Source organism: Mirounga angustirostris, unplaced genomic scaffold (assembly GCF_029215605.1).
Source record: "Mirounga angustirostris isolate CCGP_5_RB_7025 unplaced genomic scaffold, mMirAng1.0.hap1 SCAF_3, whole genome shotgun sequence".
NCBI classification, from domain to species: Eukaryota; Metazoa; Chordata; class Mammalia; order Carnivora; family Phocidae; genus Mirounga; species Mirounga angustirostris.
In genome coordinates this window covers 56,544,400-56,616,488 of record NW_026991711.1, presented here as the reverse complement: position 1 = coordinate 56,616,488, position 72,089 = coordinate 56,544,400, and positions in this window count along the sequence as shown.

Genomic DNA, 72,089 nt, shown 5'->3' with positions numbered 1-72,089 from the left:
AATCCCTTCCTGTACCAGGGTAGCTCTACCATTACCTATTGAGTATTTGCATAATAATGCAGCTAATTGTGTTGTTAATTTAGATATACAGTTTAGAAATCCTTTATTCCTCCTTTCTTTGAACTGTATTTAAATGGATCCAAATACAAACCAGAAAAATACATTCAGAAGACTGGTTACTCAATTTATTCCAAGTAAGCATCAAAATATGCCTTGTTTTACTACTTGATTTAGTTCCACACAAAAATTCTTTTATCATTTTAAATATTTTCTCTCTTCCATTATAAATCAAGTTCTATTGGAAGGTTCCAATAAAGGAAGACAATCATTGGGAAAGGTTTTGAGTATGGTGCAATTTTTTTTTTTTTTTTTAAGATTTACTTATTTATTTGAGAAAGAGAGCAGGAGCAGGAGGGGCAGAGAGAGAAGGAGAGAGAACCTCCAGCAGATTCCGCACTGAGCGCGCAACAGAACACAGGGCTCAACAAGGGGCTGGACCCCAGGACCCAGAGATCATGATTCGAGCTGAAAACAACAGTCAGATGCCCAACTGATTGCATCACCCAGGTGTCCCTCATATGGTGCTATCTTGAGAGGAGAACTCCAAGCTACCACAATTAGTCCAAGGATATTTTCCATATTAAAAACAAACAAAAAACCTACCCTCATTTCAGAGAACCCATAGGATAGCTTTGATTTATGACTTTACCTACCTTCCAGAAAATTGGTGTCATACTTCACATACACATACATTCACATTTAATATGACTATGCAGTGTGTTTTTATTTTCAATATATATGTGATCAGTTTTCCTTCTCTAAATAGCAGTGCCAGGAACATATTTGAAGTTCTGTAATTGTTTGCTCCTTACTTGTTTGGTGTACAATTATCACAAGTCCTGAAATTTTAAAATGCGTTGTCTTTATTAATATTTAACATTTTTAACAATGACACAGATTCTCTTCTGTAAAATACAATTTTAAAAAGCTGTCTTGTTGGATGCCTGAGACCCAGAGTAGGTAAATTTTTAAGATCTGTTTTGGCCTTCTGCCTCTCTAATCCTATGTCTCTTACTACTCTTTTAGAGTTCTAAGGTCCAAATGTTGAAACGAAAGTTAGGTTAATGATGGGAAGGCTTATAATCACACTTATAATAAAGAGAATGAAGATTAATTACACTGAAAGACAAAAGACTTTAATATCTGTCCAGCATCTTCATCTCAAGGACAACCAAGGATCTCCCACTTTTCCCTAACTGCTTCTGGGCTTAAGGCTAAGAAAAAAAGCAAACACACAAAAAAATCCAGTCCACACCTAGTACCATCTACTAAAAATAATACCAATTGGATTATAGACCAAAATTCTGAAATTCTAAAAGTTTTAGAAGAAGCATAGGAGAAAAAAATTTTAATTTGGCTTAGACAATGATTTCTTAGATACAACACCAAAAGCACAATCTGTAAGTGAAAAAAATGGTAAATTAGACCATCAAAATTAGGAACTTCTCTTTTTAAGACTCAAGGAATAAAAAGATAAGCTACATAGTGAGAGAAAATATTTGCAAATTACATATCTGTAAGAGGACTTGCATCCAGAAAATAAGATCACTTTCAAAACTCAATAACAAGCAACCTAAATACAAAACAGATGAATGATTTACATAGACACTGCACCCAAGGAAACACAGCAATGACAAAAAAGCACACGTTCTATTATCATCAGCCATTAGGGAAATTCAAGTGAAAACCACCATAAGATAACAATGTATGTTCTTTATTTTCCTGATCCATTTTTAAGCTAACTGCAGACTTCCCCTCTTGACTACTAAATACTTGAGCATCATCTCCTAAGATTAAAACGAACGTCATTTTCCTACACAACCACAATATAACTCTCATACCTATTGAAATTGACGCCAACAGTAATAATAAACAAACTGAGGGTTGCTGGAGTGGTGGGGGTAGGAGGGTTGGGGTGGCTGGGTGATGGACATTGGGGAGGGTATGTGCTATGGTGAGCGTTGTGAATTGTGTAAGACTGTTGAATCACAGACCTGTACCTCTGAAACACATAATATATGTTAAAAAAAAAAAAAAAAAAGAAGAAGATAGTAGGAAGGGAAAAATGAAGGGGCAGAAATCGGAGGGGGAGACGAACCATGAGAGACTATGGACTCTGAAAAACAAACTGAGGGTTCTAGAGGGGCGTGGGGGGTGGGTTAGCCTGGTGACGGGTATTAAAGAGGGCACGTATTGAATGGAGCACTGGGTGTTATACGCAAACAATGAATCATGGAACACTACATCAAAAACTAATGATATAATATATGGTGATTAACATAATAATAAAATATATGTGTGTATATATATGTACACACACACACACACACAAAGAAAGGTAAAAGTCTTAAATTAAGAAATCAGTAGTTGAGGGCGCCTGGGTGGCTCAGTTGGTTAAGTGACTGCCTTCGGCTCAGGTCATGATCCTGGAGTCCCGGGATCGAGTCCTGCATTGGGCTCCCTGCTCGGCAGGGAGTCTGCTTCTCCATCTGACCCTCCTCTCTCTCATGCTCTCTGTCTCTCATTCTCTCTGTCTCAAATAAATAAATAAATAAAATCTTTAAAAAAAAAAAAAAAAAGAAAAAAAAAAGAAATCAGTAGTTGAACAATTCAAACCCAGATATTAAAGCGTTATTTGCACTTGACCCAAAAAAAGGGCAAAATACAAAAAAAAAAAAAAAATAAGGTGGTATTTTTCCACTGTCTTCTAGAACACATATAAACTGGGATTCTTGGTAATTGGAACAAGAGGAGGGGAAGACAAATGGACTTAAAGATGTATTAGCAGACACCTGAAAGTCTGGGAATAGTTGGCAATGTCTGGAATGTCACACCTCAGTTATCCATCCGACAGATCGTGAAATGCTATAATAAGGACTTCTGAAGAGACAAGCTTCCTTGATCTTTACTCCTCAGTCCCTTGTAGAATGCACTGTGTTTTAACTATGGAAGCTAGGTAAAGTGGGAAGAAGGTTCAAGACAATATTGTGTTATAGCTAAGGGCGTGTGTGTGTGTGTGTGTGTGTGTGTGTGTGAATTTCCTTCTCTGTGTCCCATTCCTGTATGAAGTAAGGCAGAATCTCTGCCCAATGTGATGGCAAGAGAATGAGGAAATCACTCATATGTGCTTTGGGTCTTCAGGCCTGACCTCTATACATTAGCTGGACTTAAAGGTGCCACAGCTCTAAAAGGCCAAGCCCCTTTGATAGGTACAGCCACAATCTGATAGTCCCTCCAACTACAGAGAGCCTGGGAGACTGGCCAGAGTCTTACTACTGTCCTTTATGGACCAGGTGGAATGGAGTAAGACTTTTATCCACAACTGGGATTCTGTTTTCCCTTTGGTTAAAATGGTGCTATTATTCCTCCCATTGCCTTCAAAATTATGTTTGATATTGTTATGAGAATAGAAAGAAAATCCCTGAATCTCTCAAGATGAATAAGGTTTTCATGATCAGAATGCCTTGGGTTCTCAAATGACAGATACCACTAAAAGTTCTCTTACATAGCGCTGGCTATGGTTGATGGTATACTTTTATGCTCATTTAAATTATTTCTATATCCTTGTGAGCATGTTACTGAGATTGCAGCTCCACTGAAACTTCTAGGGAAATAAAACAATTCTATTTGCATAGATTGCTCACTCACCCTAATTTGTAGCAGCTCTCTTTCTTGCTGCCCTTCTTCAAATCCCTCCACCCAGATGCACCTTAGAATTCTGAGTTTTGCTTTTATACATCTAAATCTTCTGATAACTTTACTCAAGAGGGATTTGGAGATGAAGTTTAAACGAAAGCATTACTGGAGTGCCAACATTCACTCATGTTCTGAAAGTCAAATGTGAAATGTGGCCTATGAAACCCCACATGTGTTATCAAAAGACCTCTTTTGTCAGTCCTGAAGCCAGGAACCAAGAGCCGACTAAACACATTGTAAGTGCCGCTTACTTACTCCAAGGAGTTGTAAGTAACAGTGACAGTAAGGCTGTTACTTACTCCAAGAAAGTTGACAGTGTTGTTTGCAAGGCATTCCTTTATTAGCCCCAGATTCCTCTTTAGCGAAACTCAGGTTGCTCCTTCACGGTAGCCTTGTGACAACTAAAAGCAAAAGGAGCATTAACCGGCCATGAGGACAGCACAGAGTGTGCGTCACTGTGCGTGAGTGCTGCTCTAGCTGCTGGCGCCTGGTATGCATAACTCTTGGCGCTCAAGAGCTATCACCTACCTAGTAGGGAGGCAAGAAAAAGCAAAATAAATGCACGGAGGAACAAAACTGGGTTATATGTGGTGTCACTGAAGCCAAGGTACCGGTTCTGAGACCAACTTCACCGAGTTCATATTAAAAATCCACCATTTACAGGCTGAGTGAACTTAAGTCATGTAATTTCTATGCCTCAGTTTGCCCATATGTAAAGTAAAATTAGAGTATCATCTAACTGATAGGATTTTTTAAGTCTCAAGTAAATGAATGCATAGGAATGCTTAGAACAATGCCTGGCAAGTAGCACTCAGTAAGTGTAAGCTGTTACCACATTTACTAAGGCAAAACAACCAATGTAATCTTCAGTAAGATCGGACTCATTTTTATTTTTGGTTCTAAAATGTTTTTAGGGCGCCTGGGTGGCTCAGTCGTTAAGCGTCTGCCTTCAGCTCAGGTCATGATCCCCGGGTCCTGGGATCGAGTCCCACATCGGGCTCCCTGATAGGCAGGAAGCCTGCTTCTCCCTCTCCCACTCCACCTGCTTGTGTTCCTGCTCTCGCTGTCTCTCTCTCTGTCAAATAAATAAAATCTTTAAAAAAATAAAAAAATAATAAAATGTTTTTAATCTAAGGTCCCCTGCCTTCCATGAGCAGGCACTCAGCTACGTCTTTAGCTTGTCCTGGACCACTTCTTATTATCTCCTGTTTCTATTCAATCACTTGCTATACTCTAACCTGCCCTTTGTTCTGCAAGGAGGGTGTTTCCTATAGGAAATTTGGTGACACACAGTGAAGCAGAGAGGTATGTGAGCTCAAGAGGGAGAAAGGTCACCAGGCTATCAACCACACAACCCTGAAGGATGGGGTCTTCAGTCCTTAGGGGATCTGCCACGGGTTTCTCCAACTCAGAGGTCTATTTCATCAGCCCAATGCAAATGGATACCACTCTGAGAATGAGATTCACAAACATACTATAGTGTGCTAAAGAGTAGCCCCAAAGTTATCAGGTCCTAAGCCCTGGAACCATGCCTAGCACCCAATAGGTGCCAAAACAATGTTTGCCACATTCATCTTGGTTGTGAAATGAGCTTCCTCGTATAATTTTCAGGCCAATGAGCCAAATTAAATCTCAACCATATCAAAGTGTATGGCCACCAACTACGCAAATGCTGTCCCTAAGCCTTTGTTTCCCACTTCCTTGCTTGCTTCTTTTGCCTTCCAGAACATTTTCTACCATCTCCACTTGTTCTTCACACCTCCTTCCCCCTTGCAGCTTTCTCACACACCCACACCCTGCATCCTCCACCCCAGCTGGCTGCCTGCCACTTCAGAGGCTCCTTTGGAATCACCAGCTCTCCATCCACCTCCCAAGTGCTGCCTTCTGCACCATTACCCAAGGAAACAGCTCTCAAAATACCCAATAAAAGTGCAGCTGACACTTGGAGTTTGTCCTCCATGTATAGTTCCAAAAAAATCAAAACAAACAATTTTTTAAAAGCCCCTTATTCTTAAAATATGGGGCCTGGAATTACTCCTTTTCATTTGCATGATAATGGACTTTAAAATGTCTCAAGAAAATAACTTCAAGAGTAATGGTCACGGATATTGGTTTTTCAGAAGAAAGTGACCATTATATGAAAATATTCAACATAACTAACTGTAGCCTAACAGAGATGTAAGCCAGTCTACAATACTAAATATATAGAAAGCTAAAAAGGTACAATACTAAGAAAAGTTATTTATCACAGTAAAGAAAAGAAAAAAGCATTGTAGTCATAGTTCTTGTAACTAACTCACTAGATTCCTTCAACCCATTTCAATATACATTCAGCATAAATAATGTATGTTAAGTAGCAGATAGGTCTTGGAACTGCAAATGTTTTTGTAAAATTTCTAATTAAAACCTATCTTGCAGGGTTGCACCATCTTTACATGCATCTAATTTCTTATTGTCATGGTATCCTTCTAACCCACTGAACAGCTGTTGTTAAATTAGTTGGCATTAGGTTTCCATGTTCAGCTTGCCTACATTTTAATGCATTTTATCTCAACTATCTTTTAGGAGCATTAAAGGGATATGAACATACTTTGTGCTACTCCTTGCTAATACTTCCCCTTGGTTGTTTATTAGAAATTGGATACTTCACGTGTGTAGAATTGAAATCCCGACTTTCTCCCACCAAAAGAAAACAAAAACTAACTCCCAACTATAGGCATCCTCAAATCAGTTAACTCAAATTTCCAGTATTTCAAGTCCAAAACCTCACAGTCATCCTTGACTCTTTTCTCTCATACACCATGCATCCAATCTATTAGCTCTAATATAAATATATATCCAGAATCCAACCACTTCTCACCTAGTCACTGCCCCCACCCTGGTCTGAGCCACCGGCCACTGTGGCCTACATATAGGATATGAATATCACACTTTTGCTCTTTGACGGTCTCTTTCCCACATGGCATTCAGAAGTAACCTTTAAAAATAGGTCAGGGGACTTCTGGTGAAGATGCCATAGGAGGAGGATCCTAGGCTCACCTCTTCCCACAGTTACACTGAGTTAACACCCACGGAAGAGTAAATAAACCAGAAAATGACCCTGAAGATTGGCAAAGCAGACTGTCCACGGCTAAATGTAGAGAAGAGGCTACATCAAAGAGGATAAGAAGGGTGGAGATGTGATTGGGAGGCAAACTGACCCCAGGACCGTACATGGTTGAGGAGGACATCTCAGGTGAGGAGACAGGGGAGGAGCAGACCCCACACCAGGCACCCCAGGTTTGGGGGCCCAGCACTAGGAAGATAGATCCCTGTAACATCTGGCTTTGAAAACCAAAGGGGCCTAACTTTGCAGGTTCTCACAATCAGTGGGGCTTAATACCTGGAACTTTCAAAAATCGTTGGCTCTGCTCTGGGCGAGCCCAGAGGGCAACAGAAAATTGAGGCCCCACCTGAAAAGAGCCAGCACAACTAAGCCCAACAGAGAGGTACAGCATAGAAGCAGCAGTTTGAAAAATGCCTGGGGTACACAGGGAGCAACTTTATTTACTCATCTCAGAGGGTGTGCTGGAGGGGCGGGGATCTTTAGGAGACTTCTCCAAGAACAAAAGAGCTGACAGGCACCAATGACACCTGCGGGAACTAGCAAAGGGCAAACACTCTCCATCTAGCTTGCTAACAGCACACCCTGCTCCTGCAGCCTTCTGGCCTGGGCAGGAGGTTTCCCGGGCAAGCTGCAGGTCCCCTTCTACAGTGGACCGGCCCACAACTTGCTAGCACCCCACACCTCCCCCCGCCCTCTCCTGTAGACACTCCCTTCAACATGCCCTTGGCAGGAGACCATCCAAAGGGGTGCCAAAACCTGGCAGGGTACAAAGCAACCCTGAAAGGGTCAGCACTACTAAAAAGTCACTCATGCCCTGAGGGAAAGGTAACCACACATGCCAGACTGCGGCCCCAGCAGTGGGCTGGGGGCAGATACCTGGTCTGATTGTAGGCTCTGCCAACCAGCAAAAGCTTCTCAGGGGACAACACAGGGAGAGTGCCCTGCAATCTGCTGTTACCACAGCTCTGGCAAACACTTTGACCCAATTCAAGTCCAAGGCAGCCCTAAACTGACCCACTAACAACTCCCTGCCCACAACAGGCAAAGAGAGCCATTGCAGATTAATGGACTGAAGGCAGATGTGGCTCAGCCACAACAGTACAATGCAGGAGCACACATAGGGACAGTTCTGAAGCACTAGTTTCTGGTGAACATGGGCTATTGCACTGCAGGGCACTACAGGACATTTTCTACATAAGGCCAGTACTTTCAAGATCAGGAGACATAGCAGAATTTCCTAACACATAAAAACAGGCACAGAGAGAAAGACAAAATAAGGAGACAGAGGAAAATGTCCCAAATGAAAGAATAGGACAAAATCACAGCAACAGAGCTAAAAGAAATACAGATAATAAACACACTTGATAGAGAATTTAAAGTAATGATCATAAAGATACTCACTGGACTTCAGGAAAGAGCTGAGTGAGACCCTTAAAGAGATGGAAAACAAAGAACCAATTGGAGGTAAAGAACTCAATAAATAAAATTAAAAATACACAATGGTAGAGTCTAGAGAAAACAGAAGTACAGACCAGTGACCTGGCGACCAGAGTAATGGAAATCGGTCAAGCGGAACAGAAAAGAGAAAAAATAATAATAAATGAAAAAAAGACTTAGGAACTCAGCAACATCATCAAGCAAAGTAACATCTGCAATATAGGGATCCATGAGGAGAACAGAGAGAAGAGGGGGCAGAAAATTTGAAGAAATAGCTGAAAACTTCCCTAATCTGTTGAAGGAAACAGCTATCCAGATGTAGGAGTCACAGAGTGCCCCCAACAAAATCAACCCGAGGAGGTCCATACCAAGACACACAATAACTGAAATGACAGAAAGTAATGATGGAGAATTTTAGAAGCAGTAAGAGAAAACAGTTACATACAAGGGAAACCCCATAAGACTCTCAGCTGAATTTTCATGACATATTCAAAGTGCTGAAACAAACTAACTACAGCCAAGACACTCTATCCCACAAGATTGTCATTCAGAACAGAAGGAGAGAGAAAGAGGTTCCCAGACAAACAAAAGTTAAAGGAATTCAAGATGACAAAACCAGCCCTGCAAGAAACATTAAAGGGGACTCTGAGTGGAAAGGAAAGACCATTAGTAAGAGTAAGAAAATAAGCAGCCCAAAAGCAGCAAAAATTAATCTGTAAAAATCAGTCAAGGGCCTCACAACATGACAGGATGTGAAGTATGACACCATATACCTATAACGTTGATGGGAAAGGAGAGAAGTATAGAATGGGTTTAAACATAAGTGACTATCAACTTCATATAGACTGCTATATGCAGAAGATGTTATATACAAAGCTAACGGTAACCACAAATAAAAACATTAATAGATATGCAAAGAATAAAGAAAAAGGAATCCAAGTATATCACTAAAGAAAGTCAACCAACCAGGAGAGGACAGCAAGGGGCAGAGAACTACAAGAACAACCATAAGTAAAAAAAAAAAAAAAAAAGAAAGAAAGAAAGAAAGAAAGAAAGAAAGAAAGAAAGAAAAGGCACTAAGTACATACCTATCAATAATTACTTTGGATGTAAATATAACAAATATTCCAATCAAAAGACATAATGTGACAGGATGGAGAGAAAAATAAGACCCATGTATATGCTGCCAACAAGAGACTCATTCCAGACCTAAAGACACAAGCAGTTAGAAAGTGAAGGGATGGAAAAGTATTTAACGTGCAAATGAAAGTGAAAAGAAAGCTGGGGTAGCAATACTTCTATCGGACAAAATAGACTTTAAGACAAAGACTATAACAAGAAACAAAGGAGGACACTATAATATAATCATAAAGGAAACAATCCAACAAGAAGATATAATAATTATAAATATTTATGCACCCAACATGGGAGCATCCAAATACACAAAGCAGCTAATAACATAAAGGAAGTAATCAATAGTAATATCAATAATAGTAGGGGACTTTAACACCCCACTTACATCAACGGACAGATTTTCTAACAGAAAATCAATAAGGAAACAATGGCTTTGAATGACATTGAATCTCAATGTGTCATTCAAATGGATTTTCATCCATCAAATGGATGGAAATCATCCATTCATCATTGGATCAGATCAGTCTGACAGATATATTCGGAACATTCCATCTTAAAACAGCAGAAAACACATTCTTATCAAGTGAACATGGGACCAATCTCCAGAACAGATCATATATTAGGCCACAAAACAAGTCTCAACAAATTCAAAAATCATACCATGCCTCTCTTCTGAACACAATATCATAAAACTAGAAGTTAACCACAAGAAAAATATCTGGAAAGAGCACAAATACATGGAAATTAAATAACATGCTGTTAGACAATAAAGGATCAACCAAGAAATCAAAAAGGAAATCAAAAAAAGTACATGGAGACAGGTGAAAATTAAAATATAACAGGCCCACATCTTTGGAATGCAGCAAAAGCAGTCCTAGGAGGGAAGTTTCTAGCAATACAGGCCTAACTCAAGATGCAAAGAAAATCTCAAGTAAACAACTTAACCTCATACATAAAGGAGCTATAAAAAGAACAAACAAAACCCCAAACCAAAAGAAAGGGAATAAAGATTAGAACAGAAATAGGAAAAAGAAAAAAGAAAAAAAAAGAGAATAATCAACTAGGAGCTGGTTCTTTGAAAAGGTTAACAAAATTGATAAACCTTAAACCAGACTCACCAAAGGGAAGTGGGGGGGCGAGGGGATCTCAAGCAAAATCAGAAATAGGAGAACACTGCCACCACAGAAATACAAAGAATTATAAAAGATTTTGAAAATTATATGCCAAAAAATTGGACAAATTAGAATAAATAGGTAAATTCCTAGAAACATATAATCTCCTAAAACTGAATCAGGAAGAAATAGAACATTTGAACAGACTGATTACCAGCAATGAAATCGAATCAGGACTCAAACTCCCAACAAACCAAAGTCCAGGACTAGACATCTTCACAGGTAAATTCTACCAAATATTTAAAGAACAGTTAATCTATTCTCAAACTATTTCAAGAAATAGAAGAGGAAGGAAAACTTGCCAATTCTTTTTTGAGGCCAGCATTACCCTGATACCAAAACTGAATAAAGACACTACAACAAAAGAGAACTACAGGCCAATATCTCTGATGAATATAAATGCAAAAATCCTCAGCAAAATACTACCACACTGAATCCAACAATACATTTAAAAAAATCATTCACCACAATTAAGTGGGATTTATTCCTGGGATGCAAGTGTGGTTCAGTACTTGCAAATCAATGTGATACATCACATCATCAAGAAAAAGGACAAAAATAGTATGATCATTTCAACAGGTGCAGAAAAAGCATTTGACAAAGTACAACATCTATTTACGATAAAAAAAAATTCCTCAACAAAGTGTGTTTAGAGAGAAGATACCTCAATATAATAAAGGCTGTATATGAAAACCTGACAGCTAACATACTCAATGGAGAAAGACTGAGAGCTTTTTCCCTAAGATCAGGAAGAAGACAATGATGTTCATTCTCACCAATTTTATTCAACATAGTACTGGAAGTCCTAGCCCCAGCAATCAAACAACAAGAAATAAAAGGCATCCAAATTGGTAAGGAAGAAGTAAAACTTTCATTGCTTGCAGAAGACATGATAATATATATAGGACACCCTAAAGACTCCGCCAAAAAAAGAAAGAAAAAAAAAAAGCTACTAGAACTGATAAGTGAATTCAGTAAGGTTGCAGGATACAAAAATCAATATACAGAAGCACCTTGCATTTCTATAATAATAATAAAGTAGCAGAGAAATTAATACAACAGTTCCATTTACCCTTACACCAAAAATAATAAAATGTCTAGAAATAGACTTAACCAAGGAGGTGAAAGACCTGTACTTTGAAAACTAGAAAACACTGATGAAAAAAAATTGAAGATGACACCAACAAATGGAAAGATATTCTATGCTCACGGTTTGAGAAGACAACTATTGTTAAAATGTCTGTAAAACCCAAAACAATCTACAAAATTAAAGTACCAGTGGTGTTTTTCACAGAACTAGAACAAATAATCCTAAAATTTGTATGGAACCACAAAAGACCCCCAATACCGAAATAATCTTGAAGAAGAAAAACAAAACTGAAGTTATCACAATGCCAGTTTCAAGATGTACTACAAGCTGTAGTTATCAAAACAGTACAGTCCTGGGCGCCTGGGTGGCTCAGTTGGTTAAGCGACTACCTTCGGCTCAGGTCATGATCCTGGAGTCCCAGGATCGAGTCCCGCATCGGGCTCCCTGCTCAGCGGGGAGCCTGCTTCTCCCTCTGACCCTCCCCCCTCTCATGCTCGCTCTGTCTCATTCTTTCTAAGTAAATAAAATCTTAAAAAAAAAAAACAACAGTATGGTACTGGCACAAAAACAGACACATAGGTCAATGGTACAGAATAGTGAGCCCAGAAGTAAACCCATGATTATGTGGTCAATTAATCTTTGACAAAGGAGGCACAAATATGCAATGGGATATACAGTCTCTTCAACATATGGTGTTGGGAAAATCAGACAGCAACCTGCAAAAGAACGAAACCAGACCACCTTCTTACACCATACACAAAAATAAACTCAAAATGTATTCAAGATCTAAATGTGAGACGGGAAACCATACAAATCCTAGAAGATTTCAAGCAGTAATCTGTTTGAGAATGGCCATAGCAACATTTTTCTAGAGAGGTCTCCTGAGGCAAAGGAAAAATAAAAGTAAAAAACTATCGGGACTATATCAAAATTAAAAGCTTCTGGGCATTGGGATCAGATCTGCAGCTGCTAAATCCTGCTGCAGGGATTGCACCTGGTGCCCAGACCCTCCCACTGATGCTGGGGTGTTGAATGCACAACAGCAGCTGCAACCCCAAACGTTGCCAGTTATTTTAGCACACCTTGGAGCCCAGGGTGTGGTCCTAAGCTAGGAGGAATTGCCAGTGGCCCCACAAATCAGAGGTCTCATTTCCCAGTCCTTATTCCCAATAACTCGTCTGTCTACCAGTCAAGCTAATCCCTATGCCCAGAATGGAATCCTTCCTGCAGGCATCCAAAGAGGCATGCACGCTCCCCAGGAAACTACCACAGAGGTGCCAAATGGAACTCAGTAAGCTGTCTCAAATTTTTTCAACTAAGCAGCCTCAAATGTGGTGGTACATGGGAATCTTTTTTCACTGGGCATATCATGGAATAGATTGAAACACACTAAAGAGTAAGCTCTGAAGAGAAGAAGCTCTTAGTTTACTTAACTTTCTTGAAATTTCAGAAAACATTTTTCCTAGAGAATAATGATTTCTTAAAAAAAAAATAAATGGATAAATTTGTCTTTGAAATGTAATATTATGCCACCTTGGACCTGGAAGATCTACGTATTAAACATATTTTGAAACTGAAAAAAAAAAATTAAAAGCTTCTGTATAGCAAAGGAAACAACAAAACTAAAAGACAACCTACTGAATGGGAGAAGATATTTGCAAATGACATATCTGATAAAGGGTTAGTATTCAAAATATACAAGGAACTTAACACACGTCAACACCAAACTCACAAATAATCTAGTCAAAACTAGGTAGAAGACATGAACAGACATTTCTCCAAAGATGACATGCAAATGGCTGACAGACACATGAAAAGGTGTTCAGCATCACTCATCATCAAGGAAATGCAAATCAACACCACAATGAGATATTACCTCATACCTGTTAGAATGGCTAAAATCAGTAACACAAGAAACAACAAGTGTTGGTGATGGTGTGGAGAAAAAAGAATGCCTGTGCACTTTTGGTGGGAATGCAGACTGATGCTCCCACTGTTGAACCTATGGAGGTTCCTCAAAATACTAAAAACAATTACCATATGAGCCAGTAATCACTCTACTGGGGATTTACCCAAAGAATATGAACACAGTAATCCAAAAATGTATATGTACCTCTATGTTTATTGCAGCATTATTTACAATAACCAAATTATGGAAGCAACCCAGTGTTCACGGACAGATGAATGGATAAAGAAGAAGAACTGGTACATACATATATACAATGGAATATTACTCAGCCTTAAAGAAGAATGGGATCTCGCCATTTGCAACAACATGATGGACCTAGAGAGTATAATGCTAAGTGAAATAAATGAGTGAAAGACAAATACCATATAATTTCACTTACGTGGAATTTAAAAAACAAAACACATGAACAAAGAAGAAAGGAGACAAAGCAAAAAAAAAAAAAAAAAAAAAAACAGACCCTTACCTATAGAGAACAAACTGGTAGTTACCAGAGGGGAGATGAGTGGGGTATGGATGAAATAAGTAAAGAGGATTAAGAGTACACTTACTGTGAGGAGCACTGAATAATGTATATAATTGCTGAATCACTACTCTGTACACCGGAAACTAATGCAACACTGTATGTTAATAACACCATAATTAAAATTTTAAAATAAATTCTTTAAATGGTAAAAAAAAATAAAAAATAAAATATAAGTCCTATCATGCCCTACCTTTGCTCAAAACTCTTTAATTCCTCTCCTGTCCCTCAGAGTAAAAGCCAAAGTCCTTTCAATGCCCTATGTATTAGTTTGTTAGTGCAGTAGTAACAAAGTACCACATAAACACAGAAATATGTGGTCTCACCGTTCTGGAGTTTTGACATCCAGGTTCAAGGTTTTGGCAGAGTTAGTTCCTTCTGAAGGCTGTGGGGAGAATCTGTTCTGTCTCTCCCCTGGGTTCTGGTGGTTTTCTGGCAGTCTTTGGTGTTTCTTGGCTTATAAAAGCATCACCCCAGTCTGTGCCTTTATTTTCACGTGGCCTGATCCTATGTAGGTCTGTCTCCAAGTTTCCCCTCTTTTTAAGGTCACCTATCATATTAGAATAGCCCTTCTCCCCAAGCCCAGGATGAGGTCATCTTAACTTATTACACTTACAATGACACTCGACTCCAGTAAGGGTCACATTCAGAAGTACTCATGGATGGGACTTCAACAATTGAATTGGGGAAGGCAGGGAATACAGTTCGACTCAAGACACTACACGGTCCACAGGCTGTGATCTCAGACCCCTTCCTATCTTGGACTCACACACTGCCTCTCCCACTGACTCACTCCATTCCAACCACACTGGACTACTTACTGCTCATGCACACGCCAGGATATTCTCCACCCAGCACTTTTGCATTCACTGTCATCTGTGCCTGGGAATGCTCTTCCCTCAAGATGGCGAATTTTGTCAACTTCAAGTCTTTGGCTCCAAAACTCATTTGATCAATGAGCTCTCCACAAACCACTCTATTCTGAATTCAAACCTAAATTCCACTCGCCCACAACTCAACATACTCCAATCCTCTTTACCTCACTGTTTTTCTTTCCATGGCACTTACCATCACCTTCCAACACGTAACTCACTCTTTCTTGTGTTTGTCTTCCCACACTGAAATGTAAGCTCCTTGAGGAGAGGCATTTCTGTTTCATTCACTGATGTATTCCAAGAACCCAGACCTGTACCTAGAGTATAGTAAGCTATCAAAAACTTTGTTAAATGGACAAAGGAGTATAAATACACAAATTCTTCTGATTCATAAGTCAAGTCATGAATTGGTCAGAGCTCTTTAAAAAATCTTAAACAAGTAGTTTTAACAATGGAGAACTCTGAGGAGAAGTCCCTAGGGAGGCATGCAATTTTCAATTGAAATATATGAACCTGGTGGGACCATGGAAGCAGCCCTATCAGCAAACAGCAGAGATTGTATCTGCCAGAAACAAACCCGATCAATAAAGACAAGGTAAAGCAATCAAACAATGTAGCCTGAAAAGTCACTTTATCATTTCTGTTTAGCATTTCGAATTAAACATTTTGCCTCTATAGTCAGAAGTTCTCACTTCACTATAATTCCTCACTTCATTTTGGGCCATGTAGATAAGAAAAATCCTGAGGGTGAGGTATTTTCATTAAAATGTGTGAAGAGACTCCTACTACAATAGGCCATAATGCTAAATATATATATATATATATATATATATATATTTATATATATTATATCCATATATATATATATTATTATTTTCATGATTTGACAGTTTTTGCTCTGGGAAGCCATGTGCAGATAATGAAATTTTATTTTAAGCAAAACGTTCTTCAGAAGGAAAAAAATCCAGGAAAATGGAAAAGTAAATGGCTTGGTTTTTTTGTTTTGTTTTGTTTTTTTTAATGTTCTTGATGAAGGAAGACTCAGAACTGACTCAAACCCAGGAGTCTTGTTGCACTTGCAGTTTGTGTCCCTCAGAGTTAATGTTTTCCTAGTAACTTTGGAGACTCCCCATTGAGTCACCCATACTCTCACCTGCTTTCTTGTGATGAGCAGCATCCTTTTCTGCGATGATTGAGCAGATTTCAGAGGCAGACTCTCCTGAAATCTGGCTGTTTTTATGTCCCTGAGTTCCAGGAGCTACCTCAGGATCATTATAATGAATCTGCTCTTCTGCTTAAGCTAACTGCTATTTCCAACCAAATGTATGTGCCCGACATCTGTTTTCCACAACCTAGACTGTATGGACAGTTTTTCCTTGGTGTAATTTTCCAGTATGATATACACTCTCTCTTCCATAGTAACACTAAGTCCTTTTAAAACTATTCTTATTAACAGTGGATATTTACAAGGCACCCAGTAGTGAGGCCTCTACTGTGGAAGAGCCTTAGGCTAGGAAATAGGCAAAAAGATTCATGGTGTATATGCACAGTTCCTTCAATCAAAATTCTCACATATAATATAGGTCTTTAAAAATTTAAAGGAGTACTCTATCACTAGAATAAATAAATGCTTGGTCACACTCTCTCAATACAGACATTTATATTATACTCAGGTTTTCAAATATAAGTATATGCAATATACTCAGGTCACTGAATTTTTGTGCTCCACTGATTTTTTGCTTCATTCACATGACATCTGTGAAAATTACTACAATCATTCTCTCAGTGCATAGCTTCAACCCGCTAATTTTCAAACACATTACTCAAACCCTAGCTTTGATGGTCACTTGAAAAAAAGCCATTTCTTTCTTTCTGAAGTCAATCAATCAGCCTCCTACTCCACCCTCTCTCTTATGGACTAGGAACACTCACATGGTTTTACAAAACAAAGGAAGATGAAAAAGGTAAATATTTACATTGATACCCTCATCTCTGCAAAACACTGTCACCCAACAGTTTTCAGAGTCTCTAAAAAATCTGTGATTTTACAATTAAGAATTCCTCATATCAGTGAGATCATATGATACATGTCTTTCTCTGTTTGACTTATTTCACTCAGATCTGTACCTCTGAAACAAATAATGCAATATATGTTAAGAAAAAAAAAAAGAAGAAGAAGAAGGTAGCAGGAGGGGAAGAATGAAGCAGGGGAAATCGGAGGGGTAGACGAACCATGAGAGACGATGGACTCTGAAAAACAAACAGGGTTCTGGAGGGGAGGGGGGTGGGAGGATGGGTTAGCCTGGTGGTGGGTATTGAGGAGGGCACATTTTGCATGGAGCACTGGGTGTTATGCACAAACAATGAACATGGAACACTTCATCTAAAACTAATGATGTAATGTATGGGGATTAACATAAGAATAAAAAAAATTTAAAAAAAAGAAAAAAAAATCTGTGATTTTAGTATATTTCATCCTCAGAAGTAGTAGCCCAGGTAGTATAAATATATACCACGAAAAGGCTCTCATGCCCTGTCCCCACTCCTACCCACAGACCCACAGTTAGTTGCACCACCCAATTCCCCCAAAGAGCCTTCCACCTGCCTCCCTCTGGAGTGGATGTGGTGAACTCGGGAAGTAATTTTAATGAGTAGGGAGTGCTGCAGAAAGATGGTAGAGAAGGATGGGGGTTCCATGACAGACGTGACTAGAGTGATACTGCACACTAAGGCCACTTTTCTATTCCAAGGCCTCTTGCCCCTAACCCACTTGTTCATTCAACACAGAGTTACTGATCAGAGTATGTCAGGTTCTGACTATAGCTACAGAGAAGAGTAAAACAGTGGCAACCAGGGTATCATACACCAGTCTTAAGCATGATGAGTGTTACAGAAAAAAGTGTGAGTGTGCCACACGCAGCAGGAGAACCACATCCAGGGTCCTCTGCACTCACAGGGCACATACCTGCTTTTTCAGTAGCACCTCTGTCCACAGAGCCCCATTAGTGCTGGGATGACTCACATCATGGATAAGGAGAGTAGCATTAGAAAGGCTTAAGGATTTGCCTGAAGTTGTAAGGTTTCTGATTCATGGAACTGGATCTAGCTATGACCAACCATCCTGGTTTACTTGGAACTGAATAAGTTTTCCATGACATGGGACATCCAGTTGGGACAAAACAGAACAGCTGCTTACTTTATCAGAGCCCAGGGTTCCTAAATCCATTTCATGTTCTCTTCCCCCATCCACCAGTACATATACAATTTTTTAGTAAGTTTGTTTTTTTAGATTATGGGGTTTTCTAAGCATTTCCAATACACTCGATGTGTGCTGGGGTCCATTTGTAATAGAAGAAATAAAATCCTCCAGTAACTAATGAAAGAAAAAAAAATCAGTGTACCCCACATCTGTGTACTATTCTAGCAGATCTTATTACCTAATAATTTTATTATCAATGCCTTCTAGTTTTATATACATATATATACACACACACATATATGTATACATATACATACATATATATACATATATACATATACATATATATATATCTTATGCATTCTATTATAAATAGAATTAGCAGTCTCCTGAGAAGGCAACACATTGATGGCAGTGATTCAACTGAAACACAAATTTCTACGTTAAAATCTTTCATGTTGACCATAGCATTGAGATTATGTACTTTGTATTGGATCTTCCTCCTATTTTCAGTCATTGTCTGGTTTCAGAGTTTTCTTCTATCTTCAAAGAGAATCATTTTATCTAATCGTCTCTTTTATCCATTTCCTAATGTCTTCTACTGTTTCATTAACAATTTCCTACAGTTTCCCAGGGTCTGTCTTGGGAGGAAGTATAAGAGAATCAAGAACTTGAACCCTGACATCAGGGCATGGACTTAAGTCCTACATCACTTTCTTCCTGTGTGACTTGGAAAAAAAAATGCTGCTCTATACTTTAGATTCCTCATCTGTAAAATGCAAATAATCATAGTACTACTTTATAGAGTGGTTCTAAGGATTCAATGATTATGCATTTGTAAGACTTAAAACAGTTCCCAGCACATAGTATATGCCTGTTAAGTGTCAGCTAGTATTTTCATACAAGTTTCAATAATTTTTGTATTCTAAGATTCTAGGTTATAACTCTAAGATTTTTAACAATCAGAAATAAACATGCCCTAGGAATATAGACATGGATTATTTTAAATAGATGATACCAACTTAATCTTAAATTTTTTAAAGAAAATAGGATTCCCTTCACAATATGTGATCTGACATTAGGGTGGGGATGCTTACTAGTATGTACAAAGATATTTAGGTCTAGAACTCAAGAGAGATTTGTGCAATAGTTGACAGTGGTCTTGGAAATAGAAGAAAATGGTCTTCTAGCTCTAGTTTGTAGATCTAGAAGGGAAGAGATCCCGTAAAGGATCTCAGGAGCAAGTGAAGGAAATGGATTCTAAGAAAAGGAAGGAAGAGTCATCAGAAAGACAGAAGGAAAAGCAGGAGAATAAATGCATTTATTCAGAAGGGAATGTTTAATTCAATAAGTCAAATAAGTTAAGGATTCAGGCTTTCCCTTTGAAGATCCCAACAATGTTACGGCTCTCTCATCATCTTAAAAGAAAAGTAAGGTGTAGTGATGAAGGCCACAGTGAAGCTACAGTAGGTGTGGGAGGTGAATTCCAGGGAAGGAAGTGAAAATCCCAACAGCCGCAACTCTGTCCAAAACTAGAAAGGAAGACAATGTAATAGTTAAATGAGAACGGGTGTTGAACAAATATGACCCAACTCCCCTCCTCAAAATAGGTGGAAGGAAGCTAAGATAGGCTTTTCCACATCTTTGGGACACCCCTGAATGAGGGAAAGCCCAAAGCTGAGACTCAGAAGTGGAGCCAGAACAACAGGAGAATACAAAGGGATAGCTGTCACCACACAGTATGAAAACAATGATTGCAACGTGGGGTACAGCACTAGGGATCTAAGATCAAAACAGTTGAAAGCAAAGAGCAATGAAGGAAAAGCGTAAGAGAGTTCAGAAATAGCCTAGAGCAGGCTTTATTTTTCTGAAGCTGGCTTCTTGAGACAGCTGCCATGTATGTGGTGGACCTGGAAGAATGCAGATAAGGGCTTCCAAATTTTAGATTTATAGGTTAGAGTTGAAAATGTTACGGAAACCAGAGTCACTCATTTTTTATCAGTTCACTAATTTATCTGGTCGTACAATGATTACTATCCTGTGGCATGTGTAATCCTGCATGCTGGACAGTGAGTCAGGACAGCTTTATAGTAATTTTATCTATAGAGTCTTCAGGATAGACTCTACTTTCCCTAGTTTTTAATAATCCTGAAATTTCTTTTTTTTTCCCCATAAATGTATCCAGCTTTGGGTTTTAATTCAATATTTTCTTTTTCTCTTCTCAACAAATCACTCTGCTTTTTATACCATCCACCTTTGACATACTTCTTGCCTTTTCATTCTTTTTCTAGCCTTCTAAGTATTGCAAAATCACTAATGAGATCAACAACCAAGAATCATCCCCCAGCCGCCCTTTATTTACTCAGAGTGAATTATATTTTCTCTCTAAAATCGTGATGTCTTAGCACCTGTCCCATCTGTCCCTTAGCTCCTGCCAGCTTCCTCATTTCCAACCAAGTGATAAACCCTTATATGGAGTGGACTCTTCAGAGCTATTTATTATGAGTGAATTAGGGTTCCAGAAATGAATAAAGATGTAAATACTATGAGTCAAAGTAATACAGGAAAAAAAGATTACAAAATGATATATCCATTTGTACATTTATACCTCCCTTTGCTTCTCTTAAGAATATTGTTCTTCACATCAGCAAATATACATTTGGCCCCCAAAATTATGATTTAATAGGAATAAAGGAATAATAAGCACACAAGACTCCCCCACTCCAATAAGCAGTCATCAGAAGAACACTTTCTCCAGTACACATCCATATCGGGCAAGTGGAATTAGTCAAGTGTAATTAATTTAACCACATAGGCATTCCTTTTTAAAGATTTGATTTATTTGAGAGGGAGAGAGTTCACAGGCCAGGGGGAGGGGCAGAGAGAGAGGGAGAAGCAGATTCCCTGCCAAACAGGGAGCTGGATGAAGGGCTCAGTCCCAGGACCCTGGGATCATGACCTGAGCCAAAGGAAGACACATAACTGACTGAGACACCCAGGTGCCCAAGCATTTTTTGAAAAATATTTGAGAGAGAGGGAGAATGAGCAGTGGGGAGGGGTAGAGAGAGAAGCAGACTCCCTGCTGAGCAGGAAGCCCAATGAGGGGTTTGATCCCAGGACCCAGAGATCATGACCTGAGTCAAAGGCAGACCAATGAGCCACCAGATGCCCCTCAAGCATTTTTTTAAAGAGGGAGAGGTAGGGGAGGGGCAGAAGGAGAAGAACAAAGAGAATCTCAAGCAGGCTCCATGTCCAGCATGGAGCCCAACTTGGGGCTTGATCTCATGACCCTGAGATCATGACCTGAGCCAAAATCAAGAGTTGGACACTTAAACAACTGAATCACCCAGGTGCCCCAGGCATAGGCATTTTTTAAATTAATTTTAAAATTTAAAATTTTATAGTCCAAAAAAACTCCCAAGAAAACTCTGAATCTAAGAAACAGGTTGACCTGTCCTCTTCAATTTAGTCCTGTATAACAGAATATTCTGTTCAGTCCTGAGAGCCAAAGATTAAACCAAACAAAAACTTGTCTAAAGGAGAACAGAATAAAGTTCTCGAATATGACAAAGAGTTTAAAGAAGCATATGACAAAGAGTTGCAAACAGGGAGACGATTTTGCTTAAAGAAAAGAGAATTTCAGGAAAAGAAATGGTTGAGGTAAAAGGGGCAGCCCAGTAGCCTTCTTCAAATAATCCAAAGACTATCATGAGAAGAGGTTTCAAATTGTGACATGAAATACTAATTCTGGCATGTTTTTTGGCTTTTTGTTATTTATAATACCCTACTGCCTGCTAAGAAGGGTGGATGCGGGTACCTTGTGGGTCCTTTGTTTGCCAAACACCAGGAGGTTGTGGGAAAGAGAGAAAAAGGGCTAAACTCACTAGGAAGATGAGAGAGATACAGAGAGATTCTGACAGGACTGTGCTTGGAGGAGAACAGAATCCAGAGAGATTTGGAGACTGGTCTGAGATCCAAAAAAAAAGACCCAGTATATGCCTGCCAAAGAGAAACTTAAAAGAATACATAATTGTTATGGTTAAAAAATAATGCAAAAATACGGGGCACCTGGGTGGCTCAGTCGTTAAGCATCTGCCTTTGGCTCAGGTCATGATCCCGGGGTCCTGGGATTGAGCCCCGCATCAGGCTCCCTGCTACGCAGGAAGCCTGCTTCTCCCTTTCCCACTCCCCCTGCTTGTGTTCCCTCTCTTGCTGTGTCTCTCTTTGTCAAATAAATAAAAAATCTTAAAAAAAAAAAAAAATAGTGCAAGAACACCTGTGATGACATACAGTCTCCTACCACATTACTCTTTATCTTCTGAAACCATTTCAGAGCCAATAACTTTTAAATATGTCTGGTTTTAGTTATCTTTGTTTTCAAATACCATGATGCTTATATTTTAACTACCACACATATATTATCTGTTGATTTATTAACTTTAAAAATTATTCTTGTAACTGTATTTAATATGCTTAAAATTCTTCATCCTTTCCCCTTCCGCCAGCATAGCCCAATAACATTTGATCACTTTTAGTTTGTAATAAAATATTTAAGCCATTTTATGAGCTATATTCACACACTTACCCTCATCCTTTCCTGCCTCTCTTCTTTCCTTTTCCTACCTCCACATTTGACATTATCAAGGATGAAAACATTTATATTTTATTCTGTAATCATAATTAAGTAATCCTTAGTCTACAGAGGAATACGAAATTGAAAAGCAGTAGTAAATAGCATTTACAAACTGTGGCTTCCGAAGTAAACAACATTCCTTCATGGTTTCAAAGGTCACAGTTTCAGTGCCACCCTAAGATGCTACACAAAGGAGTCTCATTCTTACACTCCCCAAGAGCCCAATCATGCTGCATTTTAATTTCCAAGATAGAGTAGTTGTTTGCAAGGTTTATGTGACAGGTGTTTCACCTGGAATTTTGGATTGCTGTGTGTCTACGTGTGTGGTGTTAAAGAAAAACTGCACTGTCTGGTAAGTGCTGTGAATTGTGCAAGACTGTTGAATCTCAGATCTGTACCTCTGAAACAAATAATGCAATATATGTTAAGAAAAAAAAAAAAAAGAAGGTAGCAGGAGGGGAAGAATGAAGGGGGGGAAATCGGAGGGGTAGACGAACCATGAGAGATGATGGACTCTGAAAAACAAACTGAGGGTTCGAGAGGGGAGGGGGGTGGGAGGATGGGTTTGCCTGGTGATGGGTATTGAGGAGGGCACGTTCTGCATGGAGCACTGGGTGTTATGCACAAACAATGAATCATGGAACACTACATCTAAACTAATGATGTAATGTATGGGGATTAACATAACAATAAAAAATTTAAAAAAAAAAGAAAAACTGCACTGAATAGAGATAGGCAAGGAAGATTTTACTCAAGACTGTTACAATGGAGATTGAACTCAAGTCCACAGAAACAAAAGATGGGATGATTTTTAAGAGATGGGGTGAGCTATGGGGCGCCTGGGTGGCTCAGTCATTAAGCGTCTACCTTCAGCTTAGGTCATGGTCCTGGGGTCCTGGGATCAAGCCCCACATCGGGCTCCCTGCTCTACAGGGAGCCTGCTTCTCCCTCTCTGCCCCTCCCCCTGCTTGTATTCCCTCTCTCACTCACTCTCTCTGTCAAATAAATAAATAAATTCTTTTAAAAAAAAAGAGAGATGGGGTGAGCTAGTGCAAAGGTATTAGAAGACATTATGGGAGATTTGGTCTATGTGATTAGACCATTTGTGTTTGTTAATTGTTACTTATCAAAGTTAGGTTCCCACTCTCCCACAGAAACTGGAAGACAGGAATGCTGTCAAGGCAAGGGGGCCCTGGCAATAAACATCTATAACAGGATCGGAAAACCAGCACTTGGTAATCCACCATGCTCATAAACTCCTTGCATTTTATTCATTCTCCATTGACGCTCCGTAAAGTTTTGCAAGTTCCAGCTTGTTTCCCTGAGCTAAAAGGAGCCAAGTCAATGGTCCATGGCTACTCTCTGGCCATAGTGGTACTGATGAGAAGAAAAAACTCTAGTAACAGTAAACATTAAAGGCAATTGAGTCAGGGTTAGTTGATTGGTACACCTCTCTCCATGTGATGAGTCTCTGCTTAACTTGACATTTCTGAGCATTGTTTCTAAGGAAGGAGGCAATCCACTATCTCATAATGTGTAACCTTTCCCCTATCTCAGCCATATCTTTCAAACTTCTCCTAATTCTAGGTTAATGTCAAATGCTGCTTCCTCCACATAAAGATTTCCAGTCCCCAGGCAGAACAAGTCACTCGTTTCTCTGCTCTGCCATTAAGATATGCTGTTTTACTCAAAACCTCTGCACAGATGTTTCCTAATCCATAAAGGTGGAGATGTTAAAACCTCCCTCCAGGGACACTGTGAGAATTAAGGTAACATACTAGAAGGCTTCCGGCATGGTCCCTGGCATTTTCCTTCTTCTTTCTATCAGTCTGGGACTCCAACTGCAATGCTATTTCTTCTCACATGTGGCTCTGACATGCCTAGATTGTGACCTTCTTGAGGGGAGGACTATATTTTGTTAATGGTTAAATCCCCAGCCCCTCGCACAACTCCAAGGACAAAGGACAATAAATGTTGGTTGAGCTGAGTAGAGGTTTAGTGTAATCCATTTGCTTTTCTATTAAAATCCACCTGAAATAAGACTAAATTGAAGGGGGGAGGAAGGCACAGGAGGAAAAACAGTTCTTTCTGAAGCATTTGAAGTTATTTTGCAGCAGTGGAGTAACCTTAAGGGAATAACAACAATAACAAAAAAAAATAGCACAAGTTGTTTTGGAACGGGCATCAGGAAAAAAGAGCAGGATGGTGCCAAATACAAATATCATCCATTCCTGCAAATTCCCTTGAGTTCTCGTTAAGGCATAGCATTTTTTGGACAGAAATAATGGAATATCCATCTCCAGGAGACAGGACTGTGAAGAATACACCTGCATTTATGAGCCTCTAGATCTCCTGCTACAGGTCCTGGCGTCACCTAACACCTAGCTGCAACTTCGAATGTATAATGGAGGAAGAAGTTGGGAGAGGGAGGGAGAGCTCAGACCCAGATACTAGAGTCCACTCTCCTGCAACATAAAGACAACTCTAGGATCCCTAAGTGAAGGGACTAAACCCCAGCTACCTCAAATACCCTCATTCCTCTTTCTCCAGTGACCTGTTAGAAGAGAAAGGAAGCCATATGCATTGATCGCCAATTTGGCGTCACACATGGTTCTCGGCACTTTACCTGTATTCACTTATTTTTGTCTCATGAAAGTATCAGGTTTCCATTTTATAGAGCAAATTGAGGCCCAGTGGAATTATATCACTTGTAGTAAACAACCAAGGATTCAAACCCAGATCTTGCTGCTCCCAAAGCCTTGCCTCTTTTGCTATCCCTCACCGATGTCCCCATATTGGCATGCTAATAATGGAATCCAACTTTCCTAGTGGAATCCCAGGACAGTAACAAAAGTGGCTTTTGGCTCTCATTTCTTGGCCCCAGTGACAGTTTCCTAAGGCATACAAGCTTATTTGGATGTATACCCTGCACATTTGTTGAGATCTGTACTCTCTGATGGAGCACATTCATTTAGTCAGTCTGATCATGAGCTCTTTGTCAAAATTTCAGCTTTTAGTGGAATTAGAGACATGACAGTGTTCCTCCCCTGTATTAATCTGTGTTCACTAACTTATTTATGTGCCACTCCAGGAAATGCCAGTATTAATATTTTGACCTGGCAAAAGGCAAAAATGATTAACTCAGTAATGTGAAACCAATGATGCAAAATTTCAACTATAATTAGAACAGAGACTGAGATCAAAAGTCAGTCTCCCTTTTGCTCTTTCTAGTATTATTTTACAAGGTAAGTTAAGAATGAAAGTCAGTCAGATCAAGAGTGGTTCCCTCCTGCGAATCCTCAAAGACTTAATGGGCTGTTAGTCCAGTGCCTTAAAGAGCATTAAGTGCTGTGTGCCCAGCAACGTGGTTCCAATGTCTAGATTATACTTAAGCTGGGTTTGTTTATATATATAAAGTCAAATGGAGAACTGTTGTAATTTTCAGTATAATTCAGGCCGAATGTTTCCTACATGCATACTTAATTAGTCATCACTAAGTGGAGAGTCTTGTTTGAACCATATTGCTAATGGTCTCAACTCTCCATTTTAGACTTCCCAGATAGAGATTTAAAAGGTCATGGCCTTGCTAATCAGTGCAATAAATCAATATGCCCTTTAGCTTCTTAAAGCTTCCCTCTTGCCCCCCACAAGATGGAAGTGGACTAACGTGCCTTGTAGAATGGTCTTGCTTTTTGGTCCATACACTGGATCCATACATTTCTGGGTAAGAGATGGGTTTATAAAGAATTGCAGCAATCTGTGAACCTCTTAATCTCCCTACTTCTCACCACCCCTCCTAATACTCGAATTCTAACAAAATGAGTGATTTTAATACAGCCAGCATAAGATTAAATTCCACCCCCAAAATAGTCCCATTTTACATTTAGATCTCCTCCATAGGCTATCTGAATTGTGTACACAATGAATATTCTTGAAAATTTGATGAAATGTATTTGTGACATGGCCTATATTGGCTGTTTAGAAGACAAAAGGCATAGTTTTTTTCTTTCAGGTTATTGGAGAGCTAAAACAGTCAGTAAATTGCAATGATCTTCCAAAAACCTTAGACAAATTGTAGGAAAAAAAGATACACCGCTATAAGAATATCCCTTAATCCCTTTAGCAACTGAGAAGATCTTGTTCAAGGGTAGGTCTTCAAAAAGATTATATCAAAATCCTTGACTATCCCCATCCTGTTTCTCCAGGGATGCCATTCTTCGTGTGCCTCATTAGAACACAACTCAAGATTTATAACATACTTGTATGGCACTCTTCAGTTTATAGAGGACTTTAACACATATTATCTCATTTTACCTTCTGAATAACCCCTTGATATGGATAATAATGTCCACCTTTTTATAAAAGAGGAGAAAAGGAGACTCAGAAAGGATAAGTGATTTGTCCAAAATCACAAGATTAGTTAAGGGCAGACTGGGACCAAGCACCTACTTCCTAATTCCACATTCTGTGCTGCCTCTATTCTGCCCTGCTAGCTCCCTCCTCATGAAATGTTGGCAAAGATGGGACTAACAGAGTTGATCCTTTCACATTGGTCTTTCCCACTCCGAGTCCTTCAAAGTTGGGTATTTCAAGATTCTGAGACCTAGTACAGGACCTAAGAAATTAACAAGATTATGTTTCATTACTGGAAATCAATTTCTTTTCTCATTCCCTCTGCAGTCCATAAGGTATAAGTAACCTGAAGATGCTTCCTGCAATAAGCAACCTGAAAGACAGATGAGTGATGACTAGGACCCCGGACAGCAACCGATGCCGCTTCCATTCTATGTACCTTGTTTTTTTTTTTTTTTTTTTAATAAATGCAACAGAAGTTTGCTTTTGCCTTATTTGTCTATTTCGTTATGTAACTGACCTTAAGCGACTGAATAACAGTCAAGACTGTGATTCAGTGCACTGTTATTTCCTACTTAGTATTATCAGAAGCTATTGGAGAAAACACTCTCAGTGCTGTCTAAAAAAGAATCTTTTAATATTCTATTCAAAGATATGTTTTCCTGTGAAAAGGAATAAAAGATAAAATTGTCACACATAAGATTATAAAATTATAATTATTGTTTTTTATGAAAAACGTTCATCCCAATTTTTTTTTTTTCCTGTAGCGGAAAGCTAAGGAAAAAAAGGATATAATGAAACACATGATATATGCACAACAAGTGTGTCACAGGTAACATTACCTAAGACATCAGCATAGACTCTTAGAGTTACTTCCTTAAAATTCTTACCCAAAGTGGTATGAAAAGAGAATATTAAGTTGTATTCATAAATGCCACTATGGTGTACATGTGAAATAATCTTGTAGATTTTCTCCCTAAAAATTCTGTAGCAGTACATGTGAAAATATGTTGATAACTAAAGGAAAAATATTTCCTCAGTGACCAGAGAGAACCATTAAAAGTTGTTGGTATGCTTCACAAGAAAGACCTAGCAAGCATCCAAAAGGAACCGTTAATAAAACCAACCAAACAACAACAGGACTAAAAAGCACTAAACAAAGCAAGTTCGGCAATGCTCTTTTGTTTTGTTTTGATCCTTTGATGGTTACATGATTGTGCCTTTAGGCAAAGTTACAGTCACAATGACTTTCTTCTTTCCCTAAAATTTGTCTGTTTACCTAAGGCAAGCAACTGTTCAATTGTCCCTACTCCAGACTTGTATCCTGAACTTGTAACCACTTGCCAAGACATTCCTTTTTCACCTTTCAGTCTTCCTCGGTTCTTTCCTCTTATTTAGCAAGTCTAATCTGTGATAAATTTATTTTACATGGATTTATTTTGCTATCATCATTGATGCAATCAACAACATCATCCTTAAAAGAAAATTTCTTCCTTTTTGTATCACCATCTCCTGCTCCACCCTATCCACAGAAAGTCCCCTGATCCATGACAGGGCTATAGGATAGCAGCATTTGAATCACAAGTTTGATATACTCTACGAATGTTAAGAATTAGCAGCTAAACTATGATAGTCAAGCCATTGTCTGCCAGAAAAATGCTCTGAAGTTGAAAGGAAGCCCTACTTTGTACTTGTGAGAGACTAACTTGAAGTGTTCTACCAAATCAGAAGCTCTGCAAGCATCTACTTCCTTTTTCAACATACAGATATAGGTCTCCATAGAGTATGCAACCAGCTCTGTTTTGAAGTCTGAGCCCTACTTTCATCTTTGGGCAACTCATTTCTAAACCTGTAGATATACTGGAAGAAGGCTCGGACGAGAACAGGAAGAATGATTCATAGCTTGGATGAAATCATTAGTTAAGGGAGGTTACATAAATTTTCAGATGCACAAGTTGTTTTAGCAAGTCTAAGGCAATTTCATGGCCACTTATGAGTGAAAATGTGAGACAGGCATAAGAACATCTTTGCTGGGTTAAAAGGAAATGAACAAAAGATAGGACTTTTCTTTATCAAAAACAAAAATTCAAGCTTTCTTGGTGCCCAAATTTGATCATATTGGGCATTCCATCTTCATAAGTCAAAATAAAGAGAAGACTGTTAAAGAATAAAAGCAAAACAAAAATTCAGTAGAGTATACATAGATGTCAAGCCCCTTAACAAGATTCAAGTATAGAACTTATATAGGTTTCCAAATAGGCACAGACACTAGAATAAACTTCTAAGAACGTAGTGGGCAAAAAAGGGGGAACAGCAAAAAGATCGTAAGATATAAATAACCCAAATAAAATGACATGATGTCTGAAATTTAAAATATCCAAGAGAAGTGAGGGAGAGGGAGGTAAAACAAAATTGGCCATGAGTTGACAACTGATTAAACTGGGTGATGTATATACCTATGTTTCATTATACAGTACTCCTTTCCCTACTTTCGTGTATACTGGAAAATATCAAATAAGTAAAAATATATATACTATTTTGATAATTTTTTTTAAAGATTTTATTTATTTATTTGACAGAGAGAGACACAGCGAGAGAGGGAACACAAGCAGGGGGAGTGGGGGAGGGAGAAGCAGGCTTCCCGCCGAGCAGGGAGCCTGATGCGGGGCTCAATCCCAGGACCCTGATGCGGGGCTCAATCCCAGGACCCTGGGACCATGACCTGAGCCGAAGGCAGACGCTTAACGACTGAGCCACCCAGGTGCCCCTAATTTGATAAATTTCTAAGACAGCAAGACTGAGATCTGCATTCAATAGGAAGACTGGTCAAAAAGAATAATCAAAATGATTACAATGGCCTTTAATACTTAAAAGGTACCTGAACCCAATCCAGATACAGTAGCTATGTGCCAACTGAAAACTAGATTAATTTTGATCACTTCACCTTAAATTAGTTGTTTAAGATTGGTTCCTAGTTCGTCTCCCCCTCCAAGTCCCCCACTTCATTTTTCCCTATTTTTTTTAACATATAATGTATTATTTGTTTCAGAGGGAGACTATGGACTCTGAGAAACAAACTGAGGGTTTTAGAAGGAAGGGGGTGCGGGGAGGGGTTAGCCCCATGATGGGTATTAAGTAGGGCACGTATTGAATGGAGCACTGGGTGTTATACACAAACAAGTAATCATGAAAACTAATGATGTAAAGTATGGTGACTAACATAACATAGTAAAAAAAAAAAAAAAAAAGATTGGTTCCTAGTTGTATAGTGAATGACTTGATAGTTTTGTCTATCAAAGTATAATTTCAGTTATATTCCTGTTTTCTGGAGAAGATGCGTGATATAAAATTGCCTTAAGTGGATTAAGTCCTGAGTTCAACCTTCACACTTTTAGAGACCAAATATTCTATTTGTTTGTTGGGAGACCATCTTCCACAAGTCTTCTATGTTTCTAGGTCTTGCAAGCCAGACTTATATCCTGAACTTCTAACCATTTCCAAGACATGTCTTTCTCACCTTTCAGGCTTCCTCAGTTCTTTCTTCTTCTTTTTTTTTTTCAAGATTTTATTTATTTATTTATTTGAGAGAGAGAGAGAGAGAGAGAGAGAGAGAAACAGCATGAGAGGGGATAGGGTCAGAGGGAGAAGCAGGCTCCCCGCCGAGCCGGGAGCCCGATGCGGGACTCGATCCCAGGACTCCGGGATCATGACCTGAGCCGAAGGCAGCGCTTAACCAACTGAGCCACCCGGGAGCCCCCTCAGTTCTTTCTTCTTATTTAGCGAGTCCAATCTGTGAGAAATCTATTTTACATGGTTTTATTTTGCACAGACTACCCTCTGTGTTTGTTTTGTTTCATTTTGATCATTTAAGACTTGTTCAAGGATTTTTGTGCAGGAATGGCCTTGAAAGATAGAAGTAATTTCTCCCTCTGGAGCAAAGGGAGAACAGGCTTACTTCCCATTACTAAAGTTTGGGGTTCCTTAGGCCAAGGGTTCTAACCCAACTTGGGAGGACTGGGTCTCAGCAAATCATCATGCATGAGCTCAATGCTCTTGCTGCTTACTGTGCCATGAATAATACAATTCTTTGTTTCTGACCCAGGAGTCTCATGTCTTTTGCTGGCACCAACAAAACAGTAATAAAATAATCTAGTAGCTGGCTGGTAGAATAAAATCTCAGACCCTTCACAAATCTTGACCCTCCTAAATTGAAATGGTAAATATACTGTGCCTGGCATGAAAGTGACCTATACTGAGATTGACTGCAAAAAAAGGCTTCAACTGAATTCATTTTGAAGGACTCTTGTTAAAAAATTAGCAATGCCTGCCAAGCAAGCCAGCAGGTAGGCTGCAGTATGCACACTATTAATGCTGACCTTGTGAAGTTACTTGCATCAGTGCCAGCTACATAGAAAGTGCTCAGTAAATGATTACTAACTGAAATGCTTAAGGTTCTAGAATCTAATACTAGATTTTAATGTACTAATTCCTGAAGAGTCACATATAACTTTTGGCACAAAGTTTGTTTTTTTTTTAAATAAGGATTTCTTCAAAAATTAAGTAGAAAAACAAGGAAAGCATTTTACACTCTGTATGCAAAATATAAGTACCGGAATTCTTAAAAAATTTTTCAATAGAAAACAGAAATTTTCACAAATTTTCATTATTACTCAAAGAGAATTAGGAAAAAAACAAATTATCATAATATTAAGTTCTAAACTAAAAACCTGGCAAAACTGAAATCTTATGTATTACATCAAAATGTTTGCAAAGTTCTCATGCATCTAAAATGCCTCAATTCTCTTGGTTTAAGTAGGCAAGGCTTTCAAAATATTTCAGATAACATATTTAAGGTCAAACCAGGATAGGTGTTCCAACAACACTGATAAATGAGATGATTTTTATTATCCACAATGAATAATGTAATTCTTCTCAATTGGTTAATCAATAGATTTTATGGGGGAAAAAATGGCTGGACTTTGATTTTTCTGTCATTGCACTTATTTGGCACAAGTTCATTTACGAGCATACCATAAAGATGTCACTGGAAAATGGAAGAAAAGGGGAAATCTTACTACACTCAATCTTGTACGAGAGTACAACACCTTTAATTAGTGATTTTCTTTTCTTTTTTTTTTTTTTAGGGAAGCATTTAGGTGGGTAAGCCCACAAATAGGCTTGTGAACCTGCTGCTTCTACCAAAGGGGTATGTAAATATGAGATATTAATTTACTTTGGTGCATGCAGTCAGAACATCCCCCCACCACTCAAAAAAAAAAAAAAAAAAGAGAGAGAGAGAAGGCGTTAGTGGCAATGGCCATTAAAAAGTATGATGTCAATTTATTTTGTATTTAATATGCAGTTGTGATTCACTGCTTATGAATTGTTCTAAACATTTTTGCTTGATGGTATTTTATTTCAAGCATATACAATAAATCCTCAGCAGAAACTCAGATTACATAGTCATGGTTTGAGGTATTCCCAGGATTCCAGCTTCAAGTAGGTCAATTTTTTACTAAACTGAGCAAGATTATAGAAGTAATAGAAGGGAAGATATTTATGAAATATTTAAGATAAAATGTGAAATTGAAGTAAATATAAAATATATATGTGAAGACGCCCAGCATCAAGAAGATGCCTTCAGGGAAGATAATTTGAGATCTGTCAAAACACAGATGGAATCTAAAGCCCTGGTAACGAAATTATCTGGAGAATCAGAGAAAGAAGGATTTTTGTACTGAGCCAATATTGCAGTCTGGTAAGAGGAGCTAAGAAAACAGAAAAGGAATGTCCAATAAACAAGTGGAAAAAAGAAGAAAAAAAAAGAATATCAAAAAAAAGGGCGCCTGGGTGGCTCAGTTGGTTAAGCGACTGCCTTTGGCTCAGGTCATGATCCTGGAGTCCCGGGATCGAGTCCCACATCGGGCTCCCTGCTCGGCAGGGAGTCTGCTTCTCCCTCTGATCCTCCCCACTCTCATGCTCTATCTCATTCTCTCTCAAATAAATGAATAAAATCTTTAAAAAAAAAAAAAGTGGAAATTAAGGAAATTGTCCCAAAGATGGAGTAACCAATTTCAAAGTGAGTTACTGATGGATTATGCACAATAAAAACTTAAAGGATATGCAAAGACAGACATATCTAGTAACCTTGGGGAAAAAATTTCCTCTATATGGAAGAACAAAATGCGTTCAAGAGTGGGGGGGGGGAGATGTGGACAAGGAGAGAAAATATACAGACAGCATTTTTGAGAATTTAAACAACAGAGAGTAATGAGATAATAATTGAAAGGGTATAGAGGTATAGAGTGTCAATGCAGGGGTTTGTGTGATTGAAATAGAAGAGAAATTGAATATACAAAAAAGACAGGATATTCTAAGGAATAATTCTTATTCTTAGAATAAGAAAGTCCTTAAGATGATGAAAGTGGAAGGAATCCAGAGCACATATGATGAGGTTGCACATGCAGGAGCAAAGGAGAGGTGGGTAAAGGTGCTTTCACATCTATAGATTTAAGTTTAAAGATGGCAAGATGTGGACATATCTTAGTAAAAGTGATTTCTTCAGTGACATATAAGACAAGGTATCAGATAAAATGATGATTGGGGCTAAATGGAAATTTTGAGAAGAGAGTTGAAGTATGAAATTGTCATTGCGGAGGGTGGAAGAGCTACCTTCTTAGAGAAACATTTGTAATAATAGGATTGTTCAGCATCTGCAGCTAACATGGCTTTATAATATTTATCTTCACATGCATAGTATCTCTTCTTAATGAAACAAAGGATTCATTTAGATATGTTGGTTATACTTTATTGCAATGATAAGTTATAGTGTTATTCATAATTTTGGCAGCTCTCAACCATTTCATTTTGCCTTTATGAATATCAAGGATTCATTGACTAGTTCTAGGTCACTTCGAACTTGTAGGCCCGGAGAGATTTAAGAGTAGTAATCAAGTTAGGGTCAAGATTCCCTGAAAGTCTGGTGCCAAAGAGATAGCTTCATTAAATCATGTAAGTTTAGTCTCACCATCCACAGAACTAGGTAAATCATCACTCTGAGCCATGGTAGTGCTATTGAGGTATTTTTAAGGAAGCTGGAAAAGTAATAATTTGGTGGTCACAGAGATTAGCTTTTTTGTACAACTCAAAGGGGACTAGCCATGTTACTAGAGGACATGCATGGAACAAAGCAATATTAAGGCAAAAAAGAGACTGGCCAAGACTTCATATCTGCTACAGCTCTCCTTAAGGGCTTCATAGCTAGAGCCCCCTTCTCTTTTTGCAAAAGTTAACATGTTCTCACCATGTGACCCTGTTTGATGTTGTTGGCAACATCAAACCCTGTCCTCTGGTGATAGCCAACTGAACCACTGTAGCATTATGACCTAGTGGCCTACAGTGGGACTGGGCATTAAGCTCAGAGTAAAAATGATATAAGATGGCAACCTGTTGTAACAATCATGTACTTTTTTTGAGGTTTTTAAAATTCACAACAGAAAGAATGACTCTGATATCAGCTGCAGCAACATTGTTCTAGATATGTCTTCTGAGGCAAAGTAAACAAAAGCAAAAATAAACTATTGAAGCTACATCAAAATAAAAAGCTTCTGCACAGAAAAGGAAGCAATCAACAAAACAAGATACAACCTTCTGAATGAGAGAAGATATTTCCATATGACATATCCAATAAAGGGTTAGTATCCAAAATATATAAGGACCTTCTATAACTCAAAACCAAAAAAAAAGGAGAAAAAAGAAAATCCAATTAAAAAATGGGCAGAAGGAATGAACAGACATTTCTTGGAAGACGACCTACAGATGGCCAACAAACACATGAAAAGATGCTCAACATCACTCATCATCAGGGAGATGCATAGCAAAGCCATAGTGAGATATCACATCACACCTGTTAGAATGGCTAAAATAAAAAACACAAAAACCAAATGTTGGCAAGGACACGGAGAAAAAGGAAACTCGGTGCATTGTTGGTGGGAATGCAAACTGGTATAGCCGTTGTGGAAAACAGCATGAAGATTCCTCAAAAAATTGAGAATAGAATTACCAGATGATCCGGGAATTGCACAACTGGGTATTTATCCAGGGACTATGAAAACACTAATTCAAAAAGATATATGCACTCCTCCTATGTTTATTGCAGCATTATTTACAATAGCCAAATTATGGAAGCAACCCAAGTGTCCATCAATAGATGCACGGATAAAGAAAATGTGGTATACATATACAATGGAGTATTAGCCATAAAAAATGAAAATTTGCCATTTGCAACAATACGGATGAATCCAGACTGTGTAATGCTAAGTAAAATAAGTCAGTCAGAGAAGGACAGATACCATATGCTTTCACTCTTACATGGAATTTAAGAAGCAAAACTAATGAATAAATTAAAAAGACAAATAAAAAAAAAACAGATTTTTAAATATAGAGAATAAATTGATGGTTACCAGAGGGGACATGCATGAGGGGATAGGCGAAATAGATAAAGGGGATTAAGAGTATACTTACCATGGTGAGCATGGAGTAAAATATAGAATTGACTTGCACTCCTTAAACTAATGTAACACTATGTTAATTACACTGGAATTAATTTTTTTTTTTTTTTAAGAGCAAGCTGAGCTATTTATTAGTGGAGGGGACAGAAGCCAAATGATGCACAAATGTTTGGAGGGGGAATACTAATAGAACCCAGAGATCTACGATTTCCTGGTATATGTGTAGATTTCTTGTCAGCATCCTGGGAATTCTGGGAGTCTTTTTCATTGATAGTACAAACATCTAATTAAGGGCTACCTTCAACAATCTTGAGATACTGTTACAAAGGGACCCCTAATGATTTCCACCTTCCTATCTGCATGCATTTGTGTCATCTCCTCCTTCTTTGACTCAGTTTACCCATGTGGGCCATGGAACATTAGAAAGCATGATGCAGTCTGAGGCTTGATACGTATTTGTACACTGAGGCTTGTCCTTTTGGAATACTTTCCCTTGAAAGCCAGGCACCACAATATAAAGGAGCTAAAATTAGACTACTGAATGGTGAGAGACCATGTGGAGAAAAGCCCCAAAGGATGAGAGGCCATCTTGGATGTTCCAACACCAGTAAGTTCCCAGCTGAACTGACCCATGAGTGACCTCACCTATACCAATATGTGGCTGAAGAAATACCTAGCTGAGCCAGTCAACCCACAGAATCATGAGAAACAAAATGCAACTGTTATTAAGCCAGTGAGTTTTGCAGGTGGATGTTTACAGGATAACGGATTATTGAAACACTTCTATTAACTTGGATAAACTTCCATTAATAGCCACTCGACTCCAAAGACAGAAGCAGGCATACTGGATTAGAAATTAGAGAAATCCGAATTTGAATTCTTAAAATGTTACTTACTCCTATAAATAAGATTTTCTGGCCTCACTTTTTTTTTCTAATAGCTCCTTTGTCCTACTGGCCCTAACAGATTGTCCTCACACATAGTGAGTACTCAGTAAATACGTACCAAATATATCAGTGAGTGAAATCGGTTTTAGTTTGCTAGGACTGCCATAATAAAATACAGACTTGGGGTTTAAACAACAGAAATTAATTTTCTCACATTGCTGGAGACTAGAAGTCCAAGATCAAGATGTCAGCAGATTTGGTTTCTCCCAAGGCCTCTGTCCTTAGCTTGCAGAGGACTACCTTTTTCCTGTGTCCTTACATTACCTTCCTATGTTTGCACACATCCCTGGGGTCTCTCCCTCTTCTTACAAGGATACCAGTCCTATTGGATTAAGGCCCCATTCTAATGACCTCGGTTTACTTTTTTTATTTTAACGATTTTATTACAATGTGCAATATACTTTTCCCTGACCCCCAAGTCAGTTTATGCATTAATTCCTTTTCAGAAGGGCACCCCAACAATGTAAGGAATCAGTATCCATAAGCCTGCTGTCACTTCAAATGCATAAATCCAGGGGTCCCAAAATGTTCCCCCATCAGCACACAGATCTTCTTCTGAGAAGGAGACAGCAGTAGGCACAGAACAGCACATCAGGAAGGGAGGTATGGTCTCAAAGTCTCTACCACAGGAAGGTCCCACTGAGATGATTTTCTAGTGGAATGCTTGAGCAATACATGGATTTGATGTGAGAATAAAGATATGGCTAGCGTTCTCTAATAACTGAAATTTTAAAACTTTCTTCTAATGACCTCCGTTTAATTTAATCATCTCTTTGAAAGCCCTATCTCCAAATACATTCACAATGATTAGGGCCCACCTACATGACCTCATTTTACCTCTTTAAAGGCCTTATCTCCAAATATGGTTACATTCTGAGGTAATAGGGGTTGGGACTTCAACATATGGATTTTGAGAGGGACACAAATCAGTCCGTAACAATAGCTAAATGTAAAGGACCTTAGGAACTCTGAATAATGATGCAAGCATCCAATTCTGCTATTAAATTTCCATAAGCAAGAAAGCAAGCCCATAATAAAAGACACAAGAAATGATACAAGGGGACTCAATCCTGAACCACATTTGATATAGAAGTGGTACTAGGAGTTTGTTAAGGTCAGGTATTAACTATTGTTTTCATGTTTCTGCATGGTCAGGGCTCCCTGGGCAAAGAGTGCTGGCAGCCGGGTGAAAGGATGCTAAATGACAAATGAATCTAAGAGATTAAAAACAGGGACACCTGGACAAATTTACTAGTTTATCTCCCCAGGAGCCAATTGTTTATATTCCAAAGAGTAATAGTCCTAGGAACCTGGGTTTGTCTCTCAGAAAGCATTTGTCTACATTCCACAAAATAAAAGCTCAAAAGTATTCTTTCTCTTTGAAGGTGAGGAGGGGTAGTTGTGCAAGCAGTTCCTGTATAAGCTCCAAACTTCATAATTTTAGACCTCCTCTCCTATGGCATAAAATCACTATATATGCAGGAGATATGTGCCCTTAACCATGTTGCCTCTAGAGAGACTGAGCCCTGGGAATGGTTACAGACGTTCTGTAAGTAAGTAATCTTCTCTCTAATCCAGAAACCTCACGTTTCCTGTCAAGGTAAAATAAATGCACAGACACACACCAAAAAAAGTAGGTAAAAAATACTTAAAACAAGATGCCTTAAAGTAAGCAATCAAATACTAGAGACTGAACTATTTTCCCCCTTCCAGACAGACAACTCTATCCATTGTAAGTGCCTTTATTTTTTAATTTTTTTCTAAAAATCTTGGGACAGCTTTTCACTGGTCCAATTTTTTATCTTTTACAATAAGCACAAGAAATTTTAATGTCAAGAAAATTTTGGTTTTGTTGATGTGAAGGTAATATGATTACATCAACATGCTGTTGCCTGAAGTTCACCCTGTTGTCTTTAAATTGGCGCCTAACACTCTTAAACTTCAGACAAATACAAGTCCGTAATTCTGTGCTAATAAGACAGCCCTACCTATATGCTCATGAAAGTTTTTTTTTTATCTTGTGAAGATTTTAATTGGAGAGAAATAATATAAACAACACTACTACAAAAAAAAAAAAAATGCCTTGTCTCCAAAGGTGAAGTCTTTTCTCTAGGTAGTGGTCCTTTCAGCTGCCTTTACAACTTTTTGCACAACTTTTCTGCTTTTTCAAATCTCATGACAAATGTGATTGACTCCTTTGCTGTAGCAGCCTCTTCTATCCTTTAGCAAATACCTAATTAAAAAATTTAATGAAATTAAAGTACTACTGAAATAAATGTATTTAGAGAAAGTAGATGCTTACATTTGCCAACAGACTTATTGATTGTACATGTACACCAAGGTGAACATCTCAGGGATTATACTCATATGCAATTCATTCTCTACCTACTAACTATGTGCTTCTAAAACTTCTGTCAGATGTGAGTTTGAGAGGACCTTGGGTTATCTAAACCAACCATCTATCAAAAATTTACAATAGTCTTATAGATGAATGTGCAGCCTAAACAAGTAAAATGGGTTCATGGTCTTATAAATCCACCTATTCCATCAATGAGACTAATTGTTAAAAAAAAATCCTTTTTTATATTGAACCAAAATTTACTTTCCCGGAAATTACATCTATTGATCCTAAGTCTGGCCTATATGAATCATAAAAATTAAATCTTTTCCTCCCTACTTGGTATCTCTTCAGATAATCGAAGGTCATTTCCATGTCTTTTTTAACCTTCTTCTTCTTCAGTTAGTTATTGATTCTAACATCCAAATCAGTGTTCTTTCATGCTCTTTTGATCAAAGCTTTCTACACCTTGGACTCATCCAATGATGCCTCCACACCAAAATCGAACTCCACAAAATCAAGTTATTTTTCAAATATTACAGACACATGGCCTTGGACCTACAAGCTTTTCAGAGCTAAATATATGTAAATGTGAGTTATTGGCTCCAAAGTATTAAAAAAAAAACTTTAAAAATTGAAATAAAAATTTTGTCAGATATCTGCAAAACCTATCATTTGCTAGATTATTAAATTTAATATTAAAAAGTAATTACATATGCAAATAATCAGGTTTTTCTCACTTGTCAGCAATTTCCAAGTATGCATAATGATTGCAGAGAGATGAGAGCTCATCATAAATTAAGTTATTGTAACCATCTCTCTTTAGGAGTCAAAAGCAAAATTCAAAAACCTGCACAAAATATAACCAATATACATGTTTATAACCTTAATGACGACTGCATTTTAACTTAAAGTTAAGGACTTCAACAGAATTGTAAGAGCCTATAAAGGTCTTAAAATTGGTTCTTAAAATTATGAAATAAAACCTCAGTAAGAATCACCTGAGGGATATAAGTTACATGAAGAGTCTGGACCCACTCACCCCTACTAAATTAATAGTTTAAAATTTCAGTGCTACTGATTTTAACCACAAACTTCCAGGTCCTATTCCCCACTTTTGCTTATCACTTAGTTCGCCTTATCTGACTTCTGACCTGCAACCTGTTTCTTGTCAGGTACACGGATATTTGCATCCCCCCACTAGCTCTAAGCAGTCAGCCCTCACATTATCACTATAATGCCCCAACTATGGACCAAAATCAACATGGAGATTTTAATTTAAATTGTATCCACAATATGTACCAACAGAAAAATGACAAGGTGATCTGTCAAAATACAACCTTTCCTAGAATCCCCAGGGCTAAAGTACCACACATTTTTTTTTTTTCCCTTCTTGCTCCATGATTCCAGCTTTAATTACCTCAGGCAATTGGAAACTGCTGCCCTGAGTGCAGAAGTGAAATTAATCCGAGGAGGAGGAAGAAGAACTGTCCCTAAACGGAAGTGGGGGTTAATTATAGCTCAACAATTCATCTCTAGGGTCATGGCTACAAGACCCTGAAGTAAAGAGTCTCATTTCTTGAGCCACTTAAAAAAGTAGAGAAAACTAAGATCTTTTCAAAGACTCATTGCCAAGCCAGGGAACATTGCCAGTTTTTTTTTTGTTTTTTTGTTTTTTTTTCCCCCTAGTGGTAGATTTTGGTTAGTCATTTTTCTAAAAATGATTCTAGCACTTACTGTGCCTTAAATGGTCTCCAAGGAACCCAAAATAGTGACAGAGTCTCTGTAAATACTACTGGGCTATGACATAGAGTCCAAGAACTATGGAGTTCAATAAGTATTAATGAATTTTAACGATACTATAAAAAATACTCCTATAGGATATTCAGCTTATCTGCTTTTTATATCATTTTTTGCAGGAGAATTTCATCTCCTGTAGAAGATGACACAGCCAACACGGCTCTAATGTCATTATCTAAAGACGAACATTTATCATCGTGAAACTGTTAAAAAAAAAAAAAAAAGCAACTTCCTCTAAAATTAAAATAAACTTCTTGGAAATCGAATATATCTATTTAAGGCCTTAATGAAAAAATAAAAACCTTTAGGGAGGATTTTTATTATTAGACTTGTCAATGTGTCTGTCCTTTGCTAAAAATAAACTAAGCAGTGTGCTAAAGACAACTTTGGCAACAGAACATAATTATTGAACATTCAGAATGGAACATTTATTTATAAAAATAAACACTGGACACATGCCTGGGCCCATATAGAAACTGGGCCTGGTTCTGTGTAAAGATGCCCCATTTAACACATCCAAATAATTTTGCTATAGATTTAGCAAACCCCCAAGGAGCCATATACAAGGAGTTTTGTTTTTTTTTTTTTTTAATAAGCATAAACTAATAGGACAAGAAGAAAAAAGAGGTAGTAACAACAGAATTTTGGGAAGTAACCTGATTTATATAGTAGATGCCCAAAAGGCTAAGAATTCAGCCCCTCCTAGAGTAGGGCTCTAGAGGAATGCTATGATAAGATTGGTTTAAGGACATATGAGGAGCATTAGATTCCTACATTTCATACTCATTTCATGCTACTGGGTTGCTGCCCCTTCCCCAGTACAGCAGAATGGTAGACATTTACTCTCTGGAGAAAATAGAGATCTCTGCACTGACGGGAACACACAGAGAGATGAAGATGGAGATACCTTACTGCAAACAAGGGAGTTTAGCAAACTTGGGCATGATGAATGCTGAGATCCCCCAGGTTAATTTTGCCTTTGGCTCCCTGAACAATGGCATCCCTGTCATTAGCCTCCAGGCAAGACATTGCAAGAATCTTCTGTAGGGAATCAGCTCATCCTAACAAGAAATATCTAAAGATATCAACTTCCACCTTTGGGGTTTTGTCAGTGGTATCTGACAGGCCAACCTGAAGTGAAGGACACCAAAGGAAATCCCACCCAAAGCACTGAACTTTGGATCACTTCTGCTAGCCTCTACTCTTCCATGAGCGGATAACCAAGGATCACCAGACATCTCACGAACACCTCCAAGATGGATACCAAAAGACACAAACAGAAGAAAGCAACTTAGAAACAGACTATCTGGGGGAAAGGAAATTCCAAAAACATTAGTTACTATCCTTAGAAAGGGAAGAAAAATATTATATACATCAAAGAATATGATAATCTAGTAAGAAACATTTAAAGCAGTAGTTCTACAACTTTCTCGTTTAAAAATTCCTCCCTGGGGCACCTGGGTGGCTCAGTTGGTTAAGTGTCTGCCTTTGGCTCAGGTCATGATCCCAGGGTCCTGGGATTGAGCCCCATGTTGGGCTCTCTGCTCAGTGGGGAGTCTGCTTCTCCCCCTCCCTCTGCCTGTCGCTCACCCTGCTGTGGCTCTGTCAAATGATTAAATAAAATCTTTAAAAAAAAAAAAAAAAAAGATTCCTTACCTTAATACTTTTAAAAAATTGAGGACCCCCCCAAAGCTTTTTGTAGATTTTATCTATCAGTATGTATCTTATTAGAAATGAAAACAAATTTTAAAATTTTTATTCAATGTAACTGAACATTATGTAGGATATATAATAACTATAAAAACAAAAGTAATGTTATGAAGAAAATATTTTATAAAACAAAAAATGAGTGACAATAGTGACTTTGCTTTATATTTTTTCAATTCTTGTTAATGTCTAGCTTAATAAAAGACAGCTGGACACGCGCATCTGTTTCTGTATTCCATCTGTTACAGATCATCTAATATTCACATAAGAAATGTTAGAAAGAGAAAACAAAGGATACCATTATAGAAATGATTCAAGAGAATTTTTCAGAACTAAGGATATGAGTTCCAGACTGAAAAATTCCATCAAATATGCAAATGAATAAAATTAGATACACTAGTTTACATCATTGTAGACATTTCAGAATCTGAGCTAAAGAACCATCATACAAGCCTCCAGAGAGAAAAAAATATAAGTCATATCCGAAGGATCAGGAAATAGAAAAACCTCAGATTTCTCAATAGCAATTCTGGAATCTAAAAGAAAATAGGACAATGTCTTCAAAATCCTGAAAGATATTTACAACCATACTGTCATCAAGTATAAGGGTAGAACAGAGACATTTATAGAAACACAAGATCCCAGAATGTTTTTCTTCATACACCATTCCCAGAAACTACCAGAAAATGCACTCCTACAAACTAAGTCCTTAAACCCCATATTAAAATGAAAGAGAAGGGATACAAGAAACAGAAGATATGACACAGAGCAGAGGCAAAGGAAATACTGGGAATACCCAGGATGATGGTGATGGAAGATCCCCAAGATAACACATCTGTGACACAGGTGTAGACAGCAAATAGTCCCAAAGGAAGCAGATCAGAAGGTGGCCAGAGGCTTCTATGAAAAGATGAACCTGATGAGAATGCATGTATTGAGAATAAATTTAGACAACTGTTTACAAAGTATGAGATTAATGTCACATATAAAGAGAAACAAACATGCAGAGTTATTAACTCCAGGAAAGACAAAAAGCAGTACATGAAATATGATCATAGCTTACTAATTAACTCAGCTCTAAATAGCACTTAAATAGTCTTAAAATAAGATCTAACAGAAATTATAATCTAGCTATACTGAAACAATAGGTGAAGGCAAATATGCCTGTCAAAGTAAAACAGAAGAGAGAAGTGTGGTAGTTCCTTATCTTCCAAAGTGGGAATTCAATAGCAAATATTAAAAATTGATTTAAGAAGCATAGTAATACAAGCATATTATTTATAGACATGGAAGTAAATTCTAAAACGTTAGCTAAAAATATTTAAAGAGGGTACCTCTGTGGAAAGAGAAATAAGTTTACTTCTCATCCTAACCAATTTTGCATAGTTAGGTGACTCTTTCATTGTAGAAATATGAGAATACGTTTTAAATGCTATACGTTGCAAAAAGCAAAATAAGGGCGCCTGGATGGCTCAGTCGGTTAAGCGTCCAACTCTTGGTTTCGGCTTGGTTCATGATCTCAGGGTCATGGGATCGAGTCCTGCATTGGGCTCCACTCTCAGCAAGGAGTCTGCTTGGGATTCTTTTCCTCTCCCTCACCCTCTGCCCCCTCCCCTGCTCACGCAGGTGTTCTCTTTCAAATAAATAAATCTAAAAAAAAGGTAAAATAAAGTTCACCCAAAAAGCAGCCTTTGGGGGGAAAAAGGTAACACTACATTCTCATTTTGTTTATATCTTAAACATTTGAGTTTTTGAGGAGATTGAACACATTTACCACAAATTGAAGCTAATGTTCTTAAACATTAGAACTTTGCTAAATTTGCTAAATTTTAGAACTCCAAGGTAAACAGATAATGCCATTAGTTCATGTGAATTGGGACAATTAAGATTTGCCAGGCAATATAATCATGGCAACCTAAAAATTGTAATAATTACTTTCTAACCTAACTGAAGGTTAAATTGCAGAAGGAATCTTATCACTGCTCTATATAGGCTTGTTTACTTAGTATTATTTCCTCAAAGATGAAATATATATTAAAGCTGAAAGTTGGTCTCATATACATCTTACTAAGAATAAAACCAAGGACTAAGTTTCATTGCATCTGATATAGATTACGGCAGTGTCTTACCCGTAGGTATTTTGGTTTCCTCTCTACTACCGGCCATATACTAACATCTCAGTAAATGCTAATGTTAATAATAATACACCTGAAGGCAATTCTGCTAAAAATTACATGTCAATCTAGTAGATTCTATATTCTATTCTACTAAGGTGCAGTGCATCAAATGGTGACCAATGCCAGTTTTGATACACCTGAATATCTGGGCTGAATTTAGCAAGTTTTAGGCACCATCTTCATTCCAAACACTTTGTTAGGCTGTCCAGAAAGTGGGATGTTTACACTAAAAAGCCTAGATACACGCTAAGTCTATTTCTCTCCACTTGACCTAACTTTGTAAGAAACTGGTTTTGTTCTTATTCAATTTCAGTATGCCTTGCCTGTTGTCAGTCATCCAAGTTACCCTGGAACAGAACAGGAGTTGCTCATTGCCTGGAAAGAAACAGCCATCAAATTTCCCAAGAGTAGCAGTGGGGTCGGCTTCTCTGAGCTTTACTGAAAGACATTCCTTTATCTTATATAGCCACAGCCTCGAGTGCTTTGAAGGAAGCTCTCTCCTAAGGTGTACTGAAATAGAAATGGGAAAATTAGGTATAAGAAGCCATACACGAGGACATTCTGTGATTTGGTATGGCTCTATGTCACTGGGAATGAGACATGATGGGTCCTCAGCCACACAGATACAGCAGAACAATAATGAACAAAGAACAGAAGGCCCATTCATGGTGGGACAGGGCCTGGGGAACCACTACAGTGAAAGGTAGAGAAGCAGTACAAAAAAACAGAAAACATGAAATTAAAATCAAGGACCTAAGTTTATTTATTTATTTTTTTAAGATTTGAGAGAGAGAGAGAGCATGTGCACATGCATGTGTGAGTGGGGTTGGGGCGGGGGAGGGGAAGAGAGGGAGAAGCAGACTCTCCACTGAGCAGGAAGCCCAACGATGCTGGGCTGGATCCCAGGACCCTGAGATCTTGACCTGAGCCAAAAGCAGACACTTAATCTATTAAGCCACCCAGACACCCCCAAAGACCTGAGGTTAAATATTAGGCCTATCCCTTTCCATCTGTCTTTTCTGAGCGAGTAATTTATCATTTTTAAGTTTCAGTTCTTGTTAGTAAAATTAAGAAGTTAATACCTGTTTTTCATTTTTTTAAATTTAATATAATTCATATAAAGCTCCAAAGCACTGTGCTCTGTGCATTGTTACAGCAGACATAAGGCACAGTGGTCCCAGGGCAGGTTAATCTCAGTTATGATGCTGAAAGTGGTCTCTACTGATATGAAGCACATTGAATGCCCAATGACAGTACTCAATATTCTGGCGTCAAGTAGGAGTGATCACTAGATCAAGTGATACTGAGGCAGTATCCCAGCCAGGACGCGAAGGTCCAGGGAGGAAGATAGGCACAATACTTCTTCCCAACTCTCCTAGTTTCCATAAAGACAGATTGTGACAGGCATAGTAATGGCACCCTCAAAGACAGCTACACCCGCATCCCTGAAACCTGGGACCGTGTTATGTTACATGGCAAAAGGGACTTCGCAAGTATGATTAAGGATCGTGACAAAGGCAAAGTATCCTGGAAGGTATCCATTGGTGGATCAATGTAATCACAAGTGTCCTTAAGGGCAGGAATGTCAGAGTCAGAGATATGACAACAGAAGCAGAGATTGAAGTGATGCCACTGCAGGGAGCCATAAGCCAAGCAATTTGGGCAGTCATTAGAGGCTGGAAGATTCTCTGCTAGAGCCTCAAGAATGCAGCCCTGCCGACACCTTGATGTTAGCCCAGTACACCCACTTTGACTTTTTGACTTCCAAAATTCTAAGATAATTGTGTTGTCTGAAGCCACTAAGTTTGTGACAATTTGTCACAACAGCAATAGGATTTAATACAAACACTCCCTTAACACCCCTGGCCTGTCCCCCTCCTCACTCTTCTCCCTAGAGTTTCAGTGAGGAGCCATACAGTTAACTCACCCTCTCCTTACTCCCTTCGTCCTAGGGGCAGCCCTTGTAGGAAGCATATACTCCCCCTCTGCTCCTCCATGCCTTTGCTTCTATAAGCGCAAAGCCCTCACGCTGGGTGAGTAGAAGGTGGACAGTCTTGTAGTGCTGCCTATGTCTGGATGAGCAAGTCCAGCTCTGGAGCTAGGTGTAGGGAACCTGCCAAAGCAGCACATGTAGCTAAATCCTCCAATCCAGTTAATCACTAATAAAGCTAATAACTTCACCCCCATTTGTCTGCTTTATTTCTCAAATGATTTAGAACCCAGGTAGAAAATGGGACAGAACTAATTTTCAAGCATTGAGACCCTCAAAAGTTATACATAATACTAAGGTAGAGATTCAGTTAAGGGGGACATGAGAACAGAAATCTAGCCCTTTTATTGAGCCAATATAGAAGATTGAAATCGCTATCTTTAAGAGTCAACATGGAAGACAGATGGCTATCCTTAAGGTGTCCTGTTAGAATTAAGGAACTAGTCCATGCACGTCAGACTGCAGGTGGAGGTGACCAGTGGATCTGGCTTCAGGGCATTAGAGAAAACAAGACTACATCTGCCATTCTAGGCACATAGCTCATAAAAAGCCTAGAGGGCCGACCTGAAATGTATCCATGTTCTTTCATCAAACAAGCACTGCTTTCAAAATCAAATAAAATATTTAAAGAGTTGGTATCTTCAGTCTTCCAAAGAAGGAAAGGCAATCACCCTCAAATTTCTCGATCAATTTCACAAGCTGGTGCTCTGATGATTCCATCATTAGAATTCTCTTCGAGGCTACCAAGAGAACTATTGGAGGCAAACATATGTATAAAGCAGTTCTGTTGGGGTTTAATTACTGCTGATTTTGTTAGAGCAAATACGTGGAATTCCATTCCATTCCCAGATAGTTTGAAAATATTCATCATCCTTCTGATAGGCATAAAGCAAACAAAAATTTTATGTATTTTTATTAATTTTTTCAGTCAGAAGAACATATTGACAAGGCCATTAAGAGACATATTGATTGCAATTATCAATCATTTCACAAAATTGGGAAGGCGCTTCCCAGCTGTGGATTGATTCCTGAAGAGGCTGGCTCTAATGATCTCAGTCATTATCAACAGCTAGGAGGGGAGCCTCAGCTCCCAGAGCGAGGGTTTACAGCCCAAATGAAATTTCATCACTCAAGAAAGTGGAAAGCAATTAAATCCAAGCTGATCAACCCTGCCTTCCTTCTCTTCATTTGTTCGTCTTTAGTTTTTAGAACCTTCCCAAAGTTGGTGCATTCCAAGCAACTAACCAAGGAAGTTAAGTGAGTTCCGCTTTGAAGAGTAACTTGGAGCATGTGGTTATCTGGATGAGATGCAGACAATGTGGGAAAAGCACTTGGATAGAGAAGGTGGAGGTGCAGCAAAGAGCAGGAGCTCCACCGTGGAAACAGAAAAAAAAATGGGAAGAATAAACTCCTCTGTTTCTCTGTTTGTAAAGAGTGAGAAAAAAAAATTGTAAATTACATCAGTTTTGGAGAAGTATTTGAATAGTTAGGCTCCATGGCACCTGAGCAGAGCATTGTAGGCATACCGATTAACTTGACCTACTCTAGAAACAGTCACATCATAGGAGGGATCTGATTATAAGCAGGCTTCAAAGTTAAGTTACAGGCTTCAAAACTAATTGGAATAATGCAGTTTTCAAGGAAGTTATATGGTCATGGAGGGTTTTTTACCTATTCATTTAAGTCAACAGGAACTAAGACCCTGGGAGGGATTCTTTCCACCTAGGATCATGTGGACATGGTGATCAGATAGGAGAATGTTGATGGTATTAAGTTCTATCACATAAAAGTATGAGAAATTTAAATATGTATTACCTACAAAATGTAGTTTCCTTGTTTATTTCCTTATCTTAGTATGTTTACTTACTCAACATACATTCATCGAGCACCTACTATATGTGTGACGCACTGAGCTAGGCTCAGAAATAGAATCTAAAAATAGAGACTCCGCCTTTAAGGCGCCCCATCTATGTAAGACAGACATGCAATGAAACTGTAGAATACAGAGAAGAGTATCTGTTGAGCTACTCTTGCCCAGAGGCATGCTAGTCACTATTCCAAGTGTCTTCCTGGTCTGTCAATTGCTAGTTACTGGTCTGCAAGGAATTCAACAGAAACTGATAATATACTTCCAGAAAATCTTTATAGAAGCTTGAAATTACCACAATACCTAAGCACATGATCACTTTTCTAGTAATTAATTTATATTGTATGCTGCAAAATGTCAGAACATAACAGATTTGAACTTAAAATGCATACATTATATAATGTATGCATATATATGGATATAGATATATATATGAATATGTACATATGGATATAGATATATCAGTCCTTAACCACAGATCTTTTGAGACACACTGCTTAACATTTTAGAAATTTCATATTAGAACTAAGTGAAATTAAACTGCAGGCATATCGTAGCACTTTAGAATCCTTTCCCACCCCACCCTCAATTAACTCAGATTTGATAAACATGCTTAAAACAGACTCACTGCAAACTCCAGAAATCTGCCCAAAAAACTTTCTTTTAGCATATAGCCTGGGAACATGCTGGCTATCTAGCTAGGATCCTCGACAGATTTTTTAAATTTAATTTTATTATGTTATGTCATGTTAGTCACCATACAGTACATCATTAGTTTCTGATGTGGTGGTCCATGCTTCATTGTTTTTGTATAACACCCAGCGCTCCATGCAGTATGCTTTTATTTGTCCTGTTCAGTATCTTTAAATTTTATATCCCCATATTTGAAATTTAGGGAATTTCAAAAAAAAATCTAAATAATTGCCTTTTCTTAGAAAATAAGAAAATGTGGGAACACAGGCCTATAAGCCCACAGGATTGTGCTCAAAAGAAATGGTACCGTGATCTCTCTCTTGAGTTGTATACCTATCCTCTATAGACATCTGAATTTGCCAACTTTACTTTTTTTCATTTCATTGCTTGGTTGGGGACATCAGTACATCCTTGCTAGTACCCTAGAGCTATCTTGTCTATAACTTTTTGTGGCCCAAATAGGAAACCAGGGTCCCCTCTGGTAACTAAAACGTGAACAGATTGTAGTGTTCAAAAGCAGCATACTAGTCTTGGTTCAAGAAATTCTGAGATGATCAGAAAAATGAGAGGTTTTCCAAATACCATCCTTAAAAAGATGGATGGCAAAAACCCTTACTCTTGGAGCTTGAGATTTTGTATATCGAATTGAACTCCTAAAAGAGATACTTGAGAAACTACCTCTCCCCATAATATCTCTTAATTTCATGAAGATTTATTCACTAAACAAACGTTTATGCAATACTTGCTATTTAACAATCCTGTGTCCCATGGATTCAGTTGTGGACAAAATTAAGTCCCTACCCTTATGGAACTTATCTATGAAGCAACATAGATAATGAACACCCTCCAAAAAGTATGAACAAGTAATGTAATTTCAGATAGTAAGTACAATGAAGAAAAAAAATATGACAATAGAACATGACTGGGTATTTGTATCAGAGAGACGTGGTCCTCTATAGTGGTGGGGAAAGGACTCAACAAAGATAACATTTGACCTCAGACAAAAATGATGAGGAAACAACCATGTGAACATTTGGCAGGACACAAAAAGTCACAGAAAAGGAGATGGGGAACTGGCAGGGATATAAGATCGTCAGCCAGACTGATGAAATGAGGAAAAGCAGAAGAGGTAAACTCAAGCACCTACACGTAGACAGGTAGACAGCTACAGGAAGAGAACAGAGAAGAGCATTCCAGGCCAAGGAAAGAGCACACAGGTCCTGAAATGGGAGCAAGCTTGAAGTGTTATGGGATTTATAAAAGATGCCACATGTTTATCAATCCTCTTTGTCCTCTTTGAGAACATTTTCTGATTTTCCCCAGGACCCTCAGCAAACCACTACTGACAGAATAAATTATCATCTACAACCATGCATTGACCTTTGCTTCCTATCCATGCCACTCCCCAGTACTTCCTAACATCCCGGTCAGGACCACCACCACCATGACCACAGTCTAAGACAGAAACTTGAATTTACTGCCACCTTATATACCAGGTAATGATAGTGAATCAGGTATGTCAACCAGGCATAAAACCAAAGGAGTGGTATTTGAAGATCTGTCCTAATCTGGTTGTGCACATTTTAGTAACACGTGTCTTAAAGGCCCTTGGCAAATTTCAATGACACAGTAACAATTTTTAAAAATTGTTTTATGATAATAAAACTTAATCAACATTTGGACATTTGAAACCTTTACCACATGTACCAGAATAGATTTAGGACCTGGAGAAGTACTTTAAAAGCCAAGTATCATCACGAGTTTCAAGAACAACCACATTGGATATGTAGCTATCTAGTACTAAAAAAAATAAAAAATAAAAAATAATCACTGATTGTGTTTATCACCTAACATGGAATCAAATCAATATAAGCCCCCCCAATAAATATGAAACAAAAGGTTTCAAAAGCGAAACTAAAAGAAAAATAAATCATTACAAAAATATGAAATTATATAATTCATATTCAGAAGATTAAAAAGATATTAAATAACTTCCTTCAGTGAAAGGATTTATGTTGGTACAATGAGTATAATTGAAAAGGAGGTATAAGAACAAGAAAACTGAATACTAGTGTGAAAATTCCCATGTGGTAGGAAATAGATTATCTCATTATTATTGCTCAATATTTCTTAAACATCCTGTTTTCCAAATGTTGCCAAATATCAAGTTCGAAGTGTAGGTACCTTAAGTGAAGGACCTGGGAGTATGGTTTGTAGACTCAAAAAATGGTAGAACTACTAAAGTTCGCCTCTGAATGAGCTTCCTACCTCCCTTTCAACACTCCTTTTCAATATTATTCACCTACCAGTTATGGGGGTGCTACTAGGGACGAGACACTGAGTTACAAGCAAAGGTATAACTCAAACTCATCTTCTTTCCAGGCTATGAACTCACATTACCCACTTGCCATACAAACCCATCAAAATTCTTAGTCTCTATCTAGAAAATAAAAGAACAACTGGATTCTAGAGGGGAGGGGGTGGGAGGATGGGTTGGCCTGGTGATGGGTATTAAAGAGGGCACTTCTGCATGGAGCACTGGGTGTTATGCACAAACAATGAATCATGGAACACTACATCAAAAACTAATGATGTAATGTATGGTGATTAACATAACAAAAATTTTTTTTAAAAAAAGAACAACTGGATTCAAGTAATTCACATTACATTGGGAGTGACTAATAGGTTTAATTTACTGATACAAGCTAGTATTGCCCATATTCCCAGGAACTTACAATTATCTGTGCCTAGGGTTTTCCCAGAATTGGGTAAGAATAAGGTATGTATGAATCTTAACATCTTCAACTAGGAGCCCTCAACCAACAAGTCTAGTATAAGGTGACTTTACATGTGGAAGGGACCTGGTCGCAGTAGTATAAATACCCTAGCTCCCTCCTTCTCAAGTTAATGAATTCTGAGAAGTGTGTTTTATATATTTGTTGGGGTCTACTTGCTAGATTAACTTCTAGCTCCTACCATGGTTGCATCACGATATACCCCCTACTGACTGATTTATCTCCTCTGTTTCAATTCTCCACTCCCTTACCAGTGTTCCCTGTGTCTCCCAAATAAACTCTGCACCCCAAATTTTTGCCTCAGGATCTGTTTCTAAAGGACCCAAATTAAGATACTCTTCATGAACTTACTTGCATATAATAAGATGAGCTTGTTTATCTAAATGGATTTTTCTCTATACCAGGAGCTTCGGGGCAATTGTGATTGGGAGGGCTGTCCTAGGCCCATTACTCACATCAGCACCCACCTCATTCTCTGATCTTTCTGTCCTACACAGCCCTCAGGCCATCCCATGTTCCTACCTTGCCCACAGCATTCTCTGCTGCTTCCCAACCCCAGTGCTCTCTTGCACATCTGAAATCATGTCTTACTGCTTTAACCATGTGCCTAACACTTAATCTCCAACATAAAAGACCTCGGGTGACTTTACATATGGAAGGGACAGCCATGTGAGTTCCTTTCTGTCAGAATCTGTCTAATCACTCCTTCAAGGCCAAGGTTTCTTTAAGGGGCAAGGTGAGAAGTATTAGATCAAGTCTTCAAAATGTCCTCACTCCTTCAGGCACCTGAGATTTGGACTCTGACCTGGCCTCAGTTACACCTGAGCTCTTTTCCAACATTACTTATGGCTCATCAGTGATTTGTGATATATAGATATCATCCTTTCACTTGATCCCCTTAAAAACAGCACTTGATTTTTAAATCTTAATTTTAAATCCTTATTTCTCAAAAGACTAATCATCTGCCATCATTAGGGTCTAAACTCTTCTTTCCACCTGTCTTTCAGAAAAACCCCTACCAAACACCCAACTGATTTCCAGAGCTGTTTGGTTTCACAGGCTGCAGTTGGATTTAATTTTCCTGATGCTGGGATTAACTTCATTGTGCTTCTGAGCAATGAGGTCACCATCACTGTCAGCACTTCCAACAAAGAAGATCATTTCTATAGGTTGGAAAGTTCATATGAGGTTTATTCCCATGAGTATCATTTAGGAAGTATTTTCCAGTTTTTTTTGTGTGTGTGCTATCCTTGAGTCTATTTTGGTTTAAAGGCATTTATAATATCTACCTGAACCATAATGGAACCACATCCCTGTGGCAGAAATAAAACCCACATTATATCTGTCTTTTGAGAGGTACAAATCTGTGTACATCCTCCCAGTAGACCCTTAGCTTTTCAGTTAGTTCCCCCCCATTTTTTGCTTGCTTTTCATAAAGCAAGGTTTACAGCAGAGATGGACTTCTTTGTGATCTTTCTGGCCACCTTCCTAAATATCTAACAATTTATGACTATCTTCCATGTGAATTTCTTCCCAAGACTTTACAAGTTCCAAATATTTAACAATGCAAAATCAGCCATGCTTTTAAACTCATAGTACTAATCCTACAATGCTACATATTCATCATGCAACCTTCTGGTCTCCAGAGATCTCAGTGCTCAATTTCCCAGCAGTCAAATCTTCAAGGCTCGCTTTCTAGTCAGATGCATCTACCAGACAGCTGTGTTTTCCATGAATTCTTTGCTGCAGATTATACACATGCTACAGAAGCTGGTATCCTTTTTCCATGCTGCTATTGCTCCAAAAGTTTTCAATCTGTTTCTGAAGCTGTTCTGATAAAACATTATACAACAAAATGTAGTTGCCATTTTCTTTCCAAAAAGCATGTGGGGTTGATTCTCACTGCACTACAGGACTCAGTGATGGACCTCTGAGTTCCATCTCAGCTCCATGCACAGTTCCCAGCTCCAGGTTTGATGCCTTTCTGATTCAGTTTTCTTGTCCTGCCCCACAACATTCCTGACTTGGTTCACTTTTTGTCTTTGAATTTCAATTCTCTTGTGATTTCTCTCAAGTAAGCTCCCCAGCTCTTACACTGACAAAAGATGCTGAAGAACTTATTCAGGAAGAAAAACTAAGGACTTAGCAAGCATTACAGTTTGGAGCTGTAAGTGAACCACTTTTTATGGCCTTTGGAAAAAAAAATTGGGGCATCTACAGAAAATAATACAGTCAACTATAAGTTACAGGTGTGCAGTTCATATGAGGGATAATAAAACAGAATGGTCTAGAACGAGTCTACCTTGCTGTAGGTCCTGGTCCCACCATCTACCACCTATTAAGTAGTTGCTATTTGTGACCCTGCACAAGTTTCTTATCCTGCTTCCATTTCCTCAACTGTAAAGTGAACGAAAATAGCAGCTAATAGGCTGGTGTAAGGATTAATGGAAAAAAAAATACATATTAATAAATGCCTACCTTATCATAAATGTTAGCTATTTTTATTGTTCATTCTACTATGAAGGATATTATAAAGGAGAGTGTTTACTTCCAGGAAATGTCTGCATGTCATTTTTGATCATGTGGCTCAGAAGGTAGCCTCTATCCTCCTCACCAGCTCTATGTTTTAGTCTCCCAAATCTAAGTCTTTCCACATACACCAACCAGTTACTTAATTTGTTAAATTATTTCTGAACCCCACATCACTGTTGGCATGCTTTCTGGGCACATGGCACTGCACTGAACAACTGTGTTGAGGCACAAATGGGCTCAATAAGTAGTATCTCTTACAGAGGTTCCGAACCAATTGAAAAATGTAGTATAGCTAGGCAAGTAGAAAAACACCCTTGGTACAATGAAAGTGATATTAGAGAAGATAGCTTGTACCTACAAGGAAGTAAGCCTCCTTATACTAAATCTCTCAAGCACACAGAATTTCCCTCTCAAGTTGTAACCATAGATATTCCCAACATACACAGCAAAGCTGACCACATAGACAAGGGCAGATGTGCTCTATGGGCAGATTTGCTCCCAAGAGAAAGGGGGGGAAAGGAGGAACTGAAATGCACATGCCCAGTTTCTCCCTCCGAAACCCCCACTGAGACTGTCACATCTCTAGAGAACTTGCATCAGGAAGCAGAAGCAGGCGAAGACAGAAATGCTAGTGCTGCTGCATCCACCAGAGAAGAAACATCAGGAGTGGGAAGTAGCACTCCTTCCCTAACAGGCTGGAAGCTATCACAGCGTAAGACTGGCCAGGAGTCGTGGTAAAGGAGAAGCCAAATTGCAAGTTCACAGTCCTACCATCACAGCCTTGCCTTCCTGTTTCCTGCCCTGAGTTTCGGGGTGGGGGGAGGGGGAAAAAAACATTATCCCACAAGCCCACATGTGAGTTTTAAATAACTCAGTTTTTCTTCAATTTGTTGTGTTTATTATATTCTCTGATATGCCAGGAAGCCCTGCAAAACTGAAAAATAGAGCCATGCTGCAAGAAGGCCACAGATGTGCCCCAAATGATGACAGAAGAGATGGGTATCACCTACATTCATCTTTCCCTTTCTACCCCAGTCTCACCAAAATATGAGATGACACCTGATACTGATCAGAGACAGTGTGACACAGTATTTTTTTGACATGCTCTTAAGCACAGCAACCCCAGAATTTGTTAAGGAAACAAAATGTGGTGGGCAGGGAAAGCTGTCAATTAGGACTTCATGGTTTTGTTTTCATTTCTTAAGAAAAGTGCACAGTATTTTAACGGTCCAATCTCTTCTTTGGCCTTTATCTTGCTTGCTTCCTTTAAACATCTCCTCTGCCTCGTCTGGTGTCCTGGCAGAGGATTTCAGAGGTTCTCCCTTTCCATACCACACCCAAGCAAGCTTATCAACCTGGTAACGAAGCTGGACTTTTTTTTTTCCCCCCCTCTCAGCCACTCTATTTTCTCCATCTTGTGGGTGTTGTGCTAGATTTCAGAAATAAGCCCAAGTAGAAATAAGAACTAAATTATTCCCTTTAACTTACAAAGGTACCGTCTTTTGACACAGACATGGGCCTTCCTTGATGAAGAAAGGTCCACATACTTCTAAAGACCAAGGAAGGACAGGGAGATAAGAACATTGGAGAGGGGCGCCTGGGTGGCTCAGTTGGTTAAGGGACTGCCTTCGGCTCAGGTCATGATCCTGGAGTCCCGGGATCGAGTCCCGCATTGGGCTCCCTGCTCGGCGGGGAGTCTGCTTCTCCTTCTGACCCTCCCGACCCTCCCCCCTCTCATGCTCTCTCTCAAATAAATAAATAAAATCTTTAAAAAAAAAAAAAGAACATTGGAGAAGCCCCTTTGCCTCAGAAGGGCATCAGTGAGAGAAAAGAGACATTTTATTAAGTACCTGAACTCTGAGGTGGAAGCACTGAAACAAATACAAACTTTTTTCTTTTAAAGTTTTGGGGTTTTTTTCTAATAACTCTATATGTTAAACTCCATGGAAATATAAACAACATGTGATCTTTATACTCCCTACCACTACTCTAACCCTAATTTCTTCAAAAAATTGCCAACAGAATACAAAATGCTACTACCATGGCCAGGTACTCAACAATTTTTCTTTAGCAAGGCTGCCTCTCTGGAGTGCTGGCTTTCTTTCTCAGTAAGAGATAATAGCCCCTTTCTAGACAGACAAAAATGACCTTCTATAACTCTTTCTAGAGAGTTTGAGGATTCTGACGGTTGTACATGGTTGTACAAAATCATATTAAATAATGCAGAACACCACAAATTATATAAAAATGAGTTGCCTCTCATCTATACTAAAATGTTTAGTAAATTGCAGGGTATAAACCACCTATTTGCCCAGGGTATACTTACCCATTCCTCATACTAAATATTACAATTTTCCAGAAACCAAAATAGAGCTCTAAGTCTATCCCACCTTAGCCACAAAATGAAATATGTTGTATTTTAAACATCTACAATTTTTTCTTTAACTTCAGATGGAGGCAGGGACAGGAGTAAAGTATGTTTCAGAATGGAAAAAAATAGGACTCTATTAGGTCAGTCTCCCGAAGAAACACTTAACTCCTCATCCTGCAGAGAGATCACCCTGCAAAGAGGGTTCTTTAGCACCACACGTGTTAGTGTTGTCAGATAAACTATAGAAGGCTTAAATTTGAATTTCAAATAAGCAACAAATAATTCTTTTAATATTAGCATGTTCCAAATATTGCATGGGACACACTTACATGAAAAAAAAAAAAAAAGTATTGTTTGTCTGATATTCAACTTCAGTTGGGCATCCTGTATCTTTATTTGCTAAAGATAGTACCTCTACACTTGGATCTTTCACCACCTAGTAAACCCTGGTCACTGGATTTGAGACATGCTGCTGCTTCATGAACAAAATCAGGGCAGAAATGGCATCATTCATGCTGGCCAAGTCTTGGCTGTGTTTTCTTTTTCATTCCCAGTTCAAAAGAAAATTTTGAGAGAAAATGTCAATCCATCATTTTATTTCCTTATTAAAAAAAAAAAAAAGTGGGGGGGCACCTGGGTGGCTCAGTCTGTTAAGTGTCAGACTCTTGGTTTAGGCTCAGGTCATGATCTCCTAAGTCCTGAGTTCAAGCCCTGCATCAGGCTCTGCGCTCAGCAGAGAGTCTACTTGAAGATTCTCTCCCTCGGCCCCTCCCCTCATTCACATGCGTGCGCGTGCACTCTCTAAAATAAATAAATCTTTAAAAAAAGAAAAAACAGGGCGCCTGGGTGGCTCAGTCGGTTAAGCGGCTGCCTTCAGCTCAGGTCCTGATCCCGGAGTCCCGGGATCGAGTCCCGCATCGGGCTCCCTGCTTGGCGGGGAGTCTGCTTCTCCCTCTGACTCTCCTCCCTCTCATGCTCTCTGTCTCTCATTCTCTGTCTCGCAAATAAATAAAATCTTAAAAAAAAAAATTTTTTTTAAAGAAAAAACACTATACTTCAAGCAATCCAGGTTTTTTTTTTTTTTAACAGCTAATACCTATCAAGTCTTTAATATTTGCAAGGCAACATTCCAAACTGTTCTACATTTGTCTTTATGAAATCAGTAATACCGTGATAACAACGGTACCAACCAGAAAGCTTAGGCAAAGAAAAATTAAGGCACATTATCCAAAACAGTCAATAGTGGAGCCAGGCACTGAACCCAGGCTTTTGACTCCCTAACTGGCACTTGAAACAACTAAGCCACATGTTGCTTTAATTTCCGTTGAGTCCTTATCTATGAATTTTTTCATTTGAATATAACTGACACACAATGTTACATTAGTTTCAGGTGTACAACTTAGTGACTTAACAAGTTTATCCATTATGCTATGTTCACTACAAGCTTAGCTACCATCTGTCCTGTTACATTGCTATTAAAATCATTCCTATTAAAATATCATTGACTGTATTCCTTATGCTATGCCTTTTATTCCCATGACTTACTCATTCCATAATTGGAAGCCTGTATCTCCCTCTCCCCTTCATTCATTTTGCCCAAACCCCCATCCCCTTCTTATGGCAGCCATCAGTTTGTTCTATTTTTAGATCTGATTCTGCTTTTTAGGTTTTTTGTTTTTAAGATTCCATTTATGAGTTGAAGCATATGGTATTTCTCTCTGACAGACTTATTTCACTTAGCATTATACCCTCTCGGTCTTTGCATGCTGTTTCCAACAGCACAGTCTCATCCTTTTTATGGATGTGTAACATTCCATTGTACATATACCGTATTTTTGTTATCCATTCATATATTGACGGGTACTTAGGTTGCTCCCATGTCTTGGCTATTGTAAATAATGCTGCGGTAAAACACAGGGGTGCATATATCTTTTGGAATTAATGTTTTTTACTTTCCCTGAGTAAACAGTACTGGAATTATTGTATCATATGGTATTTCTATTTTTAATATTTTTGAGGCGGCTCCATACTGGTTTTCACAATGGCTACACCAATTTACATTCCCATCAACAATGCACAAGAGTTCCTTTTACTCTACATGCTTAATACTTGCTTCTTGTCTTCTTGATTTTAGCCACTCTAACAGATGTAAAGTTATATCTCATTGTAGTTTTGATTTGCATATCCCTGATTAGTGATAGTGAGCATTTTTTCATTTGTTGGCTATCTAGAGGTCTTCTCCAGAAAAAGATCTATTTAGGTGCTCTGCCCATTTTTAATTGGATTGTTTTACTGGTGTTCAATTGTTTAAGTTCTTTATATATTTTGGATACTAACCCCCTATGGGATATATCATTTGCAAATATCTTCTCCCATTCAATAGGCTGTCTTGGTGTTTCCTTAATGGTTTCCTTTGCTATGTAAAACCTTCTATTTTGGTGTATTCCCAACAGTTTATTTTTGCTTTTCTTTCCCTTGCCTTAGGATACATATCTAGAAAAATATTGGTATGGTCAATGCCAGAGAAATTACAGCTTGTGTGCTCCTTCTAGGATTTTTATGGTTTTAGGCCTCACATTTAGGTATTTAATCCATCCAGTTTATTTGTGTGTGTGGTGTTAGAAAGTAGCCCAGTTTCATTCTTCTACATGTAGCTGTCCAGTTTTCTCAGCATCATTTATGGAAGAGCCTCTCTTTTCCCCATTGTATATGCTTTCCTTTTTTCATCATAGATTGACCATATAAATGTGAGTTTATTTCTGTGATCTCTATTCTGTTCCACTGATTTGTATGCTTAATTTTGTGCCAGTACCATATGGTTTTGATTACTACAGCTTTGTAGTAGGTCTTGAAATCTGGAATGGTGATACTTCCAGCTTTATTATTCTCACAATTGCTTTGGCTGTTGGGGAATTCTGTGGTTCCATACAAATTTTAGGATTATTTGTTCTAGTTTTATGAAAAATGCTGTTATCTTGATAAGGATAGCATTGCTTTAGTAACAGGGACATTTTGACAATATTAATTCTTCTAATCCATAAGCACAGGTATTTGTGTGATCTTCAATCTCTTTCATCAATGTTTTATAGTTTTCAGAGAATTGATCTTTCACCTCTTTAGTTAGGTTTATTCCTAGGTATTTTATTCTTTCTGATGCAATTATAAACTGTTCTTTGTTGGTTTTTTTTCCCCCCATTTCTTTACCTGCAACTTCATTCTTAGTGTTAGAAACACTACCAATTTGAGTATTAACTTTGTATCCTGCAACTTTATTAAATTCATTTATTACTTCTAGTAGTTTTTTGGTGAAGTCTTTAACATTTTCTATGTACAGTATCATGTTATCTACAAATAGCAACAGGTTAACTTCTTTACCAATATGGATGCTTCATTTCTTTTTGTTGTCTGATTGCTATGGCTAGGACCTCCAGTACTATGTTGAATAAAAGTGGTGAAAGTGGACATCCTTGTCTTATTCTTGACCTTAGAGGGAAAAAATCTCAATTTTCTACCATTGAGAATGTTAGCTGCAGGTTTTTTATATACAGTATTGTGTTAAAGTATATTCCCAATAGCTCTATTTTGTTGGTTTTTTTTATCATGAATGGATGTTGAATCTTGTCAAATGCCTTCTCTGCATCTTTTGAGATGATCATGTGATTTTTAGCTTTTGTTTTGTTGATGTGGTATATGACATCGGTTGATTTGCAAATACTGAACCATCCTTGCATCATGGGAATAAATCCCACATGATCCTGGTCAATAATTTTTTTAATCTACTGTTGTACGTGGTTTGCTAATATTACGTTGAGGATTTTTGCATCTATGTTCATCAGGGATATTGGCCTGTAGTTTTCTTTTTTTTGTGGTGTCTGTCTGCTTTTGATATCAGGGTAATGCTGGTCTCATAGAATGCATTTGGAAGCTTCTCTTCCTCTTCTAGTTTTTGGACTAGCTTGAGGAGAATAATATTAACTCTTCTTCAAATATCTGGTAGAATTCACTTGTGAATCCATCTGGTCCTGGACTTTTTTTTTTTTTTTTTTGGTAGTTTTTCAATTACCAATTCAGTTTTGTTGCATTTAATCAGTCTATTCAGATTTTCTATTTCTTCCTGGTTCAGCTTTGGAAGATTATGTTTCTAGGAATTTATCTTTTTCTTCTAGGTTATCCAGTTTGTTGGCATACAATTTTTCATAGCATTCTCTTATAATCCTTTGTATTTCTGTGGTGTCAGTTGTTACTTCTCTCTTGTTTCTGATTTGAGTCCTTTCTCTTTTTCTTGATGAGTCTGGCTAAGGGTTTGTCAATCTAGTTTATCTTTTCAAAGAACCAGGTCTTGGTTTCATTGATCTTTTCTATTGTTTTGTCTTTTTGTTTTTTAAAGTCTGTCATGTATTTCTGCTCTGATATTTTCTTTCTTCTACTCACCTTGGGATTTGTTCTTTCTCTGGTTCTTTTAGACATAAGGTTAGATTGAGTTTTTTGTTTCTTGAGGTGGATAAACTTATTCTGTACTCAATAATCACTTTTCAAACACTAAGGACTATATCTCCAAAAGACTTAATTTTCCTTAAAAGTTCTATGAATCATTTTTCTAAATACTTACCTAAATCCTTATTTTGGGCCACATTACCTTTTTTTTTTTTTTTTTTTTAAAGATTTATTTATTTGACACAGAGAGAGAGACACAAGCGAGAGAGGGAACACAGCAGGGGGAGTGGGAGAGGGAGAAGCAGGCTTCCTGCCAAGCAGGGAGCCCAATGCAGGGCTCAATCCCAGGACCCTGGGATCATGACCTGAGCTGAAGGCAGATGCTTAACAACTGAGCCACCCAGGCACCCTGACCACATTACCTTTTAAATAATTTCCATAAATTCACTAGCTACTATCTTTAAAACTACATATTTTAAGCTACATGAAGTGATCCTAGTTCTGGTGTTCCAGATTTGGTAAGAAGGGACACATTCTATCAAATAACAGATTTGTGATAATGGAAAATTCAACCAGAGGAGCGTATCCTCCTAATATCACTGTCATAGTGAAAAATTAATCCCACAGACTTTTAGTGACATTTCCCAGTCATTACCCACCCTCCTCCTCTCTTTATTGAGAGAAAAACAGGAACTGAGATCTGAAAGTGGCCATACCCTGGTTCTTTACAATGACAGACAAGGCTTTGTTTCCAAAGGGCTTCCTTTCCAGGCAGGGCTTCCTAGGGTTTGGTGCTATCTAGCATGAATTAATTCTGTCATCAGTTCATCAAATGTTTGACGAAAGCTTACACTGTACCAGACACAATATAAGTTGGGGCAGGGCGGGGGGCAGTGACAGTTTGATCTCGGGTAGCTTATAATCTAATGAGGGGCACCTAAAACTGCTTACAGTGACTTCTCATTCTCCTTTATCTGAGTCTGTACCATCTGTTCAAAGCAGCTTGCTTTATGCATGCTAGATCTCAGGTGGGAAGCTGATAGGAGAGATCCTCTAAGAGATCCAAATGTCTTTGAACACCAGGCTCTGCATGTGTTGTCCCAGAAGAGCTACTATTGAGTGTAGATAAAGATGGTTGATGGCTCCTGTCCTGTCTGGCTCACTGGCCATTACTCTATTGCCTTCTGAGAATGAGAGTCAGCCCAGTGTCAGCAGCACCCTCAAGCTAAGGTAAAAGGAGATTTCAAAATGGAGTGAGCAAGCAAACCTAGTTTAGAGTCTTTTTTCAAAATAGGGTTGGAAGCCACTAGGGAGGAGGAATCTATGCATGTCCTCATTGGAGCAACTATGAACTTTTTTTTTTTAAACCTTTCCATCAGCTGGAAGCTCTCAGCCAGCGCTTAACTTCCTCCTCACCAGGACACCTGAATCACTGGCATTATTCACTTCAGAAGCAATCAATGCTATTTAACAAGTTTCAGTTCCTCATTTATATATTAACTCAACCAATCCCAGTTTAACTTAGTTTCAACCCCTGTTTTGCCTAGAGGACCTAAATGAGAACCACACTTGTAGCCTTCTGCCTACGTAATTTTGTACACACATACATGTCTGTCTCAGCACAAGTCAGGTTTCTACCTGAATCTGTACCTCCCAAGCTGCAATTCTAACAGCCCAAATAAGCATTTGTTAGCTTTTTCAGTGAGTTCTTGGTTAATGCTATATTCCAAAATATTCCAGCCAGACAAAATGGTATGACAATAGTGATCATGCTTTAAATAAATTCAGTCTTACGCAACAGTGGTAAATCTTGATGGTACCTATTAAAAAGAAAACCACAGACCCAAAATGGTGTCACCTAGTCCAAGTCACCAAACTGGGGCTTAATATCTAACTTAACTGCAGTTTCAATCTCCCTCAGAAATATGTCTTAACCTGTCAGTCATGAATTCTCAGATCACTATCAATGAGCTAGTCTGTCACTTGGGTCCTCTCTATCCCCTAAAGGAAGTTAAGCTAATCCACCTAAGGAAAATCCCTGCCTTTCTCCCTAAGGGAAGGTGACCTTGCCTGGAACAATCTTTTCTTTGGCTAATAACTTTCTTGCCCCCACCCCCCTTATAAAAACCCTCCATTTTGTACAACTGCTCAGAGCTCTCCTTTACTTGCTAGTTATGATACTGCCCGATTTAAGAATCACTTAATAAAACCAATCAGATCTTCAAACTTACTCAGTTGGATTTTATTTTATAAAACTACATTTACCTCTCTTTCATCTACCAGCTCAACTACTTGTGTAGGAGTTGCCTTAGGATTCCTTTCAGCTCCTTTCCCAATGATTTTTTTTTTTTAAGATTTTATTTATTTATTTGACAGAGATACACAGCGAGAGAGGGAACACAAGCAGGGGGAGTGGGAGAGGGAGAAGCAGACTTCCAGTGGAACAGGGAGCCCAATGCGGGGCTCGATCCCAGGACCCCAGGACCCCAGGATCATGACCTGGGCCCAAGGCAGACACTTAATGACCGAGCCACCCAGGTGCCCCCTTTCCCAATGACTTGTTCTCACATGGGCCACAATAGCTTAATGATTTAAATTTTTGGAATTCTATCTCAAATAAATCAACTTTGTTTTCTCAAGTTTTCTTGTCTCACAGGACACTCATTCAAATTCTTTTCCATGTAGTTGAAATCATGTTAGCTGCCTCTGCATTACTCAGTTTCCCTTCCTTCACTCACTCGGGTTATTATCAAGCACCTGCCATTACCAGTGTAAATTGCGGGGCTGTCACCAGAAAGTCACATTGCTCCTCCACTGAGCAATGTTGCTTCTGTTGACCACAGCTGCCTTATCAAGTACTGAGCTCCCTGTAAGTGTTGCAAAATTTGCTGACAAAGCTGACATTCTGAAACCCATGATGGGCATCTGGACTGTGCAATGTTCTCAGAATAAGAGAATGCTTTTTAATTTAATTTTTTTACACCATTTACACTACCTTCTATTAGAGGAACTCATACCCAAGTAGTACTGCCTTCCACTCCAGTGGGCTACAGTAGAAACAGAATTTTAACATTTGTTTATAAGTCTCCTCCCTTTAAGTCCAGAAATGATCCTAGGGTCACTGTGTGTATCCCTTCTGGAAATCAAGGCTTATTAGTTGGGCCAAGCTTATTGGCCTGAACATCCCTTATGTTTTTTTCCAAGAGGTAAAGCTCAGAGCTTCATGATGGGACCTCTTGACAATCTCCCAGACAGGTATGAATCCCACATTTAGACAAAGATTAGGTTTAAGCTGCAACTCTGTCTTTGTGTGTTTTTTTTCCAGTCCAGAGTGTATAAAAGGTTTCATAACTAGCCAGTAATCTTGAGTACAAAAAGAGTAGTAAAGAATCTTCAGTGAAGATCACAGAAATTTCAAGATTATTAAAATGTCTTGTCAATATAAATTTGATTCCTTAAAAATTTACAACTTCACAAAAGAAAGTCAAAAGGCAAATGACAGGTGGGGAAATATACAGAGGTACACATGATAGATTACTTATTTCTCTAACATGCACATATCTTTTATAAATCAATAAAAGAGATGAACAGCACAATAGAAAAATGAGCCAACATTGTGAATAGAGAGTTCACAGGAAAAGAAACAATAGCCAAAAAGTCTATAAAGAGATGCTTATCTTACTCATAATCAAAGGAATGGGAATGTTAAAACAGGAAGGTACTATTTTTCACCTAAAAGACCAGAAAAGATTTAGAAGAGCAATAAAATCTAGTGCAGGTAAGGTAGGAAGAAATGAGCGCTCTAATATACTGCTGCAAGAATGAACTACAATTGTTTGGCGAGCATCTTGATATCAATAAAAATTAAGTTTACATACCATTTGACCCAGGAAACACCAGGAATTTATCCAACAGACATATTTGCAAGCATATATTTAGAACATCTATTCGATAGAGTATTTGACCTTAGGATCTTTGTGTTTTCATATGGAAAATGTCTGTTAACAAAACAATTGTCTGAACTTATGTATGGAGTAACTGTAGTTGGTATAAAATAAACTGAGATAAGTAGGTGGATGGATTGATAGGTAGGTGGATAAGTAAATTAGGTTAAGATAAAGTAGGTGGATGGCTTGATAGGTAGGTGGATAAGTAAATTAGCTTAAGATAAAGTAGAAAACAAAGTGGTTGGGTCTGGGGAGTAACAATAAAGATGGGGCGGGAGTATGAGTGACTGCAGTCACGGCAGCATTGAAACTTTCGCGATATTCCCTTCTCACTGTCCAGATTTTTTTCACAATGAACATGTGTTACCTTTATAATTTAAAATAACGCTTTTAAAACATTAAAAGAAAAAATCGCCCCAGCTTACATAACTCCTTTAAGGAGCAGGGAACTTCCTAACAGTGTCCCTTAAGGACCTGGTCCCGAACCATTTCACTTTCTCCATAGTTGGATCTGTGTCTCCTTTCTCAGATTTTCTTCTGCCAAGCTCACTGCTCTCTCAGGCTGATGGTCTCAATCTCTGCTCATCGTGGTCATACACGTACTCTCCTGGTCACAACCTTAGCTGTTGCATAGGTTACACTCCTGTCTCTCATCTCGTCGACACAGTGACGTTCACTACTGCCTGTCCAGCCTGATGCTACCCAGGGTCTTCCCACCAGAATAGTTTTAGCCGAGGTTTCAAAGGCATGCTGATAAATTGGAAGAGTAGCTTCAGTAGTCTTCAGAACATGAAATAAAATAACCTGTCAGAGCATAGACCCACATAGTTTAATAACAACCTTCGTATAAATGGCACATTGTGTTTTGGGGGGTTTGTTTTTTTTTGTTGTTGTTGTGTTTTTTAAATGTAACAAAATACAGAATCAGGGACACCCTAATAAGTCATTTAATAGCCATTTTTGAAACTTTTTCTTTCTGGTCCCCAAAGTTACACATACCTTTGTAGAAAATAGAACTAGCAAATGGAAAAAAAGTTAAAATAGTCCCATTGCTTTTTCACACTTTGACACATACGAGTATGTATTGGCTTTACAAAAAATGGGTTATGTACACTTCTTATTGAGATAATTTTTCCATAAGTAAATATGCAGCCACATTATCATTTTTAACCACTATTTAATATTATGTTCCATTACTTGATGCATTCATTCATACAACAAATATTCAGAAGACTGTTCTGGGCTCTGAGCGTATAATCATGAATAAAAATATCCCTGTGCTCTTGAGTTTATATTCTAGTGGGAGAGCAACAAATAAATATTTATTATAAATGCACATGAAGACAGGCATAACTTAACAGAAAGAAAAGAGGGTGATATGATGTTGCACTGCAGGGGTCCTCAGGAGAGGGGCAAGGCTTTAGGAAGGCTGGCAGGGAAGGTGACCTTTAGCAGGGATTTGAGTGAGGTGGGAATGAGCTAATTCAATGGAGATATGGAGGCAGAGTCCCAGGCAAAACCAACAGGAAAAGGCCTTAAAAGCTGAAACAGTCTTTTCTTGTCCAATATTTATTTCTCACACTTAAACATTATATAAAGATTCTCCTTTACCTTCCTCTAGTATTTGGGGAGGAGGGTTTAACTGTTGCATTTAAACCTTTTATTCAACTCGTATGTTATTGTAAGACAGGGATCTTAAACAATACTCTTGTGAATGAGTACATGTATCAGTGTATATGCTCCTATCATTTCCCTAGGATAATTTCCTAGAAGTAGATTTTTAAAAATGACTATTTGATGCACATTGCCAAACTGCCTGCCCAGGAGGACTAATAGTTTGAGGTGTTCAGGATACGTCTCACCACACCCTTAGAAACAAATGAAATTGCAAACACTGTCATCTAGGAGAACAAGAGCATCTTAGGTTTTTCCACTGCACAGTCTTTTTAAAATTGCTTTATGTATGTATATATCTAGTTATGTTTTGTCTTCTCCTGTTTCTCCATTTTTTTTTTTTTTTTTTTTTTTTTTTTTTTTTTTTTAAGATTTTGTCAGAGAGAGAGAGATAGCAAGAGAGAGTACACGAGTGGCTGGGTGGGTGGGTGGGGGAAGCAGGGGGCTCCATCCCAAGACCCTGAGATCATGACCTGAGCCGAAGGCAGACGCTTAACTTACTGAGCCACCCAGGCATCCCTCTCCATTCTTTTTTTTATTATTATGTTATGTTAATCACCATACATCACATCATTCGTTTTTGATGTAGTGTTCCATGACTGAACCCTCAGTTTGTTTCTCAGAATCCATAGTCTCTCATGGTTTGTCTCCCCCTCCGATTTCCCCTCTTTCATTTTTCCCTTCCTGTTTTTTAAATATATAATCCATTCATTCTTAATCATTTTTAGTGTCTGTTTTAGTGCTGTGATATTACATCTATAGAGGTTGAAAAAAATTATATTTTTGGTTATCTCCTTCATTATAACATACAATTCTACCTTTAATCAATTTAATGGTTCATATTTTGAAAGCCCCTTTTCCTGAAAATACTGCAGCCCAACTCTCTTTAAAAATGTCTACTTGCAGGGTGCCTGGGTGTCTTGCTGGGTTAAGCATCTGGCTCTTGATTTCAGCTGAAGTCATGATCTCAGTGTCCTGGGATTAAGCCCCCCCATGGGGCTCCATGCTCGGTAGGTAGTCTACTGGAGAATTTTCTCCCTCTCCCTCTGCCCCTCCCCTGGCTCGTGCATGCTCTTTTAAAAAAACGTTCACTTGCATTAGATACCATTCTACACTAGTTTTTCTGAGGCACTGTGTTGTAGGTGAGTCACTTGATAGTATAGAGTTCCATTTTGGTTTGGTAACCAAAAGTATACATTTTATTCGATTAACTTTATGTAATTTATAATTGTTCTATCAGGCACAGTGGATCTTATTTCTGATTATGTTTTTAACTTTATTTTCCAGTGGATTCCTTTTATAATTTGCTTTTGCTTCTCTAACTGGAAAGGTATGTTGAGTTATTTTCATTAGCAGTTAATTTTCAGGTAAGAAAACACAATTTAAACAGTTTTCTAAATATCAGTCACTTTTTTTTTTTCTTTTTCTACATAAGGTTAAGTAATGCACTTAACTTCTTCCCTTTCTTTCTCCTACATTTTAAAGTAGGATTTGGAATTTTCATTTCATTTTACTACGGTCATTGTTTTTCTGCTACATTCTATATGTTCTCTTAAGAATATTTGCACCTTTTCTAATCATACTTACACTGTTTAGAATCAATTCCATTCTCAAATAGTTGCCATATTTGCTGTTACTTCTCATATTGTGACTTGCTTTGTAATTCTTTAAGTTGTATCTCAATTGACTAAAATCTTTAATTTTTTTCCATATAGAATATGTGGAAGGACTTACACTTTGGGCCTTATAGAGCTGAACCTGTATTTTCATGGCCTTCATAAATGAAAACCCACTTGCTATGACATACAGTTGAAGGAGATATGTCACAAAAATAGCCCCCATGCACTTTAGGAATTGCTCCCTGTTTTTTTCCAGGTATCTAATATTTCAAGGCTGAGACCCATTTACTATTTGCCCCTATCATTAGCACTGTTTTCCCTGGATCCTTACAGGTCCCACAAAATTCCAAACCTTTGTTATGTGCATATTGTTATCAATTTCCATCAACTTTAACTGGTAGAGTGAGCCTTTTTACCAACTGGTTTAAGACTTTTCAATTCAATATTGTTTTTTGTTAAAAACTGAGAATGATACCATCAGTTCAATTCATTCTCTTCACTTCTTTGGGAAAACCAAACTCTCCTCGTGTTAGGTTCTTCATTTGATGTCCCCCATATCTGGGATGCTTGGGTGGCTCAGTCAGTTGAGCTTCTGACACTTGATTTCGGCTCAGGTCATGATCTCAGGGTCGTGAGATTGAGCCCTGCATCTGCTAGCTCTAGGCATGGAGCCTGCTTGGGATTCTTCCTCTCCCTGTCCACCTCCAGTCCCCCATGCCCCTCCCGCTCCCATGCTCCAAAAAAAAAAAAAAAAAAAGCCTCCATATCTGTTGTCTTCAATCACTGTCATCTCTTCATCCTTTTTTTCCCCCCTTTATCCTGTTTTTTTTTTTTTAAGAAGCCGCCTCACAATCTGCTATACACCTCACTGATTGAATTTTCAACAAAATCTATTTCACGCTTTACAACATCTAACGTTATTTTTAATCCGCTAATTGCAAGTTCTGGTTTTCCATTTCCTTCCTATTTTTCCTCAGCACTACCAGATCTTTAATTCACTAAAATCTGTTGCTTTTCTTTTTCTAAAGCGTCCCTGTTTTCTTTCATGTATACGAGCACTCATAGCAGATTCTGTCTAAAGTTTTTCTTGCTTGTTTTTTTTTTTTTTTTTTAAGATTTTATTTATTTATTTGACAGAGAGAGACACAGCGAGAGAGGGAACACAAGCAGGGGGAGTGGGAGAGGGAGAAGCAGGCTTCCTGCAGAGCAGGGAGCCCGATGCGGGGCTCGATCCCAGGACCCTGGGATCATGACCTGAGCTGAAGGCAGATGCTTAACGACTGAGCCACCCAGGCGCCCCCCATAAAACTTTTTTTAAAGATTTTATTTATTTATTTGAGAGAGAGAGAATGGCAGGGAGGGGCAAAGGGAGAGGGAGAGAGAGAATCTCAAGCAGATCCCCTCTGAGTGCGGAGCCCAATGCAGGACTCCATCCCAGGACCCTGAGATCATGACCTGAGTCAAAACAAAGAGTCAGCCACTTAACCAACTGAGCCACCCAGGCGCCCCAAGTTTTTCTTGCTTGTAATAAAAATTTTCAAATAGGTTCTTCTTCTAACTTGCCTTTATGATACAAAATTTCTCAAAAAATCCCAGTTTTTCCACTTTCATTTTATTTTTAGTAAGTGCAGAATTTCCTATGCTTGCTATTTGTTCAAAAGTATATGATGGAATCTTCAAAATTTATGTCAATTTTGAAATTCTCCTCTTGCAGAATCCTTGAGGGAAAAAAAATCTCATTTTTTCCCCATTTCCATTCCTAATAAAGATAGGCATTCTTTTACCTCATCTTTGTTTACAAGTAATGTGAATGTATCTTCCTTCAGGTCTCTCACAATTTATCTAGGTGTGTTTGGAATTCTCCTCTTAGATATTAATCTCGAGTATTAGATAATCTAGTTTGAATAACTTCAAATAATTAGGAGGCTTAAGACCATGAGAAGCAAGGCCATGGAATGTCCCAGTGAGGGAGACAATTTCCTACATGTTTTTCTTTTGCATCTATTGATCTATATCTGATTATCTCTTTGGTCTGGCCCTGTCTTCTAACTAACTGCAACTAGTCTTTTTTTCCCCTAGTGCTTCTGCCTGTTTAGTTCTGCCCGTTTAGTTACACCCACTAATTATTGAATTTTCAAGGGAAACATCCTATTGCTCACACACTTCATATTTACCAGAGCAAATGTTGTGTTTCCAGTGTCTGTGCTGAAACCCTTCAAAGTCCTTATTTGTGAAGCTAAAATTAGCTTGAAGTGAAATAGGCCTTATTTTCCCATGGCAACCCTCACCTCCATACCTGGACCCTTGAATATAGTGTTGTGGTCTTCTCCAAAACTAGGTGTTTCCTAGAATTCTGTACCATTTTACTGGGAAAGAGTTATGAACTTTATGACTCCCTTCAATATACTCACAGGCAGACTAATACTTCTTTTTTTTTTTTTTTTTAAAGATTTTATTTATTTGAGAGAGAGAATGAGAGAGAGAGAGAGCGGCAGAGGGAGAAGCAGACTCCCTGCTGAGCAGGGAGCCCGATGCGGGACTCGATCCCGGGACTCCAGGATCATGACCTGAGCCGAAGGCAGTCGCTTAACCAACTGAGCCACCCAGGCGCCCCAGACTAATACTTCTCAAGGATCCTGATATGTGGTTGCATCATTCCCTCATTTCAGCACTGATGCATATTTGCCCCCATATTTGTTTTTTTAGTTATCACATATCACTCTCTGAATTTGTATGCTGGCTCCTATATTGATATATTCTTCCAGACCTTCACCATCTGGAATGAATATATGATGATGTACCAATCATGCTAGCTAGGTAATCAAAGACAAAGGACTCGCCCTGCCCACAGGCAACTTTTTTTTTTTTTTTTTTTTTAACATGACTGAGGTAGGACCTGAATCCATCAGCCACTCCTCCCTGGTGCCTCTTCTCAGGTCCTATGTTTAAGATTTTATTTTTTTTATTATTATTTATTTGAGACAGAGAATGAGATAGAGCATGAAAGAGTCAGAGGGAGAAGCAGACTCCCCGCCGAGCAGGGAGCCCGATGCGGGACTCGATCCCGGGACTCCAGGATCATGACCTGAGCCGAAGGCAGTCGCTTAACCAACTGAGCCACCCAGGTGCCTTCAGGTCCTATGTTTAGCTTAGCTACCTGCCAAGACTCCATTATTGGTTTCCAAGAACCCAGCAGCAAAACAAATGACTAGAGCAGTATCCAGAATCTAAGGAACCACAGTTAGACCAGCTAATTCTTTTGAAAGGAATTTAAGAGGACATAAACGGCAGGGAGTTTTCCTTGCTAATGATTTCATTATGTCTGAGAGGCAAAACTAGCAAACAGAGTAAAACAGAACTCACAGGGAGATGGAAAGAGGAAGTGAGGGGAAAAAAAACAGCAACAATGTAAACAAAAAAAATGAAGACACCCTAAAGTCATTT